The sequence below is a fragment of the Pinus tabuliformis genome, chromosome 3_2 (assembly GCF_031772625.1).
Source record: "Pinus tabuliformis cultivar Carrire ecotype Pingquan chromosome 3_2, CPIR1, whole genome shotgun sequence".
Lineage (NCBI taxonomy): Eukaryota > Viridiplantae > Streptophyta > Pinopsida > Pinales > Pinaceae > Pinus > Pinus tabuliformis.
This window is the reverse complement of record NC_142302.1, coordinates 741,276,407-741,348,495: the sequence shown is the minus strand read 5'-3', so window position 1 is coordinate 741,348,495 and position 72,089 is coordinate 741,276,407.

The following is a 72,089-nucleotide window of genomic DNA, read 5'->3' as shown; positions in this document are numbered from 1 at the left end:
AAATTTGATGGGCACAATGATACCTGACTTGTACAGCCTATTTACCTCCTTTTCAATAGATGGCAACAACTTTGGATTTATCCTTCTCAACTTCTGTCTGAATGGGTTTTGATTGGGCTTGATGGGTATAGTGTGCTAAATTATATTGGTGTCATATGTCTTTAAGTCAGAATAGTCCCAAGCAAACACATATGCAAATGAAGCCAGCAAACTGATGTATTTGTCGTTGATATTTGGCGGCAATGCTTCAGAAAATTTTACCAACTTAGGATTGGCAGCTGTTCCGATGTTCATCTCTTCTACACCCTTCTCTGTTGGCTACAATGTTGGCTTGTGGGCTACATCATCTTGATCAAAAGGTTCTTCTAAAGGTATCAAGCCTTTAGGAATAACATTATTCTTTAGCTGTAGCACGTCCATTTCATTGATCTGTGCTTCATATGTACCATTCCCTTTACCATCCTCATTTTCTACATCAATTGAGGTTTCTTTGAACTTGCCTTTGTTTTCCAGAAAATCATTAATCTCCTCATCATCTTGAAACACTTACCAATATCTCTAATTGCCTGGAATGGTTAGACGATGCTTGACATCGATTTCAAATTTATTGCTAGAATTCATTGGGATCTTCAAACTACTTGCTGCCATGGCAAGAGCGTCAGCAATACTATTTCGTATACGAGGCACACATGTCAAGGTGTATTCTGAAAATAGTTTTAGAATGTTTAGAACTGCATTACGATAGGCCCGCATCTTAGGATGCTTTGCTTGATACTCACCTCTGACCTACTTTATTACCAATTTAGAGTCGCCATATATCGAAATCCTTTTAGCATTAAGCTTTCTTAGAATCTTCAGGCTAGCAATAAGAGCTTCATATTCAGCTTCATTGTTTGAACACTCAAAAGCCAACTTGTAAGAGCATACCTGCATGCTATTAGGCACTTTGTTTAGGGCGGAGAAAGGACTGCATACACAAATTCCAATTCCAACGCCATCATTTCCCACTGCTCCATCAAAATCCATAGTCCACAAACCTTCTTCCTCCTCTTGTAAGTGTTGTAAATCTATTTGTTGTGCCTTGTATACCTACTGTCCATTATTTTCAGCTAATTGCCCAACATTGTTCTACTGCTCTTGTCCTTCTTTCTTTAAAATTTCTCTGAAATTTTCTGTTATTTCCATAATATCATCTGCCTCTACTAACTGACTATCTATATCATTTAAACTATCTGAATACAAAACAAAAGAGTCTAAATTTGTATGTACATAGTTAATTGGATGACTTATTGGTTTCTCCTTGCTTGTGATCATATATTTCATTTTTGTTCCCGATACAATTTCCTCATTCGTCCAAACACTGGAATCGTTGCATAGGAGAAATCTAGTTGTAGTGTCCCTTTCAATTTTGCTACCCAAGACCTGGAAAGAAGAATCCCAAACCTTGGAGGAATATCTTCTACCACCACATCCATCAAAACATTTTTCATGGGAAGTTGATCCAAACTCACAACCAAGTCTTTGATGAGTCCTATACATCTTACTCTGCTGGAATCAAATGAATAGAGATCGTGGTATAGTTGGGTGATGTCCAAACCGAGCTTATCCATGATAGCCTTGGGCATGAGATTGTGAGAAGCTCCTGAATCGAACATGCAATTGCGTAACACAAAATCATGCAATCTTAAACTGATGTAAAATGGTGGCACATCGCTATCAGGAGACTCACCATTCGATGTTGGTCCAGAAATCATTCCAGGCTGATCATCTTCAACATTTACCATGTTGAACATTGGGTCCAAATTCAACATCTTAGATATTTGTCCTCTATAACTGTTGTTCTTCATTATTTCAGTCAAAGGGATGGATACCTTTAACCTAGAAATCTCACTCTCTAAATTAAAAGCGGGACTCTTTTCTACCTCTTTGACTGGGATTTATTTCCTTTCCTTTTCTTTTGATGAGGCTTGCTGATGTGGTTGTTCTACTGATGTTGATTTTCTTCTCTCCAGAACAACTGCCTCCTTTCCTTTCCTTTGTGAAACTGATGAATCATTCTTTGATGCTTCAACATCCTTCGTTTTCTGAATTGGTTTGGCTGGAAAATCTATGTTTCTAAGTGAATATTGCTGCTGCTGTGCGGACAGAGCATTCATATACCCCCTTTGGTACTCCTCTAATTCTTCTTGTAAAATAATGTCACTTTCTAGAATGGAATCTGCATCTTTGTGTGCAGCTGAGCTCACCGCACACTCCTCTTCTTCGGTAATGTAAGTAGGTAGCTCATCTGGAGTAAAGAGGTGGTTTTCTTCACCTATTACATTTCTGTCCTCATCTGACTCCGGTCCATGCACAAAATTTTGTTGCAAAGGTGTCTGTACTGGCTGTTGTGCTGTTTACTCTTGGGCACGTTGATCTCTTTGTCTTATTCTATATTGTGGCTGATGTTACTGGCCACGGAAGTTAGGATTTCTAACTTGTGGCTCAGGTTTGTCGAGCTTCACCCTTTCAAGCATCTGCTCTACCTTTTTGAGTAATTGATCCATTGAAGAAGACTCTTCCTTAACAGTGACTTTCTTTTTTGCTTTCGTCTAGCTCTTTTGGACAGCAGATTCGCTTCAACGCTGACCGCGATTTTCTCCATGTCTTCCATTGTGGCCAGTTCTCTCTCTCTTAATTGGTAGGCCATATCAGCGTCAAAACCATCCGAAAATTTCATCACTGCCAGTCCCACAGGTGGCTTTAGATGATCTGGAATCTCATTATAAACTTTATTGAATCTAACACAATAATCTTGGACTAGCTCACTAGCGTTTCATTTGATTTGTTCATATTCAGTCAAAATTTGAAGGGGATTCTTTTTCACTTCCCATCGATTTAAAAATTGTCTTTGTAGTTCAGCCAAGGTAGTGATATGTGCAGCTGACAAACCTCTGAACCATTTCTTCACTTCACCTGAAAATTTATGTACGAAAAGTCTCATTGCCACATTCTCCGCATCGATCTCATGAAGTTCATAGAAGTCTGCTATCTTGTCTACATGTTGCTGAGTAGCAATGCCGTTAGGAGTGCCATCAAGAAACATGATTTTGCTTTGATAATCTGAGGGCATATCATCTAGAACTTGGAGCGGGGCAAGGGGTGCAAAATGGGAAGCCATCACTCTCGGTGGATTTGGCCTTGGAGGAGTTGGAGGAGTTTGCACAGTTTGTAAGGGGCTGGCAATTGGAGTTTGATGCTGTGTCGCAATATAATTACCAATTAACTGATTAGCTCTTTCGGTTTCTAAATCTACAAGAAAGTACTGATTTGGGACAATATAGTCAACAACCCTTTCGGATTTAGACTCAAACAACGATATTTCAACCGCTCGTCAAACTCAAGCTCTTCAAGATACTAAAAAATGTCGGGACATGAATGGGATTTGAACACGGGAGTTATGGTGCTCTCTTGATGAGGGACTCTCGGAATCAAATTGGGGTTTTCGTAAATATGAGGAGGATCTGGATCTGGATTGGCTCTGGTATATCGTCTCGAAGCCAGCGTTCTATTGAGAAAAACAACAGGACACAACCAACTTACTTAGCCTATCCAATCCAATACTTATCATCCGGAAGCTTAGAATTATTAAGAAATAAGGGGATTTGATTTCAGTCTTGCGTCCCCAGTATGGTCGCCACTATGTTAGCACCGAAATCTGCCCTAGGCTGAAGGCAGGCAAAATTCAGGGTAACCACAAACGACACTCAGTTTGGTAGCTAGCCCTACCAGAACAGGAGAGGGCTCTCTCCGAGTCACGATCAGTGAATAAGTAAACGGAATGGTCTGAGATGACTAACAGTGAAATATTAATCTTAAGCTAGTAAGTAAATATGGATACAAGAAACATTTTTTATGAATGACTGAGCTTCTAGGATGGTATGGGACCAATGGTAAGCAAAGAACAGAGAATTTAGTACAAAGGCACAGATTACTTTGTGAGGCAAGGCAGGCGGAAGGTGTAGAAATTTAGTTTGGAATAATGTGGAATGGAGAGATTTCTGAGTGTGAAAAGGGCATAGGAACATGAATCCGTTTCAACAGAAGAAGAACACTGAACATGAAATTTTCCCACAGGCAGAGCAATAAAAATGAATCTACCTAATCTCACTCAAAAAATTTCACTGGAAATAAACATGAATTAAATTATGAAACATAACGAAGTACATATGAAAACATAAGATACACATTTGCTACACTCACAACCACAAGAATCTCATGAAACAGAGCCGTTGCCTTTCTTTAATTCTCTGTCAAAAATATACAGTGAAGAAACAGAGTTTCTTTCCCACAGTCTCCCAGAAGTTACAAGCCAACCAACCCTTTGCAAATAGCTTACATACAATATATAGAATGTGCCATGAAGAGATAGAATGCCCAAGGGTTGGGGAGTTACTCGAATCATTACAAAATGGAGATGAAGAGCCAACCATCAGCTACAGGTGCAGCGTTACAAACATGACAAATGGCTTGGGTAACCGTTTTCCTTCCTTCGCCACTTGGATAGAAGCCAATCTGGGAAAAAAATACTTTAAATACCGCCTTAGGTGCCAAAAAACTAAAGTGTAGATGAACGGGCCCACTTGGAGAAGTTGCGAATCGAAATTTTGCAAAACAGAAGCAAATTTGGCAATTTTTCCTTTGTGCACTGCGCCATTCCTCTGTGCACCGCGCTACTTTGGGGTCTATCTTGGGGCACTTGAAAGTGTCCAAAATGTTCCCAAGTGGGTTTTTCGGAAAGCATGTCTTGTCTACTTTCTAACCCAACTAGAATTTCTAAATTTGGTGCTCATTTGCCCCTCCAAATCTTCATTCTCCCAAGACTGCTTCCTGTGTGTCAAAAAAGGGGCAGAGAGGCCGTTTTTTGGGTGTTTTTTACCTCCTGGAGACTCAAATCTTGCCGAAATTTCTTTTCCAAGCACAATTAGTCATGATTTTCCATGATGAATCCAAAAATCCAAACCATTCTTCATTTGAAGCTCTCGATTTTTAGCGTTGCGCCAGTGGGGCGATGCACATGGAGAAAAAACCTGTGTTTTGCCCAAACATTTGTCATGTGATGAAAATTTCCCCTAATTCCTTGAAATCTGGGATGGAGGTCCTCTATGAGGTGCTATGCCATGCCAAAGAAGCCTCAGCCAAGATTCTAAGCTGATCTTGCTCTTTTGCCTCTTTTGCATTCTTTGCCTCTTTGGTTGCTTTGCTCAATTTTACCTTTAAGCTCCTTATCCGGGCCCTTGCACTCATATTTCGTGTCCTGTAATGATAAGCCATGTGTCTTAGCAAGACAAGGTCCTGATTGGCCTTGTCCAATAGCCTCTCCAAGTGCATGTTCACGCTCTCGAGATGGGCCTCCCGATCCTCATTCATCTCTTGCTCCAATGATGTGAGCTCAACTCTTCCCCTTTGAGCATCTTGGCGATGCTCACGAATGTTTTGCAGCTCCATAATCACCCATTGATCCTCTAGATATTTTTTTCTCTGCTCCAGGCACTTCGTGTTCCACTTAGCCCTCTCCAAGTCAAGGGATAAGGCCTCAATCATTGATTGTTGCTCTTGGATGATCTTTGTAAGCTCTGCATTCGTTGGTTCTGTATCTGTCTCATAATCATGGAGGAGAACGAATTCAGTCTCTAGTTCACCTGATGGCCCTTCCTCCTATACTATCTCCTTACCTCTGCCCTGCTCTTGTGATGCTGATGTCAGAAGCGAGGCCCCTTCCATCTCGGGTGGAGATAACACTCGCTTTTCCGCCACAAACAAATGTCTACTACCTATCTGATAGGTGATGAATACTCGCATAGTAGCAGTCTCATGGCACTCATACTAATGTGATGGACCACCTATCTCATGCTCTGCCTCTGATACTACTTGTGGAGTGCTGAAGAAGTGACGAGAGATGAACTCCTCCCAAGAAATGCCCTGCAATCCCAACTAATGATCCACCAAAATTCGGCTAAAAGAAAAGTGATAAACACTGTTGAGGTACTGTTGAGCGGTCTTATGCTGCATGAAACTTTTCATCCTCTCTATGTTCCCGCAAATGAAAAATGGGAGGTTCATCATCCACACCCTGGTAAAGTGCATGAACAACCTGATGTGATAGGCATATAGGCGAGAAAACCTCGCCTCACAAGTGAAGTACTTCATGATCAATTTCATGAGCGGAGCATACTCAGATTTCAAAAATCTGAATGGGAAAACTCTCGTGAGTTGCCTCAGACAACTGGCCTTAATGTAAGGCTCATAATGATGCCTATCCACCTTTTTCTTCTTATGCCACCGTTCTCCAACATTTGGTATGCCTGTTGCCACTGATATAGTTTCGGGTGTCAATGTGAAGGTGACCCCGACCAAGGTAGACTGACCTCCATGTAGGTGAAGCACAAACAGACGGGCCAACTCATGATGAACTCTAACATTTGCCACCCTCTGACAAAATTCAAAACATGCTAGGTGTTGGAAACATGACATAGCAAGAGGGCATGCTTGCAACTCAGTGAGGGTGTTTGGCTCATCCCTAACATGTTTGCCACTCCTATGATGTCTCCTGGGAGCCTGTTCTCCTGAAGCTGTATCACTATGAGTTTCCACCTCATACTCTGATGAACCCTCAGATGCCATGACTGTTGTTTATAAAATTTATTTTAGGTTGCCCCTTTGATGATGGTGAAGCTGGGTGTTGTTTGTTATATTTGCTACCAAGGGGAACAATGAAACAAGGGAGTATTAGGAGGGGAATAATGTAATGGGAATAGGGGTTATAGGGAGAATTTTGTTTATGGATTTGTATGGATTTTGGGTATTTTGATAGGTTAGGGTTTGGGGTTTTAATAAGGTAGGGTTTGGGGTTTTTATTGAGCAATAGGAGGAGGGGAAAGGGAATATGAGTTTGGTAGTATTAGGGTAGTGATAATAGGAAAAATGGCATAAGGGAATAAGGAACAGGGGTAGGGTAGGGAAAATAAAACCTTGGCAGCAACAACACAATGGCACAACCCTAGCAAGATGGTTTCTTGGTGTCCTTTTGTGGTTGCTTTAAGAGTTTTGTTTCATTTCAATCACGGGCATAAAAACCACCTTATCTTTATCCAATTTGGTGAACAAGTGAGTTTGAGAGCCTACCTTGCAATTAGAGGGGCTTCACCAAAGATTTGAGGGAGTTTTGGCACGTTCTGGGCGCTTTGTCTCTGTGCACCGCGCACAAAGCCTAGTGCCCCGCGCTGGTTAGAAATTAGCACTGCAGGTAGGCTCTATGTGCGCCACACCCTATGTGTCCACCACGCCCCTGCCTGTGTGTGCCACGCACCTTGAAGCTTCCTCCAACTGCTCCAAATAACGCAATTTCACACTACACGACCTTGCAATGCTTCTCTAGGCTCTTTGATTTCACAATGACTTGGATTTATGATGGAAACTTGTGTATATAGGCTTGGAGGTCATGTTTTGAATTTGCTTTTTCAAAAAACCCACCTTTCTAATGTCCTGTTTGACACTTTTTCACTGACTTTAATACAACCCTGATTTTCACTTTTTCTCTAAATTTTGGCTCTAATGATGAAATTTTTGACACTTTTTGTGGGGATTGCATGACAGAGCATTTGGCCACGGAAACCATGACTGCACCTATAGAAATCAACTGAAGATTCTTTTTGAAAATTTTGTCATCAATAGCACTGTTTGACTTTTCTTCAAAATAGAGTTTTGAAGAACAGTCAAAGTTTATCAATATGACGATGAAACTCCACGGATCATTACTTTGCAGGGTCATCACTCTAGCCTGCATGGATTTACTGGACATATTAAAGACCAAATTGTTTAATTCCTAGACCTAATGATCAAAATTGACCTTTGTCCATCAAACGACCAGACCTTGACTGTCATGGGCTTTTGTGATCATTGACCAAATACCTAAGCCAGCAGGAGCCAGACATGAGGCGAAATGACTAGCATGACCTTCTCCGTCAGATCATGGCATGCCCCTAGTGGAATGCAGCTGAATGAATGGAGTGGGACACCTAAAAATGAAATGCATAAAGAGTTTTGATCTATGACAGAGGACTGACCAGACTGACTCTAATAGTTCCTATTCTTGTAGTTGTGAGGTTATCTACTGAACAATGCCCCAAGGCACAAGAAGAGGAAGAGGACATGTCACGTGTTCCATATGCAAGTGCAGTCGGTAACCTGATATATGCAATGTTCTGTAATAGACCAGACATTGCACATGTAGTGGGAGTATTGAGCAGGTTTATGTCAAAACTAGGAAAGGAGCATTGGACAGTAGTGAAGCGGGTTTTCAGGTATTTGTGTGGCACTAGTGATTATGGTTTGTGCTACCAAGGAAGACCAGGATTGGAAAAAGTGTTCGATATTCATGGATTTTTTGATGCAGACTCGGCTGGAGATCTGGATCAGAGAAGATCTAAAAGTGGGTATGTGTTTAACCTATTTGGAGGTGTAGTCAGTTGGATGAGTAAGAAACAATCTATAGTGGCACTATCAACTACAGAGGCAGAATACATGGCAACCACTCATGCAAGCAAGGAAGTAGTTTGATTGCAAAGATTTTGTTCAAGTATGGGGTTAGTACAGGAAGCTATAAGGATAGACTGTGACAGTCAAAGTGCAATTTTCCTAGCAAAGAACCCTGCATATCATTCAAAGACAAAGCACATTTATGTTTAGTATCACTTTGTGAGGGATATGATAGAAGAAAAAAGGTTTTGCTAGTAAAGGCGGACACTTTGAAGAATACTACAGATGCATTGACAAAATCTGTGAGCTCCGAGAAGTTATCTTGGTGTAGAGAGACAATGGAAATTTAAAGGCTAGGAAAATGACTAAGCTCTCTTGTGGACCCCTGTGGAAAGAAAACAACAAGTGGGAGAATGTTTGGTTTTGTTATATTCTTTCCACATAGTTAACAAGGGGTTTGAAGGCCACCCGTAACCCCACTTTATGGGGTACAGGGCAGCGGCCCAAACAATTTTGGTTTTGGACCCTATGTTAGGATGGGTGGACCCACCTATGGTTTTGTGCACGATTTTCACACATGTTTTTTGGACGCGATGGTTTTCGGTCCATGGTATTGGATGTGATGGTTTTTAGTCCATGGTATTGGATGCGATGGTTTCTGGTCCATGGTATTGGATGCTTCGGCATGTATAAATATGTATTATAACATTGAAAGAAAGATAACGAAAAATCAAGCTGGTAGTTCGTGTTTTGGGATCCAGGGGAAAATCTCTATGTATATGTGTTTTATGTCTTATGATCTCGCATTTTTTATTTTCTGTGTTTTAGAATTTGTATGTAGGTAATTTCTGTAATTTTTTTCTACTCCATCTTGAGACTACCGAACTCTTTCAACAACATGGCGGGGGATTTTTCATCAGTAAACCTCTCAAGGGAAATTATTTTGAACATCCCATAGTTCTTAATGGAGTTGACAGGAGGGTTATGGTACCATAAAACAGGTCTGCCATCCAAGGTACATCGAAATAGTCTACAAGCAACATCATCATAATGTACCTCTAGTGTCTGTAGATCTAGAGTGAACATGTCTAGATGATCTTCTTCCTTCACTATTTTGTATGGGTCATACTTTGTTAACAACTACTCTACGTGCCTTGACATGTTGTGCAAGATGCCCACGAGTGCCAATGGTCCCTATGTCATCCATTCCATATTTTGATCAGCCATATTTTCCTCTTCTTCATCGTCCTCCTCTTCTTCTGAATTTGACAACTCAACCTCCAAATTTGTTGGTCCATCTCTGCCTTCACCTCCTTTATTACATTCTCCTCCACTGCCTCCACCGAAACCTAAGCCCAAGAGTAATTTGTTATCTTTTTCTCCATCTAAGAAAACAGGAGGTTCCTCTTAGTTCTCAACAACTTCTATCAACTCTTGAAGACTGGCAAGGATTACTTATTCAACAGATGAGACTAACACTCCTTTGAGTGTAGTCTTATGATTCCTTTGTGAAGATGGAAGAGTTGTAATCCTAGAAGGAGTCCAACAAATTTAACAAATTGATGGGTGATAGGGCGAACAACATAGATGTGATGATATGGAATTTATTGTTTGGGTCTAGGAGTTTAGGAGTAACTGAATTTATATTTGTGCATGGGAGAGAGGGAGTTCGTGTTACTACCTTGACCAGATGATAGATAAATGGGGCTGAGACAACATTCAACCATAAACTACTAGCGAGCCTCCTTCTAGTGCTAAACATTTTCACGTTGCTGGACCCACCAACATTCAGGGGACCTCCCCAGTATGAAGTCCAAACTAGACCTCACACCATTTGGTGTAGGAGTCCCATCCGGTATGATGGTTGAGTTTCCATTATCTTAGAGATTTTCCTTATCTCTTGTTGTTTAGAACATGAGAGTGTTATGGTTTTAACTTCAAGAATGCGAGGTGAGTATGCCTAGTGAGTGTGTAATGTAACTTTGTGTCTAGGTTCTCTTACTCTAAGGGAGAGGGTAAAAGTTAGCCTCTAGATGAGAGGTAGTAGTACCGTCGAGGAACAGAAACACAAAAAAACAAGGATATCTCAGCATATAGTGGAATAGTCTAGAGCGGATACGGAAGACGCTAAAACCAAAGTGCAAGGGAAAACACATACATTATCTAGCGAAGTAGTCCACACAAGGGTGACAGTCATTATAACCAAGGAAAACAAGAATGGTCTATTGAATTTTTGGTGAGTAGTCCACAAGGGCAAGACAATAGTGAAAAACAACACAACACATCTTCAACAATGTAAGTTATAAAATAACCGAAGTATTTAAACTATATTAGTAATAGTTAAGAAAACATGCATTACAAATGTTTAAAGAATAGTCTTACAAACAAATAAAAAACATGCATGAAAATATCTTGGCCTAAGACAGGCTTCCGAATTAAGAAAAGTTCCAAGACACATTTGTACACCATAAATCTCTAGTCCCAATAGTGGGATATTGGAACCACTACTCGCTCCTCAAAGAACAGACTACAATCTCTCTAGGCTATGTGGGAGGAGCCAAGGTGAAAAGTCTTGTTCTCATATAATGAGGGGGTATATATAGCCAAGGGTGATGCTTGAACATTATGACCCTTGGACTTCCCTCATGATGGTTCAACTTCCTATGAATTTTCAACCAATGTGAATCTTCAACTTCATATGTCTATCTCTTGGACTTTCACATTATATTACATTTGATTACAACAAGTATGTTCCATAGTAATGATCTTGCTGAGACAACTAATGCCTTGAATTAACATGACACTGTTGACATGTACTGGCTGACTATGGTGTCCATGTCAAGTTGTTATCTATTGAGTGATGGGTGTGCTCTCGGTGTGTTGTGTCTTCACCTTTGCATGGCAAAGTGTGGTGGGTTCTCTGATGGTATTGGTATTTTCTTGATGGTTCAATGCATGTATCGCTTTCACTTGATGCTGAATGTGCTTTGTACGTTCAATTAGCTACGGGAAAGTCTTCTAGCATGTGCTCCTTATTCATTCTGTTCATCATCACACTGGTTCCACCCATGTACCTGTTCATGCAATTCAATCATGATTAGACTAAATCAAATCCAAAAATCTCCCAGTATAGCATGATGCATTGCTTTTAGTTTCGGGTCTAAGTGACTGGGAGGGAGGACACGACACTCAAATTATGCATAGAATAACTCAGGCTAGGATGGGAGGGTCTAGAGTAGTATCAGGAAACATTTCGCAAAAGTTATTGGGACGAAAAATTTCCGAATAAAGGATAGCAGTGACAACTGCAAGATGGAATGTAGCAAAGAAGAACTATAAAATTGCCGAATCAAGTAGTTAATTTTTCATTCAGTTAGTAGTTTTCATTCAATTTGAAATTACTTTCAAAGTTGCCAAAAAAAAAAACCGAACGAAAACATTTATTTTTATGCCTCGTAGGAGTATGGATAACTTAGGGAAATTTTTGCCAAATACCCCCACTTCTTCAAACAACCAACCTTCCCTCTTCCTCGGTTGTTGTGAACTGGAGGAACCCTTAGGTGGGCAACCAAACATATTTGAAGAACCTACAGGGGAAGAAGAAGAATGAGAACCCATTCCTACTGAACTTATGCCTGAAAACATAAATGATAGAGGAAATAGAGAAAGAGTTGAGGGTGCCTTCCCCATCAAGGAAACCAATGGGGATACTAAGATGAAAAATATAAGCCCTTCTGCCCTTCCTCATTTCCATGGCTTGACCACAAAATACCTAGACACTTTCTTATTTTAGTTTCTTGTCATATGTTGAACCTATTACTATACAAACGATGAGCAAAAGTTGAAACTATTTCCATCCACTCTCAAGGATGTAGCTTTGCGCTGGTTCATTGGTTTACCTAGAGATAGCATCACAACTTGGGTTGAGATGTAGTAAGCCTTCAACAACAAGTATCAGGACTACTGTAGGTATAAATACACTAAAGAGGAAATTTTTAGGATGACCTTAGGCAATGATGAATCCCTAGAGGATTATGAAGAAAGATTCCACCTTAGGTACAAAAGGGCCAGGTGCACACTTGACCCTGAGTCGCTGAAGTTGGTCCTTCTTAGAGGAGTAAGGGAAGACCTTATTGATAACCTACACTTGTTAGTGGGGGATATATCTACTAGTTACCCTATGAGGATATCAAGACTGTCTTTAGAAACCATCCTAGGGTAGCCAAGAAAAAGGGTAAGGGTAGTCAACCTATGGTTAGTCCATCCCGTTACAATTCATCCATCAAGGGTGAAATTGGAAATATGTTCGACGATTTCAAAATTGAGATGCTGCAAACCCTTGCCCTACAGATGGACACTATGCATACTAAGAGAAAGCAGGAGGAAACCGAGATATGCTTGGCCATTTTTTGTCCTAGATGCACTAGGAGGCACCCTAGGAATGAATGTCAATTCAATTCCATTGAAATTTTCTCAGTATGTGAAGAAAACCACTCCACATACAAATGCCCCTCATTACCTAGACTCAAAGGTGTATATGAAAGAGCTAAAGGGGTCACTAAGCAGCACTATTATATAAACCAAATGAGACCTCATGGGCCTAGGCCATACCAGCAGGGCATGCAAGGGTCACCCCATGCATATTAAAAACCCAACTAGACCACATTCATACCTCCTTAGGCCCCCCATTCTCATCCTTCCTGGTCTACACCTCCTCCTTGTTCCTTTGCACCTCAGTATCATTCCTAGCTAGCCAGCCAGTCATTTCAACCATATGCTCCACCACAAAATCAGTGGAATGCACCGCACCAAGGGTGGAGGCCCCAATACAACAATGTTCCAACTTTATTTCCTTCACCACCTGCCCAACCACAACTTTTACACTCTTCTCCACCTAAATAATTCCATAATCTTACCCAGCCAAATCTGAACTCAAACACAAACAACAGACATGCACACCAAGTATACAGTGGAGAGACATCATATCCAGCTTATGCTATGGAGATTCAGGAAATCAACCTGAGATTTGGGAGAGTAATATCGAACAACCAACCTCTACCTCCACCTAGGGAGGTTTAAGACGAAAGAGAGGAAAGCATGCCTAAAGTTAATCCACCACCCTTTCCTAAGAGATTAACCCAAACACTCTAGCCTACCCCAGAAGAGACCAAACTTCTGGGAGAATTGAAAAACCTATGTGTCAAAATTCCACTTCTCCAAGCTATTAAGGATGTAACTATTTATAACAAATTTATTAAGGATAAGTGCTTCAAGCATCCAGGGAACCGAAGAAGAGATTTTCCTATCATTAATGTCAGTGGACGACTATTCGACTTAATGTTGGGGTAGGTAATCTATCCAAACTATTTGGAACCTAGAAACCCTGTAGTAGATGTGCACATCAATGGCACCATTGTCCCACACACTTTAATCGATCTTCGGGCTACCATTAATGTGATGACCAAGGACACCATGGTCAAGTTCAACCTCCAAGGTTCATTAAGGAAGACCACAATAGTTGTGCAACTTGCAGACCACTACACAGTGACCCCTGAGGAGATTTTGTAGGATGTGATGGTCTCCATTGATTCTTTGGAATGCCCTACAAATTTCCAAGTTCTCCAACATAATTCTAAGCTTACTGGTTACCCTCTCATCCTCAGGCGTCCCTGGTTAGCCACTACTGATTCTTGCATTAGGGGCAGAGCTCGAAATATGGTCATCAAGAATGTGCATATGTCCAAGAAATTAGTCCTATACCCTCCTGGTCACCCATCTATAGAACACGACTTACCTTTGTGGTTGGAAAATGAGGAGGAAGATCAAGTTTAGTTTACCCAACTCTATACTTTAGAAGCAACCATGGGAGGGGAATAGCAGGACGAAGATGATTTAATCGATAGCATAATCCAAAGTCCAACTCCTAGTACATTGTCCTTAGAAGAAGTAGTAGAGGAAACCCAAAACAACCATCAAATTGATCTATGCTTAGTTGACCCCAACGCTATCCATTTCAAAAACATAGAATTCGGCCCCAAGAGAACTTTGAAAATCAATCCATCTCTTTATGTTCTCCAAGAAGAAAAGTCGTGCAACATGCTAAAGGAACATCTAGATGCCCTTTATTGGAGTTACCAAGAAATGAAGGGAGTGCACCCCTCATTGTGTACTCACCATATTTATATCAAGGAAGATTTCAAGCCAATCCGACAATGCCAAAGGTGGATGAATTGAGCCCTTAAATATATAGTCAAAGAAGAACTGCAAAAACTGCTAGATGCAAGATTCATTTACCCTATCTGATATAGTGAGTGGGTCTCTCCTTTGGTGTTGGTTCCAATGAAAAATGGTAAGTGGAGGATTTGTGTTGATTATAGGGAGTTAAACAAAGCCACAAAGAAGGACCATTTCCCTCTACCTTTCATCGACCAAGTGCTAGATGGCTTGGCAGGGAAAAAGTTTTTCTCTTTCCTATATGGATTCAACGGGTACAATCAAATCTAGATCAGCGTGAAAGATCCAGATAAAATCACCTTCACTTTTCCTTAGAGTACTTTATCCTATAGGGTCCTTCCTTTTGGCCTATGCAATGATCCTACCACTTTTTAGAGAGCAGTCCTGAGTATCTTTTCCGAGTTAATCCATGATGCGGTAAAAATCTATATGGATGATTTCACACCTTATCGAGGTGATTTTGAGGAGGCTTTATCCAACTTAGGTAAGAATATGCACAAATGCATTGAAATGAACCTGTCTCTCAGTCCTAAGAAATGTGAATTCTTGGTGACTGCAGGGACTATGCTAGGTCATTCAATATCTCGGCAAGTGGACCCAAACAAAATAGATATCATGCAAAGAGTCCCACCTCCACAAAAGCAAAGGTATGTCAGAAGTTTCCTAGGGTTAGCTGGATACTACTGAAGGTTTATAAAATACTTCATCAAGTTGGCTTCTCCTTTATTTGTCTTGTTGGCCAAAGACTTTGAGTTTGTATGGTCAAAAAGCTATCAAGAGGCCCTGGACACCCTGAAGGACACGTTAACCACTGCATTGATTCTCCGAGGCCCAAATTGGGCCCTTCCTTTTCATATTCATGTTGATGCCTCACAAAAAGCCATAGGAACAACTATTGTCTAGATAGATGAGAAATTGCCTCATGCCATTTACTTTATTAGTAAGAATCTGTCCAAGGCCAAACTGAACTACGCAGTGACCGAAAAGGAGCTCCTAGCTATTGTGCATTCATTGAACACATTTAGGCATTATATTACAGGCTATTCAACATTCGTACATACTAACCATGATGAAATCAAATAGTTAATGAACAAACCTGATGTGAAAGCCCAAATTATTAAGTGGTTACTTTTATTACAATAGTTTGATCTGACTCTTGTTGATAATCCTGGCAAGGAAAATGTTGTTGTAAAATTTTTGTCCAGATTAAATTTGCCTATATGTGAAGAGGGAATGGTTGATGATCAACTACCAGAAGAGCACTTATTTTCCATTCTAGTTCTCTCTCCATGGTTTGCTAACATAGAAAACTATTTTGTATCTTCACAGTTCCCACTGAATCTGTCCTCCAAATAGAAAATCAAGATTGTGAGGAAGAGCACCCCCTCCACCTCGATTGGGGGCAACTTGTTCAAACTTGGCCCAGATCATATTCTTAGAAGATGTGTTAAGGAGGAGGAAATGTTTGACATCCTTGTGACCTATCATCATGGGCCTTACGGAGGTCACTTTGCAGCAAAGAGTACAACATTTAAAGTGTTACAAGCTAGGTATTATTCTTCATTAGGATGTTGTGATCAGTGCCGAAGGATGGGAAATCCTACTACAAGAGATGAAATGGCTCTGCAACCTCATGTCACTTTTGAGCCATTTGACAAGTGGGGCATGGACTTCATTCGACCTATTGACCCTCCTTCCAAGAAAAAGCAGTATATCATTGTGTGCACTGACTATCTGACTATGTGGGCTGAAAAAAAGGCAGTTAAGGTAGAAATAGACGAGAAGGTGGTTGAGTTCTTAAGGGAGAATGTATTTTACAAATTTGGGTACCTTAGAGAACTGGTCATTGATCAAGGCAATCGGTTTTCCTCCAACATGATTGAAGACTTGATCAGCGAGCGCAAGATCAAGAATAGGACCTCAACTCCCTATCACCCACAAGATAACGGGCAAGTGGTGGTAACCAACAGAGCGTTGGAGGACATCTTGACCAAAGTGGTTAGCAGTAGCAAGAAATATTGGGTAGATAGACTAGTTGAGGTCACCTGGACCTATAATACCACCTAGAAAACCACCACTAGATTCACACCCTATGAGTTGATCTATAGGAAAAAGGCCCTACTGTTCATTAAATTTGAGTATAACACATTGAGGATGGCAACCCAAATTGATATAGATCTCAGCAATGCGAAAGAAGAGAGGTTGCTTCAGTTGAATGGTATAGATGAGTTCAGAATGCAAGCCCTCCTACACACAGAGGTAACCCAACTTCAAAGGAAGATCTTGCATGTAATAACATCAAGGATAAGTAATTTCAAGAAGGTGATTGGGCTTTGTTATATGATTCTAGATATAAATAATTTAAGTGAAGTTTTAAGGACAAGATGGTTAGGGCCTTATGTTATAGAGAGATGACATGATAATGGTTCAGTCCAGATCAGAACCATAGATGCAGAGGCCATTCCTTTACTTGTTAATGGGCACAAACTGAAAGTTTACAAGAGGCCATTGTCAAAGCAAGAGTTCATTGATAGTATCAATAAAACAATGATGGTGGTGGAGAAAGTTTCAACTCCTGCCTCATCAAGTCACTAAGAAAAGAAAAAGGAAACATAAGGACTCAGGTGAAAACCTCCATGAGGTGCATGCGTCCCACTATTGGGCTAAAAACCTCTCGGGGCGACCCAACGGTGTCAAAAGAAAGGAAAAAGGAAAATGAGGAATAAAATTATCTTTGGGAGAAAACTTCTCTTGAGGCGCCTAGGGAAAGCACTTAGAATGAAAACCTCTTGGAGGCAGGCTAGTTGTTTAAAAATAAATGAAAAAGAGAAGAGAAAAAAAATCATGAAAAATTGTTTTCAGGATAGTAAGAGGATGGTGAGAGAGAACAGGAGATTAAAATGGGACCTATTCCACTCATATTTTTGTTTCTCCATCCATTATCTATCATCATTCCACCATTCCTTTCATTTCTTCACTCATTTGCCTCGGTTTGCAAGGGTACTATTTTTTCTATAGGATTCCCGATAAACCTATAGGATCCCTTGAAATCCTATAGGATGATCTTGTAGGAATTACAGTAGCTTCGAAATCCTAAAATGAGTAACCCTAGGGAAAGGAAATTACCTTCTCGTGTAAAAAAAAAGAAAGGTACATCATAACTTCACTACGATACCTCTCTCCACCATGATGACCCCTACATCCATCATAAATAAAAATCAATTTTAAAAAAGAATTCACATTCTTCAAAAGAAAACACAGAGGAAAATGAAATAGGGAGTAGAAGGGAATACCACTTGAGTGTACTTCTCATTATTCACACTCCTAGACCTCCTATCTATCCATGTCATCATCCTCAAATTCCCAAGAGAAGAAATGATTAAAAACTATGAGGGAGAAGTAGCTATAGGACATCCTCTAGGAAAACCTGTAGCAGCCTATCCCACAGAATAAAAATCATGAGTAGGAGCAAGCTTCCAACATGAAGATCCAAGGGCAGGAGAAGCTCCAGAGTAGCAACACCACCATCATCTTCAACACTAGGTACCTTCACATCAAGGGAATCATCAGAGTGAAATAAAAAGGGAACGAAAAAATAACATATAGCCAACACACAACGAGCACCTCGTGTCTTCAACAAACTGCAACAAGGTATTAGCACCACAGGTAAGTAGATCACTTCACTCTCTCATTTGCATTATGTAGTCAAAATATGTAAAGGTTGTGAGCGAGTTGTTTTGTAAGAAAAAGGTGGAAAGTTAACTTGGCCACCTTCATTCATTCGACAAAGACAAAAAAATTGATCCTCCCACATGTGGTAGCAGCCAAGTAAGGAAAAAAGAGGAGGAGGATGAAGGCAGTTAAGGATAAGGATGCCCAAAGTGGGATTTGATTATGAGGAGAGGGGAATGATGAAGTGGTAGTGGGGACCAACAATGCAAAAATAGAAAAATCGTACCTTGGCTACCAGCACACCACCTCACTCAACTCGACCATAAGAGGAAATAATCATTGATCCCCATGCACCCATGCATTCATCTCCTCAAGGATCACTCTTGAAAAATCGCTCTCATCCCCAAGAATCCTACAGAAGATAAAAATTTCATTTTTATCCTACGCAGGACTTCCTACAAGATCACACAAGACTTCCTACAGGATTACACAGGAATCCTATAGGATATAGTAAGACAGTCTACAGGATTGCTTGAAAGTAGTTTCGGAAGGGAAACAATAGTGGTTGGCTACAACAAACACCATGAGGAGGTAGGATCTACATTTCCTTCCATTTTTCCAAGTGAATAAAATAGAAAAATCTCCTAGTTTGAGTGAACTTGATAGTTGCGTAAAGGAATTGTCTCCTCATGTATTTCGGTCACATTTTCTCTTACATTAAAATTTGTTTCAACCATCACTGCTCCTCAAAACTCACCAAACAAAATGATAGTGGGGTTTAGTAGAAGGGAGCCCATTAAAACTATGAGGATTCACCAACACCCTCCAATGTTAGAAATCCTCACGAGGCATAATTGGATGGGGTATTTTGAGAAATTGAGGGGGTATGATGATGAAGTGGCCTAAAATTTTTCTCTCTCCCTCATTCCACTAACCATAACCCATACCATTGTTGTGGTGATAGGCCTCCCCATATAGCTCACCACTAAAATCATAATCAAAATTACCACACTTACCCTATGAGTGCCTTGGAAAAAGAAAGACAAGGGAGATAGCCAAACTGTCAAGAGAAATTCTTTTTAGAGGGAGAGGAGCCCATTGAGGACAAGAATGGAGTATGGAGAACAATCCTACCATACCCCTAGAATGAGGTAGGCTACCACCTCATAAAATACATATCATGTGAAGGTGGGGATACTGTGGTTTATGGTTATCACTTTAGGCTTCTTGAAGAATTAAGATTTGGAGCAAAAACACCTCCACACCGTAGGCTCATCATAACATACTTCCTTCTACAATCACTGATAGATACAAGCATAAAGGTGAAAGAGGGGAACCCCCAACATTTAGCCCACCATGGGTTAATTAGAATCATCATAGAAGATTCCCTCCAAAACCTCAGAATTCCTATCCAATGGGATATTTCAGAGACATGCAAATAGATGTGGATATGAAAACCCTCACATATGATATTAGCCCTACTATTAGTGAAAAGGATGAAGAAGGGACAGAAACAGATGGAGAAGAAGCAGAGAGGGACGAAGAGGAGATAGATAAGGATGAAGGGGAAGAGAAAGAGAAAGAAGGTGATGAAGAAACAAAGGAAGATTTCAAGGAGGAAACTAGTAAACAAGATGAGGATATAGAGGGAGAAGAAGAAGGGAAAGGCACAGGTAAAAAGGGCAATGGAAAATATGGGGAAGAAGACAAGGAGGATTCACCTAGGGTGTCTCCAGAACCCAATGAGAGAGAGGCAATAGTTTCCCTCACTACCCTTAGCACCCTTATCAAACAAAAAAGAAAAAGACAGAGGAAAACCCCCTTATACTTTAGAATAATGAAAAGTATAAGAATAAGGTAGGGAAAACCCCAACTCCAACCAAGGTTCCCATTGTTATTGAGGACTCACCTAAACAATAGGAGAAAATGGCCCCTCCTATAAAAATCAAGAAGAATTATACTCAGCAAAAACGTTCCCTAAGTCTCATATTACCTATGTGAGAAGTATTGTAACCAGGTCTACCTCATCCAAAGGAAAAAATATCCTACAGGATACACAGTAGGACCTACAAGAAGCAGAGGGAGTCTTACAACGAACTCTACTAAACCTATAGGAAACTCAAAAATTTGATGACGATAGAAGTAAGAAGCCAGAAACAAAGAGAGAGGACCCAGAGCTAAGGGAACCTAGTCCTCAACCTAACCTTGAATCCAACTATAGATTTATTGAGGGGGGCAGGGTCATTCCACAAAAATTTTCCATTCAATTTTTCTTCAAGCTTAAGAAAGAAAGAGACATAACTCATAGATGGATGCAGATTGCCAAGTCAAAGGGAGTGGAGGAAATTGGTCACATGGAGGAGAAGCTCAAAGATATGGGAAGGGAACTAATTAGCTTGAAGGATGGAGAGGCCATCACAAAGACACCGTTGGAGGAAGGAAAAGAATGGTTGAAAGGATAGCTATAAGAAAGAGAGAATCAATTGGCATCCATGGCCAGTCTATCTTTGGAAGCAATCCAGTGCAGGATGCCAGCTAAGTCCTATGCATTGTACCTTAAGGAACAGTTGTTGTAGTTCCAAATCAAGACCCTAGCACAGAGAGGCACCATGTCATTGTAGGATTATCGATAGTTCATTGATCTTTGTGATCAAAGTACATTAGAGGATAGGGCTAAGATGTCTGAGTTCTACTTCCATAATAGGGCTTTCATAGATATGAATCTATGGGGCCCTAATGCAGATCTAAGGGATTTATAGTTGATGTATTTGGCATCATGGATGAACCATGAGGAAGCAAGGGCTACATAAATGAAGAGGATATTGGCAAGGGAACAAACAAAGCCTCTTATGATCATACTTGAGTAGTCCAATCCAATGGTTTTCATTAGCACACATAATTTAATTGCAAATGGTCCTCAACTTGCACACATGTATCTTTCTTCCCAAGTCTAGCAAGCCATTAGGCATTTTGAGGAAATGTTCAATTTGTTAGGGGATGACAGCATGCGAGCTTGCCTAATGAAATGGAATACTTTGCCATACCATTTTAATACCAGAGAGTACCACTCTCCTCAAAGGATGAGAGAAGCACTGAACATGACACCCATGTACAAGCAATCCATCCAAAGGCTCAAATTCAATTGGATTGGCTTCAGACTCAGTCCACCATTGCTCTTGGGGATGTTAGAAGGAAGGAAGGAAGAAGAAGAAAGAAATAAGTGGGAGGAGGTAAAAAAGAAGGTAGGATTCTATGCACAAGAAGAGGAAGCCACAACAGAAGCATGGGATGTTAGGGAGGCCACTAGAGCTATGAAATACATAGATATTGATTAAGTTGATGAGAGGATGAGCAACTATTTCAGTAGGGAGTGATGATGATCCTTATCATTGGGTAATTATATGGGCCTTAATTCACCTCCTCGCTAGTCAAATCGACTCTTCTCACAATTTACTACATCTTTTGATTATATTTTGTTTAATGAGATGAGTTTAAGTGAAATATTATGCCTGGTGGATTAATATGCATTGAATGCAGGTTTGGAAGAGAAAATAAAGGAATTTTGAGAAGACTAAGGTTTGAAACTCAAATGGGAAAAGAGATAGAGATTTTAGGAGGTAAATCCTCCTCATTTACTCCTCCCTCACTCGAATATACCTCCACTAATCACACCAGCTCAGAATGCAATCGGCCAAGTCATGAAGATAAAAAAGAAGCTGAGCAAGTGATAGACAAAGAGTTAGTTCATCTCGAGTTTGGGAGCCAAGCCTACCTAAGGAAGTCCTAGAGCCTCATTAGATTTTGAATTTTTGTTGTAAAAACACTAGTTATTTTCAAGTTGCATACTTGTGGAAGACATTGATGTAATTTTTGTATTCATAATTAAAATGAGATTTTTCTTGATCTAGCATTGAGTTATGTTAGAGGCCTAAAGCTCTTGGGTAAGGGCCCAAACCTAGCATCAAAGGCTCCTCTTCTTGTATCTATATGCTTGGCTTAGCTTAATAGATTCATGGTTAAATTGTCTTTAGAAGTATTTCATTGCAAGTAATGTAGATTTGATTATCTGTTTATTCGTTTGCTTCCATTTGTGCTTTACTTCATCAGCAAGTTAGAAGGGATAAGAGGAGCACCAAAAATTTATCATTCGGTGTCTTGGACTCACCTCTTCCGTCAGCGATCATGATTTGAGGAAAAGACCCTTATGCGGCTCCAAAAAGACATATTTCCATTTTCTCATAAGATTTAGAGGTTATTGTACTTGAACTAGCATTTGATAATTTTTCCAAGTGTAGGATTTAACTACCATCTCTTCCATCTTCAGTATTATAGTAGATCTCATCCATGATTCCATTTTATTGAGCACTTTTCCTCATGCATGAAGTAGATAGCTAGTTCATTAAATTATGCTTTTCTATCTTGTTAGAATTCTTCTTGTTTACATGACATTTTGGAAATTATAAATGTTTGATGCAGAGTAGATGCTTTAGAAATATAAAGAGATCCCATAGCAGGTAACCACCTTCCAAATTCATCCATCCATAATATTTCCTTGCTTTCACCAATATCTTCTTCAATCCCATCATTTTACATAAAAATTCCTCCAAGCATGTTGAGTGAAACCAACCATCTCCTAACATTGGTTTTGAGTTCTGAGTGATCCTACAAATTTTCTCACTCCATTCCACCCATCCACCACCTTTAAGAAGCCTTCCACCACCTCCAGCAACCATCTTTTTTCTCTCTGTTGTATCCTATAGAAATACAAGGAATCTTGTACATTTCTAGTACATCTTCCAAGTTTTCTTGTAGTGGCCTGTTTTGAGGCAAAATGAGGGAAAACCTTTAGGAACCAATGCCAAGTCACCCAAGGGTCTCCAAAACATTCCAACCATCTCCTAAACCTCCCAACCATCCACCAGCATCACTAAACCACCTGCCACATCACCCAAAGAGATGAGGGTTTACACTTGATCTTCTAGAAAAAGAATAAAAAGAACAAAATAGATTTATTTCAGCCCTTTACATGCATAATTGTGATGTTTTATGTCTTGAATTTCCATGCTTTAGATAGTAGAATTTCATACATGTTAGCTTGGAATTCTTGTAAAGCATAGTTTCTCAACATTTAGTTAGACAATGGTGTGTTTTTAGCATAGGATTTTAGACATTTTCTTTATTTGCAATAGAAAAGCTTTCTCCTAGAGTAGATTTCTCTTTCTTTCACCAACAATCAAGCTTCTTTTGAATCCGTAGAAGTCTAGCTTGAAAACACTAGTGGTCTCTCGCCACCTGAATAGTGACAAAAGGCAGAACCATCAATTTTACTTATGTATACAACACTATTACCTCCAAGTTTGTACCAACCCTAGGTTGATAAAGTAAAGTTGGTAGCTCCAGGAGTTGCAGCATTTTGGCTGAAATACTAGTGCTCATTAGTAGACTGGGGGTTTCTTGCTACAAATCTACCTAACTTAGCCAATGGAATATCAGGAGGGCCGACAACAATGTGGAATCTAGACAAATTCAACCTAAAAGTATACAAAATGTACGTTGGCTTATTATTGAACAAGGGACAACGGGGATCTAATTCCATACTCAGAATCATCAATATATATTCTCATTACCATAACAGAAAATCATTTTGTAAAAGGGTAGACAACAATGGTATTCTCGAGCTTGAATCACTGATTTTAGAAGGGGATTTTAATCTCACCCTGGAATCTTCTGAGATTTGGGGTTCACATGGCCAACCTGATCCATTAGATAGATTCTTCTGAGAATTATTTCAGCAAAAAAATCTTTGGGACATCACTCTAGACTCCATTGGCCCTACTTGGAAAAATGGAAGATGTGGTAGTCTTGGCATTTCGAAGTGATTATATCACTTCTTTGTATAGGAGGCTACTTCCATTCACGTCAAGGACATAAAATCTTGGACTCTGCCATCTCACATCTCTAATCACTTTCCATTTTTCCTTGGTTGGTCTGGCACACTCCCAATGACAACCTTCCCATTTAAATTCAATCACTTATGGCTGAAGGAACTAGACTTCATCAACTTCTTTCGGAATTTCAGGATCGAGCCATTTGGGAGTGATGATTCTCTGAAAATGGATCAATTATCTAACAAATTGTGGGCTCTTAAATTCAAGGTTTGCAGATGGGCTCTAAATAAAACAAAGGACTTGGTTAAGGAACTTATTGAAATTGACAATCAATTAATCTCCCTGGAACATCCTATCAATTCAACATGCTTCTACGCATTCTCCAAACTAGAATCCTCCTTTCTGGAACAATGCAAATCAGATATTTTTCTCAGACAAGTTGAGGAATCGAAACAAAAAATATTGGAGCTCTAACATTATTGATGAGATAAAGGAGCCTTCAATTTTTTCATCATCTCTATTCTAGTTGAGTTTCGCTTGTGTTGTCATTTACCACTTTTTCTGTCATATTTTGTCATTTCACTTGTGTGAGTGTTGTTTTACTTATTTCTCTTCATAATTGTTGGCATTTCAACTTATTCAAACTCGTAGAATTTTTTTTTTTTTCCTTTAAGAAGTGTTGCATGGGTTTTCCTATTTTCCACCAATGGTGGTCGTTCCGGTGACTCTCCTCACATACTTGATTTTCCTTCCATTTGATCAGTTGTTTCACTTGATATATGTGGATGTACTTATACTTATTTTATTTTGCACTCAACTTCACATCATCACACAACTTTGCACATTTTTCATGCTTACATTGGGTAAATATGCACTTTCTTTAGCTAGATATTTCCTTGCCCAGCTGGGCATTGCAAAATCCTAAGGTTCAAGCTAAAATCTTGGCCTATGCTACTAAAAAGTGCATAGTATAAGTTGGCTCCAACCATGCACTGCATAATTCCAATGTTCAAATTATTAACATGGCAAGGTTTTGCTCATTTTTCATACTTCCATTGGGAAAATATGCACTTTCTTTAGCTAGATATTTCATTTCCTAGATAGGCATTGCGTAATCCTAAGGCTCAAGCCACAATCTTGGCCTCTGGTATTAAAAAGTGCACAGTACAAGCTGGATCCAACCATGCACTGCACAATTCTAAGGTTCAGCTTGTCACCTTGACCATTGAGACTGTGTAATCAACTGTCTCTCCCAATCTCTACCCAGGTTGGGACTACGGGTTGTGCAACCCCAAGCCTCAAGCTTCATCCTTTACTCCTGGGACTGTGCAATGCATAGTTTCCATAGGAATCCAGTCCCTCTTTCCATTGAAAATTACACAATCCTTCCCATCAGATGCCTGCTTTACTAATTGACCCTACCTTGTAGGTAGATTTTCTTAAGATAGTTATTTTCTTTCCATGAGTGTCTTTTATGTCCCACAAGTACCACAGTTGTTGGGCACTTCTCTCCAGTACTCATTATTACCATGGCACCAAAGAGGGTTGCTTCAAAAGTCACCATTGAGAGCCATATTGGGGAATCAGTTGAGAAAACACCAGTAGACATGTCAGTGTATGTAGACACTCATTTGTTTATAGAAAATGGGTCAACACTAACATAGAACCAAATTAATGAAGTTATTTCAATGAAGAGGCTTGAGGCAAATCTATAGGACTGATAGGTTTATCTCAGTATCTGGAAGTCAGGGACTACACAAGGATGCATTCATATATCCAACCTTCCCATGTGCAGATGTCATTAGATGGATTGTATCAAACACTGAATGGAAGACCATGACATTGAACAGTGTCAACGGATATAATCTTGCTACCCTTCTGGAAAAATATTATAGGCTAGTGAAGCTCATGGACTCATTGTTATATGGCAACTATAGCTATGTAAATACATGAGACATTGTCAAATGGTGGGTGAAAGAGCCATCAAACTTTCAATGACACCAACCCATGTATACAAGACAAAATCCCTCATGAAGGCCTCCCAACTCTTGGTTATCTTAGCATGCAGGATACATGGTCAGTAGAGCATGAATACCTTTCCTAAAGGGTGGGTAGTCTTATTGAACTAGGTTGTGATTGAGGTGAAGCCGTTCAACTGGTTAAATTTGTTGGCCCAAAAAATGAGAGCCCATGTAGCACAATCCTAGAGTCCTCTCGATGGTGAGCAAACAAGGTTCTATATGTCTACATATTTATTGGATGCAATTTTTGTAACACAATAGTTCCTAGGCATGAACTAGACATGGACACCATAAGAATTTTCCATGCATATGTAATGTAGGTCGTTTTTAGATTGTAATCATCAAGGATTAATGGAACAAATAACATACCACTTCATCATCCTGATTTACAAGCTCATATTTGAAGAAGATCCACCTTATATGTCGCAAGGAGCAATGGAGGTGATAACAAACATCATAGCTTGGTATGCCTCACTGACTGGAACTTTCCTTTGAGTGTTATGGAGAGAAGCCTCCACATTTTTTACCCTTTTATGCCACCGACAAGTTTTTCATGAAAAAAGTATCATATCATCTCGCCACAAGGTTGTCAGCAAATTTTCACAAGAAGAAGAAAGCACCATGGCCCAATCTTCTTTTGCAATTTGGATTATATGAGATAAAGAACTTGAAATTCACGTATTCCAAGGGAAAGGAAATAGTGAGCTTTGCATTTGATACTCGATACTTTAATCCATATGATCCCAGTGGTATTTGTAAACACCAGTTTGTGAGAGTTTAATTTTTCTTGGATCAGTGGGGCATTCCATTGGCTAGAGGAGGATCCGTGGAGGAATTTCTACAATTCCTCTATACTTTATGAGTCAGTGATTTTAGTAGGTAATTTACAGGTTGCTCCACAAATGATAATAATTCTGAAAGAAACAACAATAGAAGGCATCATTCTCATGCATGACAAGGGAAAGAGGAAGATTGTCGACAATCCAGAGGGAGAAAAAATCAACAAGATGAAAGAAAATCATATTCTTATGAAAGAAAATTTAGCAGTAGAAGCAAATAGGAAGAAAAGGATATAGGGAGAAGAGAAAAGGAAGAGAGAAAAGTTGAGTTTGTAGGAAGTAGAACCAAAGTTGTAGGAGAGAGAGCAAAAACTGAAGGAAGAAAAACCATTGTGGAGGAAGGAATAAGAAGAGAAGTAGAAGAAGGAGGAAGAATAAGGGCAAGGCCCAATGATAGAAGAAACAACGTCAATATAGTTTGAAGAGCAAGAATAGAACCAACCAAAAATTGACGAGGAAGGTGAACAGGTACAGGATCAGGAGCTTGCTTAACAAATTTATCACTTGATTAAGGTAAAAGACATGGAGATAAAACAAGAGTCATAGAATCAAGATGTTGATTAGATGTTGAGCGCATGACAGATCATCAATCAGTCTCCACCACCTCTAGTATCAGAGCCAAGTCTGAGGGTGCAAGGAAATTTTTTTCTACTTGATGATGATCTAGTGATGAATGTGTACAATTTGTCACTTGATAAGTTCCACAAGAGGATTGTACAAGAACAGAGAAAGCATTTTCGGGATGATCATGTATCACCTACATTTTTTAGAGGAAGGGTGATAGTGGCAGACACCAAGAAGCATCCAAATTTCATTATCGAAGGAAACTTGGCCTTTACAAGAGCAACAAGATCAAACATTTAGTATTTGACTACTGAGAATGAGTAATTGGCAGAAAACTTGTAGGCTACTAGGCAAGAGTTAGAACAAATTTGTGCAACATCATAGAATGTAGTTTCCACACAGGTTTACTTGGAGGAGATGAGAGAAGTAATACTTGTTGAAGTATCAACACTAGGAGAAACAATGCATAAGATCTATGAGGGGTTTGTCACCATACATAAATCAGCTGTCAATTTTCATGGTCCATAACAACAAACCAAAGAGTTTGTTAAAACTCTCAAGAACATACAAGCTTCCATTACTTATGTGCAAGAGTGGAAAATGTAATACAAAGGGGCACTATTGGATTTAGTGAAGAAAATGAAGCCATAAAGTAGATATAGAGAAAGCGAGATTTCAGATGTTGATTTAAAACAACAAGAAACACACCTCATTTATCAGTAGCATTCAGGCCTCATATGTAAAATTGTTCAATAGTTTGGATGTCTTTGTGAAAACACACCAGATCGCATCATTTAGTTCACTCACCAAGGCCGAACCTAGGAGCCAAATCTGTCAGGAGATCAAATATTTCTTAGAGAAGTTGAGAGAGATTTCCACCAAGGAAGACTTGGAGCTAAATGGAAAGAACATGCCAAATTGAATCGATGGTCCCTTCTAAGTCAAAAAATGTTTCTCATGCTTCAAAATGAACTTGAAACTGGTTCAAAGACATTGTTTTACCTTAAGAAACCAATTTCCTAGATGTATAGAAATTGTGCTTAAGACATTAATGATTACAAAGATTGTTACTTGTTTGTTACTTGTTTCTCACTCAATTATATATTGTTTCTCAAATGAAGGACCTGGGAAATATCGTTCTTGATCCTCAATACTTAGGTGACATGGTAACATCAGAATGTCATTTGATTTTTGAATATAAATGATGAATGAAGAAAGATTGAATAAGTCATAGACAATGTGTTGTTTAACACAGGATCTACTATCTGTGACACTGGGAGAAGTTATATATAATATGTTGTTTTAAATAGAAGCTACTATCTGTAACTTAGAAGAATTGTAGAGAAGGAAAATTCAAGTATAGGGGCACTCTTTAAGAAATATAACTTTATTTACATAGGCAAATAAATACCTGTAGCTTCAATTACTATAATAAAAGGAAGAAAACATAAGATGACACATAATCAAATAAGACACAAAATTATACCCAACAACGTATGGAAAACTTCTGATTCTTCATTAATCAATAGTTGTATCAGGAATTCAGTAGCTTAATCTCCAAGTTCTCCAAAATTCGAACCCCTTCTCTCTAAATTTAGTTCTTTTTATACATTACAAGACAGTTGGTGATCACCAAAACTATCAAACTGCTTAATTATTTTCCTAACAGTCTAGAGTAAATATTATTACAAAAATTACATAGAGGGTAAAAGACACCTCATTCTAAAGAACATAGAATAACAGGAAATAATGGAAATAGAAAATAATGATAATTGTTAGCTTTTGAACTTTGTTGTTTTGCTGCTGAGTTTCTCTGTAGATGCTTTAATAATGATTAAACCATTTTAATTATAATAAACTTTGACAAAATTCCGTGCGTGAACATGGGCTTACATATGTATCAGGTGCGTTTTGATTAGCCAAAACACAAGAAAACCTGACCAATCACCTTTATTTGAAATTTTAGTCATCCACTACTAATTCTGATTGTCTCACTTAAACAACGGAATCAGCTATTTTACGTGAAACATTAGTTTTCCATGGAACTAAAAAGACTTAACATTTTGATTCATAAACCCATCAGGTTCACCTTAGCTATGCGTGATCCATCCGATCATTCATTAAATGAACAGTATGATCCTTCAGAACTCACAATATTTTAAACCCATTTGAAATAAGTCTTATCATATTCGCTTGTTCAACGCTCTATTGACTCCCATATGGACCTGATGGGAAATATATATCACCAATTAATAATCGATAGGGTCCAAATTTACCACTAAAACCTAATCATTTCTTCACCCTATATCCATTGGATCTTGTCTTTTTGGATGGACAGCTGAGATTGGCCTAGACATTGGTAAGCTTGAACTACATTTTATATACCGTCGCATCTAATAAGTTATCACCCGATTGTCATTGGATCTGTGGCTTGTTGATCAAATGGCCTAGATCATCTCATGAGTATACCATCGCATTGGATTTCTGAAACAAACCCATTCAATCTAGCTTGTGCAATTACTTACATTCAAAGCCATTCGGTCGATAAAAAAAAATACTTCATTTCTTTTAGACTTTGCCGAGGTAAAGCATATAAGGGAATTACATTGAGAATGAACCCTTGTAATGATTCTATGCCACACGTTGTGGTCGACCATGCCCACGTCACAGTCAACTGCGGGGGTCGAGCCTTAATTAACCTTCGGGCTTATTGGTTTCCTGCAACACACCTCATCATACTCATCAAGCTATCACTTGACCACACCTCTCAAAACAATGGTTTGATTTTTATTTTTATTTCCTTTTGTGATAAAACTGAAAATAAGAAGAAAATAACAATGAAAGCTACAACATCTAGCTCCACTTGGGCATAGTGATTTTTCCACAGAATCACTAAGAACCACAGATCACTGCCTTCACCTCGGGCATGGAGTCATATATTACAACCAATTAAAATTCTATGGAATTTGTACACTGAATTCACTCCGGTATCTACAATGATAGGATGCTTATGCTTCAGAACTAGAAGTAATGCTTGAGGTACTACCCATTGATAGGTCATTGTAGAGTTTCACCATCAAGATTATCTACAACAATCTTCTTAAGGATTCTCATCAAAGTTTTGTTAGTGGATTCAACGAATCCATTTCCTTGTGGATGATAAGCAGTTGAATGAGATGCCATAGCATTATACTTTTGAAGAAAGGCAACAAACTTACTTGCACTGAACACTTGAGCATTGTCTATTATGACTTTAATAAGGAATCCAAGTTTGTTGAACATGTTTTCATCATATGTTTCGAGATCCTCATAGGACCAAGCCAGAACATTAGTGTATTTCCCTTAAAACTTAACATATCTATCCTTATAATTTAATGAAACTTCCTTGAACAATTTGACTAGCTTGGGATCCTTTTGAATTCAAATATTATGATATTGAATCTATTCATACTATGAAAGGAAACCAGTACCTGTTCCTTCTTTTACATAGCCTCCACCAAAGAAGAAATTCCACACCCCTTCTGTTTGCAGCTCTTCATTTACACAAGCTGAAGCAAGTTTCCTATCATTATCCTCAGCCAATTCTGCATTGTCATGCAACATGAAGAAAGAAAAGTCATCTTTCTCCTGGTTATATATAGGTAAATTACTTTCTTCATCATCTGTGATTGTTCTAATAAACCTTGTTTCTTTGTATATCCTCCTTTCTTCGCCACCTAAAATTGGTATGACAACATAAGAAAAATCTAGTTTCGAAAAACCACCCAATTTCACCCCCCATGACCTAGAAAGTAACATTCCAAACCTAAAAATGACATCTGCTACCACTACATCCATTACCAAACTTTTGGCTAGAATCTGGGCTAGTGACACCACCATCTCTGTAATGTCCCCCATACACTTGACTTTATGTGAATTGAAAGAATACAAGTCTCAGTAAGGTTTAGTAACTTGTAAGTTTAGATGTTTCATCACTTATAATGGCATAAGGTTATGTGAGGCTCGTGAATCAAACATACAATTATGAAAGAGTAAATCATAAACCAATAAGGAAATGTAGAAAGGAGGTGTTGAAGAATCTACCTCCTCCACATGTGAACCAAAAGCCACTACTGGTTTATCTTCTTGCAAATTTACAATGTCATTTATATTCACATTATGAGATGGATTGATAAACTCTATAATTTCTCTTTGATAATCTAATGTTTTGACTAACCCTGTGAGGGGTACCTGAATTATAATCTTTTCTAACTCTTTGGTGAAACTAAATACATGGCTTTCTTTAGTATACTTTTCATTCTCATATTTAGTTTTCTTCATGAATCAAATCTCTTATGGAATGGAAACAAGTTTTTTTAAAGGAATTTTTCAACTTTGTGTTGAGAGGACTCACCTTGAAGCATTTGAGTCTTTCTACTTGTATCCTGCTGCTACTTTCATTTATTCAATTGTTTAGCAGGCTATGATTCTTTCTTTTGTGGAGTTTCCTTTTTTAAGGGAGCTGGAATATGCTGCTCACCTTCATCATCTTAACTTATAGATCTTTTCCTTGATCTAAAGTCATATTTTTTACGTAGTTCTTCCTGGATAAAATCAGAAAACCGCTTCCAACATTCATCACTTTAATTATCATCGTAGATGACATCTATTTCACTATAGTCTCCTCCCTCTATACCTATTTCATCTTCATCTACTGCATACAATGTGAAAATATGGTCATCATGATCCTTGGGATGCCCTAGTACTCCATCAAGATCTACCTATATATATAGTGCTGCTTGAATTTGATCTTGATCTTTTATCTCCCTCTGTAAAATTTGCAGAGGTTGTCTTCTATATTGAGGATTAAAATTTCTATTTTGATGTACTTGTCTTTGAGAACTCTTACTCTCTGATTCTAATTTAATTTATTTATTTGACAAATTTTTAATTACATTAATCATATCCTCTAGTGTTTGACTTTCAGAGGATTCTATCTTTTTCTTTCCCTTGTCTTGGATAGGTTGTCTCTGGTGTTTTTCCTGCAGCCACTATATTTTCTTCGATCTCTAATGCATCTATTTGGATTTGACCATGGGTTTGGGACCTCCTCTCCCTCAATGTAAATCGAAAATCTGACTCAAAAGTCCCTACAAAAGTTATTTTTGCACTAGTAGGAGGGGATTAATCTTCACTGGAAGACTATTGTACAATTTATTAAATCTTCTGACAAATTCAACTACAGTTTCATTAGAATTCTTCTTTATAACATTAAACTCTGTTAATGAATACCCATGTTCTCTTTTTTCTCCCCATCTCTGGGTGAATAGGCGCTCCATCTCTTCCCAAGAAGGAATAGAGTTATTAGGAAGCCCTTTAAACCATTTTCTTGCTTCTCCATCCAAGAATTAAACAAAAAGTCTTAGAAAAACATCCAGATGTTCAAGATTTATGTTTTCTGCAAAGTTACAAAATACTGATACATGATTCTCCGTTGCTTTTTAATCTTCCCCTGTAAAGTGAGGAAGAATCTTGAGGTATTCTTGTGTCATTTGATTCAACTGTTATGGCAGTTGAAGAGGTGCATATATATTCATAAATAATGTGGGATCTACCATGTTTGCTCCCAAATTTACTAAACCTTGATTACCAGCAGATGTGGAAACTGGCTGAGGAGTAAATGGAGTGTGCAAAGGTGGTAACGCAGTTATAGGTTTAAGTTGAATAACTATAGCAGATACTAAAAAAGAAATATATTCTAAAGACTATTCTTGACATATGGGCTCTTGAAATGAATTGGATGTAAAAGGCAACTCTTGGTCAATAAAAGATGAATGTGAAAGATGTGATGAACTGCTGCCTGGTGCAGACACCGTAGGACTTGGTGTAAGTGGAGTTTTAGGCCTTCTAACCCTCTTAGAAACTAGCCTTTCAGGGTCTGGAAGGGCTTGAACTTTCTGTTGTGAGGTATCTGACCTTGTATAGGGTCTCCTTGGAGCCATAGTTATTTCTTTTGTTCAAAACAACGAAATATTTCCTCCTCATTGAACAGCCAGAGGAAAATATTGAAAACCTAGGGAAACGCGCTCTTGTATTCTCTCCCCGGCAATGGTGCCAATTAATGTTCTAACTTAAGAGACCAATTTCTTGGCTATATATTAATTGTGCTTAAGACATTAATGATTACAAATATTGTCACTTTATTGTCACTTGTTTGTCACTCAATTATATATTGTGTTCTCGAATGAAGGACTTGGGAAATCCGATTCTTGATCCTCAATACTTAGGTGACATGATAACATCAGAATGCCATTTTATTGTTGAATATAAATGATGAATGAATAAATATTGAATAATTCATACCCAATATGTTGTTTAACATAGGATCTACTATCTGTGGCACTGGGAGAAGTTATATATAATATGATATCTTATACAGAAACTACTATCTGTAACTTAGAATAAATGTAGAGATGGAAAATCCAGGCATAGGAGTGCTCTTTAAGGAAATTGACTTTATTTACATAGGCAAATAAAGACCTGCAACTTCAATTACTATACTCAAAGGAAGAAAACATAAGATGACACATAATCAGAGAAGACACAAAATCATATGCAACAACGTATGGAAAACTTCTGATTCTTCATTAATCAACAGTTGTATCAAGAATTCAGTAGCTTAATCTCCAGGTTCTCCAAAATTCAAACCCATTCTCTCTAAATTTAGTTACTTTTATACATTACAAGACAGTTGGTGATCACCAAAGCTGTCAAACTTCTTAATTATTTTCCTAACTGTCTAGAGTAAAAATTATTACAAAATGTTACGCAAAGGGTAAAAGACACCTCATTCTAAAGAACATAGAATAACAGGAAGTAACAGAAGTTAGAAAATAATGATATCTATTAGCTTTTCGGCTCTATTGTTTGGTTAATGAGTTTCTCTGTAGATGCTTTAATAATGATTAAACCATTTCAATTATAATAAACTTTGACAAAACTCTGTGCGTGAACCTGGACTTACGTATGTATCAGGCGCGTTTTGATTATCCAAAACACAAGAAAACCCGACCAATCACCTTTGTTTGAAATTTTAGTCATCCACTACTAATTCTGATTGTCTTGCTTAAATAATGGAATCAACTATTTTACGTGAAACATTAGTTTTCCATGGAACTGAAAAGAATTAACATTTTGATTCATAAACCTGTCAGGTCCACCTTAGCTGTCCGTGAGCCATCCGATCATTTATTCAATTAACAGTATGATCCTTCCGAACTCACGATATTTTAAACATGTTTGAAATAAATCTTATCGTATCCGCCTGTTCACCACTCTATTGACTCCCATACGGACCTGATGGGGAATATATATCACCAATTAATAATTGATCGGGTCCAACTTTAACACTAAAACCTGATCATTTCTTCACCCGATATCCATTGGATCTCGTCTTTTCGGATGGACAACTGATATTGGCCTAGACTTCAGTAAGCTTGAACTACATTTGATATACCGTCGCATTTGATAAGTTACCACATGATTGTCGTTGGATCTGCAGCTTGTTGATCAAATGGCCTAGATCACCTCGCAAGTATACCATCGCATTGGATTTCTGAAACAAACTCATTCAAGCTAACTTGCGCAATTACTGACATTCAAAGCCATCCCATCAATCAAAGAAAATACTTCATTCCTTTTATACTTTGTCGGGGTAAAGCATATAAGGGAACTAGATTGAGAACAAACCCCCAAAATGATTCTAAGCCACACGTTGTGGTCAGCCATGCTCACATCACGGTCAATTGCAGGGGTTGAGACTTAATTAATATTCGGGCTTATTGTTTTCTTGCAACACACCTCATCATACTCATCCAGCTATCACTTGACCACACCTCTTAAACCTGCATGGCCTTTAAACAATGGTTTGATTTTTCTTTTCTTTTGATTTTTATTTCTTTTTGTGGTAAAACTGAAAATAAGAAGAAAATAACAATGAAAGCTACAATAGACATTATAATTGAATTCCATGGAGGCTAGATTGTACTTCCATCTAGACATCATTATGAAATTTGGTGACATCATATCACATTACTAAGATTGGAAACAATATGAAGAAACAAGTGGAGGTTTCGGAGGTGGAGTTATCCAAAACTCAAGCATCATAGTCTTGTGTCTTGTTAGGTTATCAAGTTTTCTCTACCATATTTTGTCTTATATGGGTACAAGTGTAAAATGAAATATTAATTGTAATTATGTTGTAAGTTAAATTCCAAGTGTCAATATTGGAATATGAAGATTCATGATGTAATGTAATGATTCATTTGTAATGAAGGTGAAGAGTAATGAAGCTAGTCAAAAGGTCACAAAGAGGAATTGAAGAGTCACCCCCTCTTATTATAAATAGAACCTCATAACTCATGTAACAATCTTGTGGTAGCCAAGCTTTTTTCTGGGCTTAGGCTTAGAAGGAGGTTGGGACAATTGTGAAGAGCCTTGCCTTCTTCGTAGCATAGAGCGAGTATACTTCTTTGGTGGAGCAGGTGTTCTTGACTTTAATGTTCCACTATTGTGGCTAGTGGTTCATCAATGTTGTATATATGAAGGGAAGTTTGGCTTATAATAAAATCAAATCCAACAAACTTTGATGCATATGTTGTGAATATAGTAGGACTATTCTTGTTGCATTTGAAATCTATGTTATTTAACATATGCTTATGCTTATTAACTATTTCATTTGAGTTTGTATGGACCTTGTTGAATGTGTGTTGTTGTATTAATTCATCACTTTAACTTGTGTAATATTCTACATCTTATATTGTGATGTCATTATGTTCATGTATTCCTTTCAAGTTGCATACTATTACAGGCTTCCAACGGGCGTACTTCCTTTTACCTTTATGTGTTGGAACCTTCATGCATCACTTTTGACTCTTCGCAGGGTCACACACTTGCTCTCACCCAAAGTCACCATATTTCACTCTGTGCGTTTTCGCAGTCAAGACATAACAATAGCATCCACTACTGGGACTCTTACTCCAAACGGTGTGAGATCTAGTTGGGACTTCATATTGGGGAGATCCCTTGAATGTTGTCATGTCCAGCACCATCAACAATGTCATAAAGAAATTAATGTTTTATCAGCTATCTATTTGAAAGATAAAATATGTTTGGTAAATCTCAATACTGTGCTACTTTCATTTATTTCAACATTTTTCAAAAAAAATTCAATGGAAAAAATAGAACTAAATTATAATTATTATATTTTTATAATTGTTGAAAATTTTAATACTGACATAATTTTAGACAACAAAAAATAGTAAAAAATAAGTAGATTACATGCAATCAAAATAAAGGCCATAATTAATCAAATTTGGATGAGTTATAGTTGATGCTCTATTCCAGTCAATGTGATTCTATATAAGTAGTTGGTGTAGCAGATATAAATAGTCAAGATTTCTTTTAAGGCAATGTTCCTGAAGTCATCACTTATTAAATTTCTTTAGGAAACTCTATTCATATGTACACAACCTAAGTAAACAAAAATATGAGATTAACTCCTTTACTTTACACACTTACATATTCCAGTTGTTGTTGTCACCCTATTACATAATTTCTTACCTTTAATAGTTGTTATCTTTTAGTATTGAATAAACTACAATCATAATCACTTACCTATTTTTGTATTGTATTACGAAGGTCGCTCATCTTCTTCATCGTCCTTGTCTACAACAAGAAATCACTGAGTAGATAAGACAATGTGTACCATAAATTCTCTTTCAATAAATAGTGTATCTAGAACCTATGAGTTTATCAGAGATGTCAACTGAAATTGCTACTTCATTCCTTTTTGTGTACTCAACTTTGGCCCTTTTGCTTGTAAATATTTTGTTTTTATTCAATAATGTATCTTGTTCCATGTACCTTTTTACAATTCTAAAAAGAGAATTGTTAATCTCTGTCTTCCATTTCTTGTTTGGATTCTGAACAAGGGTCCATATTTTTTTCGCTTGTGTTCTCTCACTCTTTCTGTCCTAGACAACCTTTAGACGAGAGGAACCTAGATCCCACAAACATACAATGTATCTTCTGAATATGAGGCCCCAGCTAGACCTCACACTATTTGGTGTAGGAGTCCTAGCTGAAAATATGGCCTGAATTCCATTTACCTAGATATTTTCCTCAACTTAAGAAATTTTCATGAGAGACTAGTGTGCATTTCCTTTTGAATGAGAAAAAGAGTGTGCTTTGTAAACTGTTCAACTGAAGATGTATCAAGGTTCTTTCACTGCAAGGGAGAGAAAGTGAACCTCTAATGGAAAAGTAGTAGTACTATTCTAGTGGAGATGCACACACATGAACAAGGAATAATCATTAGACATCAAGTGAAATACTTCACATAGATATTACAATCATTAAAATAATGAAAACACATTTCCAACAAGTTGAGCACCAAAATCATTGGAATAGTTCAATTAATTTAGTACATAAGGAAGCCAAAATAAACCATAAACATTAAAAGACTAGTCTCAAAACATCCATGATCTATGCATGAAAATTTCTTGTCCAAATGGCTTCAAGTATTTAGTAAAATTTCCAAGATACATGAGTACAATCAACATCACTAGCTCCAATAGTGGAGTATTAGAGCCACTAATTTCTCTCCAAAAGTATTATCTCTATCTCTCTAATTCTTGGTGGGAGAAGCCAACACTAAAATTATTTTTCTTAAGTAATAAACCTCCTTTTATAGCTTTAGGAATCGCATTTCTTATCCTCATGACTCTTGAATTTCAAGCATCTAATGACCTTTGGACTTCTATAACTCTTGAACTTCCAAATGAATTTTGGAATTACATATGACTCTTGGAATTACATGTCTTTTGGACTTCTTCACATGGCTCTTTTATTCATACATGACCCTTGGACTTCTACTTATTTGTCTTTACAATAATTATGTCATTACATTATTATTTCCATAGCATCATGTGGTGAGGACATGATAAGCCATTATCGTTGATGACTAGGACCCATAATGATTAATGACATGGACTTTTTCTGCAGGGAAAATGTTGCCACTTATATCTCTAATCTTGCATGCAACTTCCATGTTGTTGATTTCTTCACCCTCCAAAGGGTCTTTGATCATATGGATTCCTTCATACAACTTCAATCGTCAAGCTTTCAATGTGTTCTTTGTTCTTGAATGCTTCCTTTGAATGCCCTCTTTGCTTGATCTCTTCATGCACCATTTCCATCTTGTTGTGGAAATACCCACAATCAAACTCGCTAGTGAAAAGTAAGAATCAAACTAAAAATTATCATATTTTAACATGTCTCATCCATTTTTTTTGCTCATGGCTTAACAATGCACTCAGAATAGAAAGGAGACTTATTGGAACAAGGGCGCACTATGAAAGGTTGAAGGGATGAAGCTTCAAGGATTTGGGATGCACTCATGTGCTCAAAATGAGAGATAAATCTCAAGGGAGGTTGCGAGGTGCATTTTTTAAGGATGAAGTAATATCATTTCGGATGCGTAAGTGCATTTTGCACTCAAGGGATAAAAGAAGGGCATAGGGTGTATTGTTGAAGGCTGAAGGGATGAGGCTTCATGGTGTGCTCATGTGTTCAAGAGATCCAAGGAGGGAACAAAATGTAGTCATGAAGGATGAAGGGATTAGGATTCATTCCTTACAAGTGCACGATGTGTTCAAGAGGGTCAAGGATGGCGTAGGGAACAATGTTTAAGGTTGAAGGGGTTAGGCTTCAACCTTCCCAACTGCACCATGCGCTCAACAAGGAGGAATGCTTTCACAAGGCAACAGTTGAGGACAAGGAGGAGGGATGATGATTAGGAGTGTACTATGCATTCTTGGAGAGCATAGGGTATAGGTACAAACAATGAAGGAGTCCTAATATAGGATTAAGAGTGTGACATGTGCTCCTAGCTTTCATGGGTCAACATATGCAACCAAAATTTGTCTAAGTTCGAGAGATAGAAGAAGGGGTGAACACAATGCATTTAGACATGAAATTAAGTGTGACACATAGTAAATCATCAATAATACTTATAAATTCTAAAAAAATGAGAAATGCACATCAAAACGTCAGTTTATAAACACTCCCCAAGTACAATGAAGAAAGTGTGTGCAATGATGACCAAAAGGTCATTTTACAACAAATAAAGGTATTCAGACAAAAAAAACATTACTTTGCCATAGTTTATTTCCGTTTTAAATAGATCATAACTTTATTTTCTATTATTCCACACTACACTAAAAATTGACATTTTGAAACTAATCTCATAACTTTAGAACTATTCTTAAATTCACATTTTAAAATCAATTTCATAACTTGATTCATGTGTGGAAGAGTGGAACAATCATATGTTCGCTTTCAGTGATTCTCCCCGCGAGACACTCCTTACAAGACATTTGGACACACATCCATTTGAAACTAGCTGCATATATTTGAATTATTAATCCTACCAATATCCATCGTAATAGACACCTTGACACACATTCCCCTCCACACAATACACTACCTCATTTTGTAGAAATGTTTTGGTCAAATGTCACATAAACTTAATCAATCTCTTGCTTTGGAAAATCGACACTTTTAAAGGATAATTTTGTGCCAAAATACTACTATATTATAGTTTAATTTAATTTTTCAATGCATCATAATTTAATTTTCATTTTCCATTGTACGCTAAAAATTGGCATCTTAAAAATATTCTCGTAACTTTACAACTAATCCTAAATTCATATTTTAAAATCAATTTCATAAATTGACTCATTTGCACAAGAGAAATATGTGCGGGGGAACTTTTACATGTTAACATTCACACCTATGCACACATTATCCCTATCACGCACTTCTTCCACACAATTCCATCTAGCAAAAAATGTAAAATATTAATTTTCACTTTATTTGACATAGATATTTGACAAAAACTTGAATGGTCAAATATTTGAATTAATAATCCTTCCTAGTATCCATCTTAGTATATTGAAAGGATGTGCATAAGAGGAGTATGCGTGGGAGAAGAATTATTCCCCCACTTTCACTCCTCCACATAAATTCCCCATCCGCTTACTTATAATGAAATGTTTTCTGAATTGTCACATAAACCCAATAAACCTTTTGTTTTTCTAAATCGATGCATACTCAAGAAATCATTCATGTTCTTAATAGCATTTAATCTAAAGGTGCAGATGTATTCAGTGTAGTATATTGCAAAAATTGAATGTGTCACCTAGTACAAGCAAATGTTTTCATAAAAGCAAGTACAAACTCTACATTGCCTTCATCATGCCAGCTTACTAATAACCATAAAATAAACTAGAAACTATGTTGCTTTGTAAATATTACTCTTATTTTTTTATTCATTCACATGAACAAAAGCTCAAACTAAATTATTTTTCCTCTTTATGGCATTCTCTACCACATCTCTCCTTTCATTTTAAATCTACACTTTTGTTTCACTACATGAATAATTCTAGGTGCAAAATAGGTCAACTTACATGCATAAGTTTAACCCTAAAATAGATCAACTAGTTAGATCTATTTACTTTATCATAAGTTTAACTCTACCTACATATGAAGTCGGAAAACCAATACCTTAATCTCCACATAAAGGAAAGGTAACTATTAGAGTTGGGTCAGAAGGCTTAAAACTGAACACTTTTACAGACGTTTACAGTGACACACACATTGCTGCCAGCAAAAAGATAGCAAGGGAAATATAGCAATTGAAAGGCATGAAAAAATTCAGAGTGTAGAAAAGCCTTTCTAATGGTACATTAAGCTGCAGGTCACGAGCATTTAACTGATAGACCTGATAAGTCATGTTATGAGATCAATGTTATGGCAATGATAAAAAAACTAGTCTTAGGTGAAATTATATGTCAAAACTCTGCAAAGGGAAGCACGCACTTAGAGAGGGAGGCAACAACTTTTATATGTGGAATGGTTTAGGATTTTATTGTAATCCTATAATTCTAATCCCTTCAAAATTAAATAGACATGAAATATTCAACGTCCAAACCTTGCAAATGAGATCCTCAACTCTATATAATTTTCTAAAATTGGAGGCGACTTCAAGTCCTTTGTTAATTCAAATTGCATAGCTTCAAGACCAAAACCAAAGATTCATTCCAAAAAATGGCAAATTTTCATAAAATCCCGGTTGTGATTCTCATTTTTATGGTGACAGGCATGATAATTTTATAGGTTACTTATAATATCATCAACAAAATGTACCAATTGATGCAAAAGGTTAGTGCATTATCCAGGAATACTTAATCCAATTTTGAAAAAGCTATGTATGTAAGTGGTATATCATTTTAGTACAAAAGAAAAAGAAAAATATACCTAAAGTTTGATATTTATATTTATCTATTATTTAAATAATAAATAATATTTAATATTTGTATTTAATATTTATATCGGTTGCTTTAATATTTTATTATAAGTATAAAAATAATTTTTTATTAATATAAGTTTTGTGGGATGTTTAAGATGTTTTAGTTTTAGGTTGATTATAAAATAGAGTTGAATGATGTAATGTGATGGAATAATATGTTTTTTACTACTTTGGAATATTATAGATATTCTATCACTTTCATTTTTATTGCTAGATTTATTGTCTATTTGTTGCAAATACGTAAAATCATTATTTATAATTTTAATTATTTGACAAACCATGTTTAAACAGTCTCAAACTACTCTTTATCCACGTATTCAAACCCATCAACTATAAGAGCGGCAACCTATCTAAATAATAGTAACCCTATTTCCCTAAACACAAGGTATTTACACCAATGTATGAATATATGGAACAAAAATAGGCATTTGAGATTCCACATCCATCCACATAATAGATTTTTTCATATTCACAGTAATAAATAAATCCATTTTATAGAGACCTATATCTATCAACAATGTAATAACATTAAATAAGGTACATAAAATTGTCAAAATAAAATAGAATATCGCTATTTCACCAACATAATGAAGAAAAAATAGTTATATTATTTCTATTGTATAACTAGAAAATCCTTCAATTTGATCACTCCATCTTCATATAGACCATATCAATTTGATTACTTTATCCACATAGGTTAGTGTTTTTTATATCATATCACTAGCCCATGGGTGCGGGCATTACAAGCGAGTCTCAACTTAAACTTAAAGAACAGGTTCTCGTGGCCCATTTGTTATATTGAAGATTTACTACAGCTTAGATGAAACCCTATACTGAGACTTGGTGGCTCCCCCTTTTATTGTATTGCCCTCGAATTAGTGCATTAAGAAAAAAAAGGATTCACCTTCCATTTCCTCTCACCAGAGGATGGTGAGTGTATCATGGACTCCCCCTAGGTCAAAGGTGTGGATTCTTATCCCTTTAGAGATGGTCATTTAGCTTTGAACAGACTATTGAATCTTCTCGAAGAAATATCATTTAGGTCAATATCCCTGGCCTTCCACTAGAGCTATGGAGCCGGAGGGAAATTACAGATATTACTAATGCCATTGGAAAACTATATTACCTTGATGAAGGTTGCCTTGGGGGTATGGACAAATAGACGACATGGATCCTTGTAGAATGATCGCTATCGGGCGATCATCCTGCAGAAATATATATCTATTGGAGTCCATGTTCTAGAAAACAAATTTTATACTATTGGGTTATCCCCTTTAGTTTCCTGTGTTGTCACAAAACTAGACATTTGTTCATTGCACATCCAGATCATTTTAGTTGCAGTATTCCTCTATATTGTGTGTCTGGTCTACTTACTGACCGCTCTAAAATGGTTAGAAAAAAAATGCTTCCCATATCTTCTCTAAAATCATATATCAAGAGTTTGATAATACTATTTCTTCTACCCCCAATAATTATTATGATGTTAACTTCCCTCCTATAAATCCCCCTTGATTATCCTTCCAAGTATCACCTTAACCTGATAATTAAGTCTTCCTCACGGGAATTCTCAAAACCTTTATCAAGACTCATGCATCCAAAAATCCCCATCTTCCCATCTATACCTTCTTTTCCAACAACATTCTCATCTCCCCTGACTTCATTAGTTTCCTCCTCCCCTCCAAGGGATCCATACTTCCTCCCACTAATCAAATTTGGAGCCCCTTATGGCCGAACTTTCTCACCTTCAAAGAAGACTTTGAATTCTTCGGCCTTGCTCGTGATTCATTGAATACCTTGGAGCCCCTGTCAATTAAGAGATCTATTTATGATGATAAAATTATTCATTTTAGTCTTGCGTCCTTCAAAAATTTCACAACTCGAAGGAATAAAGGGACAAAAAAAAAAAAAAAAAATCTCAAACATGGTTATTGCCCCATCTAATATTTTAGCTCAGTTTCAAGAGTCTTTGAATTCAGTTGTCCCTAGTCATGATCATGTCTCCTTCTAAGTGGGACACCATGTCATGGCCATCAATGAGCCTTAGGTTCTTAATGTAGAGTCACCTAAATTTTCTCCTTTTATATGACCATAATGTGTTTAAATGTCTACGGTTTGGGATCGACCCTCAAAAGACAATCTCTAAAAAGAATTATTGAAATCTATACACTAGATTTAGTGCTTCTCCATGAAATAATGACTCATAGGGTGTAGACTTGAGGTTTCTTGATCTAAATCTACCCAACTTGGATAGTATGTGCTACAAGAGGCAATAGACAATCAAGAGCGCTTATAGCAATGTGGAATCCGGACAAATTCAACTTAAAAGCCTACAAAACCTGAACTAGCTTATTATTCACTAGGGGATAGTGGGGATCTAATTCTAGGCTCGTAATTGTCAATATATATGCTCCCTACTATACTATAAAATAATTTTGGAGCATGATAGACAAAAGTCGTATTCTTGAGCTCAACTCACCGATTTTAGCAAGGGATTTTAATCTCACCCTAGACTCCTATGAGATTTGGGGTTCACATGGTCGACTTGATGAATTAGGCAGGTTCTTCCAATAATTATTTCGGCAAAAAAATATCTCAGACCTCACTCTAGACTTCATTGGCCCGAATTCGAAAAATGGAAGATGTTGTAGTCTTTGCATTTCAAAGTGATTAATTGCTTCATTGTACATGAGGCTACTTCCATTCACCTCAAGGACATAAAATCTTGGACTCTACAATCTCGTATCTCTAATCACTTTCGTTTTTTACATGGTTGGTCTAGCACACTCCCAAAGACAATCTTCCCATTTAAATTCAATCACCTATGGCTTATGGAACCAGATTGCATTGATATTGTTTGGAATTTCTAGTTCGATCCATTTGGGAGTGATGATTATCTAAAAATCGATTGATTACCTAACAAGTTGTAGGCTCTTAAATTCAAGGTTCGCAGATGGGCTCTAAAAAAAATGACTTGGCTCAGGAACCTATTGAGATTTACAATTAATTAATCTCCCTCGAAGATCCTATCATTCCATCATACTTCTCAGGATCCTCCAAATTGGAATCCTACTTTCTAGAACAACACAGATCATCAATTTTTCTCAGACAGGCTAAGGAATGGAAACAAAAGGGTCACATTATGTGGATGGTAGACGAAGACAAAAATATACGCTTCTTTCATAAATAAGTGTATTTTTGGAGAAAACATAATTCCATCATTTCTCAAACTCTGGGATCCAAATTTCCCTACAATGTGATATTGAAAGAGAGGCTCTCCTATTTTTTAGGTCTATTTACAGTTCTAGAGAATTTGTCACCTTAAATTTCTAGATGGACTTCTACATCCTCTTCCCTATCATGTCCAATGATTAAGATAACTCTATTATAGATTGACTAGTCACAAAGGAGGATGTCTAATGTATTTTAAGAGACCTGGCTAGAGGCCAAATCCCTAGCCTTGACGGCCGGATCATGGAACCTTTTATACACTTCTTGGACCCCATGCTTGATGAATTGACTGACATGGTGGAGGAATCCCGCAAACTTGGTCGGGTCCCTAGAGTGGTAAATGCCACTTTCATCTCTTTTATTCCCAAATTTCCTTAGTCTTCTTCTTTCTTAGACTACCAACCCATCTTCCTCTGCAATACTACCTACAAATTGATCGCCAATACTATGGCTAGTTAGATCAAACCTGTCCTCTCCAAGTTTATCTCGGCTAAACAATTTTGTTTCCTAGAACATCACCATATTCACGATGTTGTAGCCATTTCCCAGGAAGTTTTTCATTCCATGAAGACCTGTCATATGGATGCTTACCTTTTAAAAATGATACTAACCAAACTTTTGACTCAGTGGATTGGGAACTGCTGTGGACGATTTTGCACAAGATATCTCTTGGGTTATCCATAATCCATTGGATTCAATCATGCATCAAATCTTGTAATTTTTCCATCCTCATCAACAACTCCCCTTTCAATTTTTTTTCCTCCCGAGGCCTTTGATAGGATTTTTCACTTTCCCCACTCTTTCTTCTTTTTGTTATCAATGGTCTTAGCAAAAATATCATTGCAATTCATGACATGGGTGTGTTCTCTCGCTACTTGATAGATAATGTTGTCTCTATAACTCACATGATGATCGCAGATGATATTCTGGAAATTGAGCCTTCGAATCCCAGATAATGGGGTATTTTTTAGCACATTCTACAAAGTGTTTGTCTTTCCTGAGCTCTTCTAATGAACAAAATAAAATTGGCTTTGACTTCTTGTGATCCTTTTTCGTCAAGGATTAGCAAAATCAAAGATCTATTAGGTGTTCAAATCATTGCCCTAGAGTAGGGACTTGAATACCTTATCTTCAAACTCAAGCACAATGGTTATAAGAATATGGATTGGAATTGACTTCTTCTAAAGACGAAAGAGAAACTTTGACAATGATATCACAAATGGATTTCTCTCAGTGGTCATGCCATTTTGATACAATCTATTATCCACAACTTCTCAAATTATTGGATTCATATTTTCAAGCTTCCATAGGGCATCATAAAAGCAATTGAATCTATCATATCTCTTTTCCTTTAGGTTGGCTCATCTATGGTTGGAAAAATCCATCTAGTATGTCTTATCTATTAATTCATCTAGTAGTCTTAGGTGGATGGGGCCTTAAAGCCACAAAATCTTCGATTCTACCCTTCTTCTCAAAAACTTGTGGCAGGCTATTAGTGTCATTATACTCTAGAATAAGATAATTAAGGATAAATATCTTTGGGGATGTGACTTATGGGGTTGGATCTGATCTGGTGCTTTATTTCCCCTCCATATTTCTCAAATTTGGCATAGTTTATTACTCACCAAGCATTGGTATTTCAGTAACCTTAAGTGGTAAACTAGCTTTGGAACAATTAAAGAAATTAGTCTTGATTTCTTAAATGGCATGTATGGTACACATATTCTCACTCCCAAACTACTTTATTTATTCATATCTTGGGAATTCATGTTCTACAAGATATTTCCACTCCTGGCCAAATATCCTCTATTATCATGAACTGGAAATCCTTTGAGGATCTCAACTTGCCCTCACACCTTGCTTTAGAATGGGATGCTTACATTTCCAACATAAAAATTGTTGGGATCATCCTTACTCCCAAGGAGGGCCACCTTATTTGGAACATGTTTGTTATAGACATTTTTGTGCCCTACAACTCCAAGCATGAAATGTCCATAAACCAAGGGCTCCTAAGTCCCTAAAAGTGTTGTTCTAACCCCTAAAGGAACAAGGTAAACAAATTACAGCTTCTCCCAGAAGTTCTCCACCAGAAACTGCTCAGAATAAGTCAAAATAGGATCATTTCAGCTGCTCCACTGGCTAGGTGCGTTGCATTGCACCTAAATACACTGTGAGGGTGCATTGCATTTCAAAATTCCCTTCTGTGGGGTGTGATGGGCGAGAAATGACAAATGGCAGTGTCATTCCGCGAGGTGAAGAGACAATGGAAGCTTCCAGAATCTTCTCCTATGACACTTGCCTCACTGAATTCGACCAAGGATGAGTAAGAGGCCTTCAGTCTCCAAGTGGAAGCAAGAACTGACAGAGAGAAGACACTAATCAAATCACAAGCTGACTCATCCTCCTTACAGATATCTATATATGGATCCCTCATCCCAGAGATCCAGAGGCTGGAATTTTGCATATTGTAAGGAATTGTTGTTGGTTTTTGAGACAAACATCAGAGTATTGGGTGATCTATGCTTTGTTTGAGGTGAAGAGGGGCTTCTTTGCTGGGAGGTTGATGTTGGGTTAGGAACCACCGGTTGTAACTCCTCCTGGATCTTTTCTTGTTTATCAATAAAAACTATTTGAGTTTTTCCTCCATGCTTTTGTATCATTGATGCTTGTTAAATTTGTATGGTTAACTTAAATTTGATCCTAAGTTGTTTATGAATATAGATCCATGTCTTTGTATAGTATTCCTCTTCTATGATCTTACAGGTACTTTGTGAAGTTGGGCAAGTAAGGGAGCACGTAGTTGCAGACTATCAAAGAAGAGAGGGATTGGATCAAAGGATTAGCGCAAGACACAGGTTGGTTCTTTCTATTCCACTCTATCTATAGTTCATAAATGAAATAAAAAAGTAGTTTTTCTTTGTTTGTTTCTAAGGCAGCTGTCACACCTTAGTGGGATAGAGCAGTTCTAAATAGACACTTTTCCCTGTAACAAAATGGCAACTCCGCTGGGAAGATAATTAGTTTGTTTGTTTATCATTCTTTGTTTGTTTGTTTCATAAACTTATAAGTGGCATTCGAACTGCATTCGCCATAACAAATGAAAAGTAGACATCTGCTGATTCAATCCATTCACTGGATTTGTTTATGATTTGAACAACTCATTCACAAACTATCTAATTTCCCTTGTGATAGCTCTTAGATCCTCCTTAGATCTACCCCTGATTGTTGAATTACTTATTGCTTTTACTTGGCCAAAACCAAAGACTGAACTGCGAACTGTGACCCGGAACCCGAACAGATTCTCGTTTCTGGCCCAGCGTAGGTACTGTTAAGAGATCCTGAATTTCAGCACACTTCTCGAAAGGGCAACCTGCACTGCATTTCAGATTCTTTGTGTTACAGGTGCGCTGATCAGACTAGCCCTGTGCAGCTGTGGTTCTTGTGCTTCATTCTTTCCAGTTCTATCTCTGAATTTTGCTACTTGTGATCAGTATATGTTTGTTTGAAACCCCTTTTCCTTGCTGTTATTCCGCCTCCTTTTTACAAAAGAATTGTAGATGTTTTTGTGTGTTTGTTGAGTCATTTACAGTTCTCCTTAGCAGAAGTAGCGTAATCGTACTGTCGTCCTTTGATTTGAATCTATCGTAAGTGTCGATTTCAATCGTTGGAAAGAGTTTGATTGATGTTGATGGTTGATTATCCTGTTACTATTGCTTTTGGTCTGGATTTGTGATTTTCTAGTGTCAAAAACGAGTATTCATTTCAAAATCATAAGGTGTCGTAATCGTCTCTATCTTTTGATTTCGAAAAGAAGCTTGTTTGTGTTTGTCGCTTGAAAACAAATTCAGATTTGTGCATCAACTTTCTTTTTAGCATCCATATACTAAGAAATTCGAAAACAAATAAATGCATGTGCATTTGCATATAGATAGTCTGTTTGGCTTGATTTAGGAAAGTGCATTTACAGTGTGCTCTTTTCTATTTGTGAAAAGATTGTGTCTTTCTTTTCCCTTAGTAGCTAGGATTTTCATTCCACAAAATAGATAAAAGTTTGTTTATCACCTTTAGATTGCATTTTAGGAATTATATCTACATCTCGTGGTGAACCCAAAAGGCAAACTTCATAAGAAAGATCAACTTAAAATAAATTCAATGAATCTAACAATGCTTTGGAACTTAACGCACAACATTTAGAGGTCTAGGCTAGAGACGTATTCCGGCGTTGTAAAGCCTGGTAACTGTTGTCCTCACTAATGGTTGGGTGATTCCTCCACTTTGAGACGATAAGTTCAAGTACGGACTTGTGCTCCCACGTACCGTCGAGTATATTTTGGGAGACCCCTATAGGCTTAAATCCTTTATCCTTAGGAAGCCATGTATGCCACCCTATCGATCGCAATGCACTGAACACAGCATTCGGGAAGCTTGACTGCCGTATCGTAAAACGTATTCTACAGCTTTGCGATTGGTTTGGTACTCCCTCTAACTAGATCTCCAGAGTATTCCCTTTCGTTCCTTTTCAGACTCCTTAACGGAAAAGGTCCATCTGAGCACTTGTCACTTCAGGCTCATTAAAAATCGAAGGAGACTAGAGTCATCTTTCGTTTTTTCTCGACTTTTAAAAACTGAAAAAAACAAGTTGTGTCAAAGCGTCTAAAATTCATTTAATTCGGAAACATACTTCCCCTTTATTTTAGTTGATCGAGTAATCCGCAATCGTGGAAGAATGTCAATTGAAACCCCGTCGTTCGTGGAGGCTTACGAGTCAACCGTCTTTGTCTCTGGAATCGAAACTAGTACGGATAAAGTGAACTCGTTTAACTGGTTCCAAATCTCCTATCAAAGTTAGAACAAGTGTTCCAACAACATCAGAGACTCCGGTTACTCCAAACATTTCTGGAATCCCTGCCTCTACAGAAGAAGTTCAACAGCCACAGAAGGACAGTGATACTGATCCTATTCTGAGAATAAACACTTGTGTTACCAAACCAGTTCCATCTACAACCGGTTCAGAGAGTCTTACTCTTCAAACCAAGCCAATTTCACACCGACTTTGGCACCAGAAATATTTTACGGACCTGACGGTCTTCCCCTTCCACCTGGTCTGATTGTAATAGAAGAAATTGTAGAAGATCCTCAAACAAGTACTCCAATGCACTGTGGAGTAGGGATCACTATATATCCTTCTTCGTGAGAAGTTAGTCTACCACCAGCGGAAGCTCCTGTAGAATCACTAGGTAATCTTTTGGATAGACTATAAATGTCTGAACAATTGTCAACATCTAGGACTATGTCGTCTGACACAGCGACGACAGAACTCCCTGCTATCACTCCGACAATGTTCGCCGGTATACCATCTGTCCTGACTAGCTCTCAGCCGCTAGAAGGATCCCACTCAGGGGCTATTTCAACAGTATGGTCCATTCCTGTTTGTTCGTCCGAAATAATATCCAGAAACTCTTATGTTGAGTCTCAACAAATTGATCCATTTGGAGGTCAATTTGGGCAGTCCGGCCCCCAAGGGAAAACAATTCCCTTGAGTTCTGGATTACCACCGTATGGGGGGAAGTATACCCTTTCATTATCCCCTCTAGGAGGATATGCATACGGGAGTTCACAACAACATTCAGGTTATACTGGAATTACCTCAAGTGGTTGGGTACCTATACTACCTCAACAACCAAGAGTTTTGTACTCAATGCAACAATGCGTGCCTATGTCGAATATCCCGACTACGCCAGCTATTGTGACGGTGTCGCAAGTTCAAATGATGCCTGTTGTATGCCAACCTCAGGTTTCTCAGGTTGTAATGCAACAGCCCCTTAACCCTGCGACTCAACCACAATCGCCGACTAGTGGAGCGACACAGGTCCAGATGGGTACAATTACCCCTCACCTTGGTCAAACGGTTAGTATCGGGCAACAACACATGGCTTCACAACCATGGCTGCTGCAATACCAACAACTGCAATTCCAACAAGTATACCAAGGTTCTGAGCAACAAATCTTTGCTAATAGTGGGCAGCCGTACATGCAAAACGGTCAAAATCAACCATTTTACAATGGTCATGTCCACCAACCTTAACAAACATACCAGCATCAGATGCATTATGCTGGTATGCAAAGACCAACTGCTCAGGCAATCCCATCTTATCCTGGGTATGCTTCACCTAACTTGAATCAACAGTTACCCTTTGTGGCAACTTTAGAGTTACCTAATTTAAATCGGTTAACAAACGATCCAATTGCTTACGCCCCTTGGTGGCCAACGATTCCGCATAAACTTCCATCAGATATTCCTAAATTTAATGGAAATCCGGGTGAAGATCCATCAAATCATGTGATGACCTTTCATCTATGGTGTTCATCAAACACCTTAAATGATGATTCGATAAGACTTCACCTTTTTCAGAGGACGTTAACAGGTCCGGCGGAAAAATGGTACATTGAATTGCCTAGAGCTTCGTTCGACAACTTCAGTACCTTAGCCACAACCTTTTCAACCCATTTTCAGTTACCAATAAGGTACAAAACGGGAACAAAACTTCTTACCAACTTAAAACAGACAACGGCCACTCACATATCTGATCATATACATGAGTGGCGACGTCGTTGTAGGATGGTAAAAATGTACGTCCCCGATCAGCTCTTAGCTGAATGGTTTATCAAGTCATTACTGTGTTCCATCACAAAAGATGTGGCAAAGGGGGGAGTCATAACAGAAGAGAAAGTTATCGCTCGTGCGCAATATCTGGACTTGATTTACACTCAGTCCGGCACGCTCTACAATAAAATACCTAACGCCCCTAGACTGGAATTCTCAATTCCTCCTCCTCCTAAATCAAACAATGACTCTCATGCCGGTGATGGTGTGATTGGCGCAACAAACACGAGATCGACAAAGGCTACATCTAAAAATGCCCGTAAGATTTCTAGTCAAAATGCAAATGAGGAACTTCTTGCCTCGGAAGTAAATGTCGTGTCAACTGACAAGGGCAAACAACTGAAGCAACCAGGGGGCAAGAAGAAAAAGAAAGGGAGGAAAAAGAAGCAGGATGAGTCATCTCCTGGAAAACCTTCTGCAAACCCTTCTGGGCAAAGGAAACCCCCTGCGGGATGTCATATATGTGATGAGGATCATCGGACGAGAGATTGTCCACATAAAGCTGAAGTTAAGAAACTCTTTAAGAGTTCAAAAACCTCAGCAGTATTGGCTGATCTGTTTCCAAACCCGGGAACCAAACTGGTTGCTAATAAAAATGCCTCCGGATCCCAAGTGCTTATGTTGTCTATCTCAAAGTAGCAAAATGATTCTTTGACAAGGAATAAAGATTATGGGAATCCACAGATGTCGAATAACAAGGCTAATGAACAACCTAGTAGTTCAACAACAACTTTGACTGAAGTTGTGCCACCCATCATTCCTGAACCAATGATAAAGTCGCAAAAGGGAATAGTACACAAATCGACATTTAATCCTCGTGAAAAAGTAGCACATAATTATAATATAGTAGAGGACCTGGCCCAGTCGTTGTCCGCTATGTCGACACTTGAGGTACCGCAAAATTGCCCCTCCCAAAAGCAAGCTTTATTATCAGCAACAGGTGGGATTGACCCAATGGATTCCAATCTTGTGGCCTTTGATCATAAAGGATATGATCCTCAATTACCGGCTCAACTAGCTTTCCTTATTCAAGTGAAAGCCCTCAGCAAAACTGTTCATCGAACAATTATTGATGAGGGGGCATCTACATGTATTATGTCGATGATTTGCTGGAAAAATTTAGGCTCACCACCCTTGTCGAGATCGTCAACAACATTAAAATAATTTGATGGACGATCATACACTCCATACAGGATTTTAGGTAACTTGCAAGTTGAACTGGGAGGCAAAACAATAGAAATTGACGTTGAGGTTATCCATGAAAACCTCGATTACAACATCCTACTGGGAAGGCCCTGGATATATGCCATGGTCGTAGTTGTGTCGACCTACTTCAGGAAGATTGCATTTCCCTTTCAAGGAAGAATTACAATCGTCGACCAACAAAAATTTCTCCCCAACAGTTCACAAGTTATGGGAAGCATTCCAATGATCCATGGAAGAAATCATTTGCTTCGAAATATTTGAGTAGGCTTCCTAAAAGACCCTGCCTTAATGGGTACTTTTGCCCTACCGCCTCCAAGTAATCTAGTGGAAGTGGCCACAGTCGAAACCTGTAATATGAAATCTTCTATATCTAATGGATTCGGAAGATTCCTAAACATTTTGTCGGCATGGATCATCGCCATTTTAGAAATATTGTAGCAATCAATTTTCTTGGCTTGGGGGGAAAACCCGAATCAACGCTCATTGAGTGTTTGGATAGATAGGTCTAAGGAATATGGCACCTCTTCAGATCCTTGGTCGCATGTACATTTTACAGACGAAGGAATCATTCAATCAATGATGATAGAGGAGGCACCATGGGAAGATTACCACCATCGCTCCCATCTTCCGAATTGTAAGGAAGATAGTTCTAGTGACCTTAATTATCCTTCAGTTTTTTATTTTCTATCAAATACTATAAATATGGTGGATTCCGAGGATAGTTCTTATCTCGTGTCGACCTCGTTAAAAAATGAAACAAGGATTCATAGGATAGTTCTTTTACTGTGTCAACCTTATTAAAAAACGAAACAATCCCCTTTCCAAATCTCAAAGGTAAACCTTCATTCCAACCACCGAGTTGAATGCAATGAAGCCTGGGGGGCATACACCTCGATTTGCGTTATTATGCTGGGGACATGCAAACTTATCACGAGCAGTTTTACTATAGGGTTCAAGCTCGTTAAAAAATAAACCCGCCACGAGCAGTGTTACTACAGGGTTCAAGCTCGTTAAAAAATAAACCCGCATCGAGCAGTTTTAGTAGATAGTTCAAGCTCGTTAAAAAATAAACATAATAAATGAGCAAATGTTTCCACCCGCGTTAAGCTCATTAAAAAATGAACTATTCCCCGGTAAATAACGATCGTGAATGTAGTACTTCAACCGTTAAAGCCTTGGTCATGTTTGCACCGTCACCTCCACTTTTATATTGGCCGATCATTCACCTCCATTTGATTGTTTACCCATTTTGAGGAATAGCTGCGAAGAGTGATTTCACTAGCCATCCTTGTGACACTGCCGTGATTGGAAAACTGCAAACCTTACCTGGAATCAGCTGCTACACGTTTTATCACTCATTCCTCAAAAGGCGAGTCTCCTTTAAGCTCTTTTCAACTGACTCGTAAAATATGAAAAGATTGCCAAGCCATTGGCCTCTCTAGCTCGTTAAAGGGACAGGAAGTGCTATCCCTCCTCTAGATTTTAATCTTTTTGGACCTGAGGGATTATTACACAAAAAGATCGAGCGCTTGTTTTTTTCAGCTCATTAAAACTATCGAAAATTCATCCCTTCTATATTGTTTTATACTTTTTCGGACTTAAGGGATTAGATGACGAAAAAGGAATTTTGGAGTTACTTTTACATTCCTTTTCAGACTCACTAAATTTGAAAATGACCAAGTTATCTTTGTTGTTAAAATCGTTAAAAAGATTAATAGCGACAAACTTGTCTTTAGACGAGAACGAGTTTCACTATCGCTAGGCTCGTTAAAACATAGCGATGGGTTTGCCCGAAGGGAAAATTATAGAACAAGCATATGTTATCCTCCTCAAGCTTGACAAAAATAAAGAGGTACTGATCAGCAATGACTGGGGAAAAATTGGGAAGAAAACTCGAAGAATCTTTATTGGTAGCAAGTCGCTCTTGAACATGACACTTCCACTCCGTGTCCGAGTTGGGTTGGGTTGTTTCATTCACCAGTCACATCGCCATGGTCACGCCACAACATCCACATTTGGGGTTAATGCTACCAATCCATCACATTAGTGTCTCCGATATGTTCAAGAGAAGTCATCCAGAGAAGTCACCTGTGTCTCACCCACTACCATAGATTATACTCCATTCTTTCATGACCGCCACCCTGGACATTATATCATCAGATCGTTTTCACCTCCACCAAAATCCTTTGCTCCGTTCTGTGTCATTGATGTGGGATTCATTAAGGCCCTCCTGTGACAGATCACTTCTTGTCGACATCAGCTCATTATCTAAGAAGTTGATCTAGGAACACCCCATTCAGTACTTTGAAGCTTGCATGCCTCAATGGTAAGTTTCTCACTTCCGGCGACAGCTTTACATCAATGACCTTCGACCGAAAGATTTTTCGTGGTGTTCGACGCCAAGTTCTTTATTCACACCACGTGAATTGTGCTGCAGTACCTTGAGGATCATTATCATTATCGGTGATTCCTCTCGCACTTGTTAACAGTTTACATCATTGACTGGTAATCAAGCGATGGCTTTCCATGTTCGGCTTCAAAACATTTCTCAAATGGATCGACTTGTACTTCGAGTAAAGATCGGACGAGATTGAAGACCCCGGATCTAGTTTCGTCCTTCCGGGCTGCGATATATATATTCAGGGAAATAAAGAAATCAAATGTACAGCATTGCAGCACAGATAATCATCCTACCAAAAGGATAATGGCTCTATCAGAATCATCAGTCTACCCTCAGACGATTGTCTGTCCTATGTACATGAGAATGAATTTATAAAGCTGAGCATGGGAATGCCCACCTCAGCTAGATCATGAAAATAGTATGAAGATAATGTATTGTATTGTATCTTATTACAGGTCTCCTCCCAGCATTGAAAGAACTTCAGATCCTCATAATAAAGCATTTCACCTGACACCAAATGGTTAACGGCCTCATACTTTAGGGGGCAACTGTTATAGACATTTTTGTGCCCTACAACTCCAAGAATGAAATGTCCATAAACCAAGGGCTCCAAAGTCCCTAAAAGTGTTGTTATAACCCCTAAAGGAACAAGGTAAACAGATAACAGCTTCTCCCAGAAGTTCTCCACCAGAAACTGCTCAAAATAAGTCAAAACATGATCATTTCAGCTGCTCCACTGGCTAGGTGCGTTGCATTGCACCTAAATACACTGTGAGGGTGCGTTTCATTTCAAAAGTCCCTTCTGTGGGGTGCGATGGGTGAGAAATGACAAATGGAAGCGTCATTCCGTGAGGTGGAGAGACAATGGAAGCTTCTAGAATCTTCTCCTATGACACTTGCCTCACTGAATTCGACCAAGGATGAGTAAGAGGCCTTCAGTCTCCAAGTGGAAGCAAGAACTGACAGAGAGAAGACACTAATCAAATCACAAGCTGACTCATCCTCATTACAGATATCTATATATGGATCCCTCAACCCAGAGATCCAGAGGATGGAATTTTTCATATTGTAAGGAATTGTTGTTGGTTTTTGAGACAAACATCAGAGTATTGGGTGATCTATGCTTTGTTTGAGGTGAAGAGGGGTTTCTTTGCTGGGAGGTTGATGCTGGGTCAAGAACCACCGGTTGTAACTCCTCCTGGATATTTTCTTGTTTATCAATAAAAACTATTTGAGTTTTTCCTCCATGCTTTTGTATCATTGATGCTTGTTATATTTGTATGGTTAACTTAAATCTGATCCTAAGTTGTTTATGAATATAGATCCATGTCTTTGTATAGTATTCTTCTTCTGTGATATTACAAGTACTTTGTGAAGCTGGGAAAGTAAGGGAGCAGGTAGCTGGAGACTATAAAAGAAGAGAGGGATTGGATCAAAGGATTAGCGCAAGACACGGGTTGGTTCTTTCTATTTCTCTCTATCTATAGTTCATAAAGGAAATACAAAAGTAGTTTTTCTCTGTTTGTTTCTAAGGTAGCTGTCACACCTTAGTGGGATAGAGCAGTTCTAAATAGACACTTTTCCTTGCAACAATGTTGAAGCCTCACGTTTATGCCCCTCCAGCATGGAGAATAACAACTTGATCTGGACCTTAAAGACAACTCTTTTTCCATTTAAAGTGGTCGCTCCAATTGGGGATGATGGGGCCAGTTTCCCAATGTGGGTTTTAAAATGAGAGTGGGTTGTTTTCAAGTGATTGCAATAAGAATAACTATAACTAAATGTCATATCCTATCATGCAAATCTCTAGATAACTTAATCTAATATAAACCCAGGTATTCTATGTAATATGCGATCTAAAAAGGTATATATGTAACATGTGATAATAAAGATCATTTAAGCATTAAACAGAGATGATAACGTGTAAATATAATTTCTTTGACTAAATAGTTAGTCAAAGAAATGTATAAACTGTATTGCATATATCAGATGATTATATATCAAAATAAAAACCTTCAGCTAGGCATCATATAGTAGTGTAATTGACACATAGTAGAAAGAACATATTCAATATACAATTCATGAAATGAAATGTTATCACTAATTAAATAGAAATAAAACTATTCATACAAGATAAAAGTACCATATGTGTGAATTTTTTCTCATTTGACTAATGACATAGATCAGTTCGTTTCTTCAAATCAAGTTATTCTCCAAGCATACAATAGTGCATCAACAAAGGAAAGTAGTATGATATTTAAAATAAATGACCATGTTCCATAGTTTCATCAAGGCATTCACAAACTTACATAACTTCATTCTTTGCAAATGTTTTTGATAAAATTCTGGAGCTCTCTCTAAATGCATGAGAAGGGTATAAATACTATTCTAACTAATGTTAAAAAATAGATTATAAAAAAATTTAAGGAGGTTTCAAACAACCTTCCTCCTAACTAGGAACTAACTCTAAAAATAAAAGTGACTTGATGAATTGAGGTTAAAAAGATAACTTGTTGTTTGCCAGCTTCTCCTTTAGATAACATATATCATACATTGGTTTCACTTGAGGAGGTGTCCCAAATTGTGTTTTGACCTATCCTACGAAGATAACATCTATGAGAGGTGGAATCATCCTTTGAGTTGAATAAAGTGATAAATTCAGCATCATGATTTGGCTATGAGGCTTGACAATGTATTGCCAATATTCCTCCCAGTCAGCCTTTGATAACTTTGTGATTTCTTCCGTTTGGGTTTTCACCTTTTCCTTCCAGTTTTGATCCAAGTTATTTAAATATAGAAATGCCTTTGGATTACCTTCTCTCATCAATTTGGTAGTGTTCAAAGTGTAATTTACTACTTTTACTATGTTCTTTGCCACTCCTGCTAGTCTTGTCACTGGTAACTCTGCTTGTTGATCTGCATATCCAAATCTGTGAACATAATGTCCTTATGTGTCTCCTCAATCTCAGGCAGATTAGCTCTCTTTCCTTCTTTAGTTTCTTAACATTCAACGAATTCAGATATCTTTGTATTTAAATCATTAAATTCACTCCTCTGGTCAATCGCCTTATCCGTCAACTAATCATTGGTGATTAGATAAGGAGTGACATGCAACATTCTTTGGCGAAATAAATCTTGTTGTTTCGATAAAAGGGAATTTAGATCTAGTGCATAATTGATGAATTCATTGATGGTATGGACATCTTCATATTTTTCCATAGCTTCTTGCAATTCTTGAATTTGCATGTTCTTCGCAGAAATGTTTGCTTCATGGATTATCTTTAACACTTTCATATTCTACTGCAATTGAGCCATTTGTTCACCAGCTTATTGGTTCACATTTTATTTTTCAATTTTTTGCTATTGCTCGAGTTGCACTATCTTATCTTCCCTCTCCCTTAAAAAAATAGATACCTTGATAGCTTTATCCATGGTGAAAGTAACATATGCCCCTGTAAACTGCAACAATCTTGTTAAATTTTTAGCATGATTGGAAGCAATATCCTTCTAGACTATGTCCATCGGCTCATTCCCTACTGGGATCCCAAGTGTTTCCAACCTCCTTCTCTTCTTGTGTCTTCTCACTACAACCATGTGCCATGGGCTATAGAACACATATAAAGGAGAAATTTCAGTAACCTTTAGGATAATTTCTGATGTTTTGAATGCAGGAATGATTTATGTATGCTGTGAACTTGTCCCATTCTCATCCATTAGCTCAGACTCTGAAGTCTTCTGAGTTTGCAGAGGAGTGTGATATTCCATTGTTTCCTGGGCATCTGCTGTCTTAGGAGTGTCTTGTAGTTTCTTATTGAATTGGTCCCACTCCTGCTCTAGATTGCCATTTTCGATCTCAGAACCGGTATCTTTAGTTAGGACACTTATGACCTGCTTTTCGACTGACCTCGTGCTAGATTCCATTGTATTCTCTATGTCCTAGGCTTTCGTGTATCCTGTGTTTTCCCTCTGTCCACTTGAGACTCTATGCGAGAATTTGGTCCCTCTCTATTGATATTACACTGGGTGTAGTTTTGTCCTCCGATCTTAACAAATGCAATGGAACTATTTCAATCCTTTGATTTTTGAATTCTTGAAACATTTCAAAATCTTTAGGAGTCAGATTGGCCTTCTCCCAATCAAATGCCTGTTCGCATGATTCAACATATTTTAAAATATCTTCAGAATCATTAGGCTCGTGATTAAAGGGCTTAATATTTACTGTAGTAATAATATTATGTGCTATATTTTTAGGGTCGAATTGCCTCTTTAGCAAAGTATGGAGCCTGAGGCTCTCTAGGCTTAGTGATTCCTTGGTTGCATGGTTGAAATTGGCCAACGAAAAAGAACCACACCTAACGGGAAAGGATGGCCACAAATACTTCTTGTTATCTTTTATGGTCTTGGTTAAGCGTTTACCCACAATTTGGTGAGTTATTTCTCCTGCTAGTAGCTTATCAGAGACATAGAAAGGGAGTACATGCGGGTCCTCCGTACTACCGAAAAATCTAGTATATGTAAACTGTTAGGCCCCTATACTACTAGTGTAACCCCTTATTGTTATTAGTACAACCCACTTATTATATTGATGTACCCATGTAGTGCCCATGTTGTTACTATTGTGCCACATATAAGCCCACTATTTTTATTATTGTGCCCTTACGTTATTATTGTTATGTCGGCTCTGATTATGTTATGACCCCTTAGACTCCTATACATAGAAAGGAGGTCTTTTCATTTGTATCATCCAAGAATTGTTCATTTATGTAATGTAAAGGAGGTTGCCCCCTCGAAGAGGCTGAATTCTAAGGCGTTGATCTATCTTTTCTATCTTTTCTTGAGCTGGTTTCATAACATTTGGTATCAGAGCTTTGGATTCTAGGGTTTCGCTTCTCCAAACAGGTCATCGTCAAATTTTCTCTATAACTTTTGTTTTGTGACGTTTCAGAAGTCACAAAAAAAACCCATTTGAGAAGAAATCGCGCAGAACCTTGGGTCCGAATTTCAGAGATTTTCACACGACATTTTTGGAGATATGATCTGAGGAAGTTGGTCTTTTTGCAGACTCCTAAATTACATTCAAAAAAGGTGACCTGGGGAAAATTTTCATAACTTTCTCTCTGGGAATGAGATTGAAATTTCGTAAGAAGAAACAGAAATAGGACGGAATGTAGTTTCTTTTATATCTTTTTCAGAACCAAATATCGAAATTTGTACACATGGCACTTCATACAACTTCGCTCTTCTGGAAAGGTCTATAATCAGGTCATCTTGGGAGATTGTACATAAACCTTTCTTGGAGAATCTGATTTGGATCAGACTAGTGGCATTTGAAAGAGAACAAAGAGGGCTACCACAGATCGCAATTTCAGAACTTAAAGATTCGAAAGTACGGAGTTACAGTCGTTTCAAGATCGAGCTCCTAAAATCAAGAAAAAGCAAGATGAGGAAGTTTGATGGCAAGGATCTGGTAAATTGGATACTACAGATGGAGCAATATTTTGATCCACATGGTGTACCACTGTTACAAAAGGTATGTATTGCATCTTCATATTTAGAACAAGATCAATTTTTATGGTATAAAAGGCTTTGTTCTCGTAAACAACTTGTTACGTGGTCAATTTTCACGGAGGAAATGATAGCACATTATGAGGATACAAAGAGCAACACCTACTTTAGAGCAACACCATAATAATTGGAAAGAGTAAAAGGGCTTTGTGACATAATAGAAAGAAAAATTATGGAAACTAGGAAGCCTACTCCTCACAACTATAAAGATGGAAGTGTTGTTTCTCCTAGCCTTCCACAACCTACAAGGGTTACACCACAACAATTGGACGAAAAAAGAGAAAAAGGGCTTTGTTACAATTGTGATAGCAAATGCACTAAAGGACATAAGTGTGCTGAGAAGAAATTATTTTACATAGAATATGAAGATGAGGAAGAAAAGGATCAAGAAACATCAAAAGCAGAAGATATACGCGAGGACCCTACCCCAGAGAAAGAAGAAATCAATCGGACCATATCTTGTAAAGCATTGGCAAGAATTACCACTCCTCAAACTCTCAAGATAGAAGGACACATCAAGAAGAAAAAGGTACAAGAAGTGAAAGATCACATCGAGAAAGAAGAAATGAATCCAACCATATCTTGTAATTCATTGGTCGAAATTACCACTCCTCAAACCATCAAGATAGAAGGACATATCAAGAAGAAATGTTCAAGAAGAGAAAGATCACATCGAGCATCAAGAAATGAATCCGACTATATCTTGTAAAGGATTGGAAGAAATTACCACTCCTCAAACTCTAGAGATAGAAGGACATATCAAGAAGAAAAAGGTTCAAGCAGTGAAAGATCACATCGAACATCAACAACAAGTTCTCCAAATTTTAAAGGATAACACCACTTCAGCGCAAAATCAAATGAAACAACAGGAAGATCAACATCATAGTGAAAAATGTTTTGATGTAGGTGATTGGGTATTTTTACTGCTACATCTCAAGAAAGCTATTTATGAGAATGAAATGTTGGCAATACCACATGCACTTAGAAAATGGCATGACCAAATGGGAAGAATCTTCAAGGATGAGGATGTGGAAGCATTGTTTTGTGCTATTTCTATTATCCAACCATATTGGATAAACGAAGCAAGGGATGAATGGAAGAAGGATGAAGAAGTATGGCCACTTATTCAAAAGTTGCAAAAGATCTCAATTCAAACAATATTGCCAGAAATTGAAGAGGAAGGAAATATCATATTGGAACCTGGAGCAGTCACAGAAACGAGAACCCGAAAAATATGAAATCAATCAATTTCAGAGTATCTCATCAAGTGGAAGAACTTACCCGCTGAAGATTCCACATTGGAGGACAAGAATTTTATACAGAAGCATCAAGAACTACTCAAGTGTTGAGGACAATGCTTTTTGAAGGAGAGGGGCATGTTAGGCCCCTATACTACTAGTGTAACCCCTTATTGTTATTAGTACAACCCACTTATTATATTGATGTACCCATGTAGTGCCCATGTTGTTACTATTGTGCCCCATAGAAGCCCACTATTGTTATTATTGTGCCCTTACGTTATTATTGTTATGTCGGCTCTGATTATGTTATGACCCCTTAGACTCCTATATATAGAAAGGAGGTCTTTTCATTTGTATCATCGAAGAATTGTTCATTTATGTAATGTAAAGGAGGTTGCCCCCTCGAAGAGGCTGAATTCTAAGGCGTTGATCTATCTTTTCTATCTTTTCTTGAGCTGGTTTCATAACATAAACTATTCTTCAATGAAATATTTGCCTACCACAAGAAGGTCTGTGGTGGCTTCTTCAAAACTTGGAGGCTCTCTTATTAAAAATCAATTGATTTAATGGTAAAATAACAACGTGGCATACTTTATAAAAATGGGGTATATAATGGGATTCTCAAATCTGTGTATGGTTGAGATGGATGGGATATGGCTCCTACAAATTCTATTTCCATCTCATGATTGGAAATTAGGTTCAGATACAGATGGCATCCATGATATAGGCATTGAAATAAAATGGAGGAAGGTCCTCCATGGAGGAGGATCTCTTCTGATGATACTCGAAAATGGCAGTGGCTGGATTATTAGATAGGATAGTGGCCCAATCCATTATGTGGGAATTGACACAAGCATCAATTAGAGGAATCCATTCTATGGAAAAATTGGTATTGTTAGCTAATCCATATAACCTACATAACATAGAAGATGTGTATTTATAGGGGTTTTCCAAATAAGCTATGAGATACATACCCGTTTTATCATATTTAAACTTGTTCTCCAGTACCCTCTAGCCCTCGCTTATCTTGAAAGGTTCTTCATTTTTCTTGTGAAGTTGGCCAGGTATGGTTTATCATATATGTTTAGAGGTTCATGTATATGATATGTTTGCTTCAGGTATTCAGCTTTGAATGACCCCATTAGGTCCATCATCGAGTTCTTGATTTTCCTGTCTTGAATACAGAGAGTTTCAACCACCCATCTAATCATATCGGTATATGGGAGGATTTTCACTCTTGCTCCTATTTTGTGAAGGAAGGAAGAAGAAAAATCTTTGAATTGGACCCCCGAAGGTTTTTATTGAGTCGTTCATTGCCTTTATGACAATAATTTTAGGACGCTCATCTTTAAGCCTGTTGTATTTGACTTCCCATGTTGTTGCTCCTCAATCGGAGCTACAAACTGTATCAACGAATATAGGCGACATATCTGTAATGCCCTACTTCTTCGACTTTTACATCACCTTTTGCAATGAAATCTCTTTCAAATATTTTCTAAAATGAAAGAGATATATCAGCACACATAATGGAGGGAAATTATGGTAGATATTTCTTTGAAATGACTTTGAATCATGGGAATATTTTACATGAGATTTCAGTGTTAACTAGCCATAACCTGAAAACATCAATTCCTCTCCTCAAGCTACTAAACATTAATTACTCTTTCAAACCACTCATTATTACATTAAAACTCAATAAATTCTCCACTCTTAATGCTTTATTTGGGCATTGTAGATTTCAAATGTTTCCATATAACGTTATTCGTAGTTAATTCGAAATGCGATTGCGAGAATCGCAATATCGCATTTCACAACTTCTTAAGGGGTGACACAATGACATGTTCTATCAATTTACGATTTGTGAAGTGTGATTGCGTGTTGTTAAAGTGTGGTGGTAAAAAAATCGTAGCGGGGACCTCGTCGCATATCGCAATTCAGGATTTTCATTAAGATGTTTAGAACTGTGACATGAAAAACAACGAAATGTGATTTGCAATATAGGTTATAAGCTTGGGTTGTATTCTAAAGGTTTTAAGGAAAATTCTTATAGTTAGCATTTATTTTCAAAGGCTAAAATCTTAGAAGGGTCCCCATTTATATGTCAAATATTAACTATTACTCGTATAAATGGGGGGTTTCTACATAGTATAGTAATTGTTGATTCACTTGGAAGAACCAGCTATCTCTAATGGATCTTTTGAAATTTCTAAAACTTTCAAAATAAGAAAAGTTATAGCGATAAAAATTACATGAGTTAAAAACTAAACAACATTTCTCTGAAATCATAATCACTCACTCAATCATTCTAATCAACTACTTTACTCTTGTAGAGATAAAATTACAAATGTTTTCATCAGACAATATTAAGATTTAAAGAAATATAGCAGGTGCCTTGTATAGATTAGTTTTTTGTTGTTTACTCATTTATCACAGATAGAGCCTCTACTGCCAACAGGTGTTCATAGCCTCAATAGGGTTATCTTTTAACCAACAATGATTCATTGTCCCATCTGAAGCAATTTTCAAAATTCAAAATGACATTATTTGCTTCATTATCATTTGGACCTTATTTTTGTTTTCATGTAATTTTATTTTCAAGTTTCTCAAAATACATTGTCTAGGCTTGGTAACCCAATAATCACAATGGGTGGTTGTAACTAAACTAAGCAAAATATCTCTTGATGAGACCCCTTGTCCTTTGATTGATTAGATCATTGGCTATTGCCATGTTTTGATATGCAGTTTTGGTAATATCAGTTTAATTATTCCCCTATGATCATGGTAAACAAGCTCGTAATGAGACTTATTATCTTTTTAAGTTTTGTATATTTTAGAATTACACTGTGGAAAAATAAAATTTTACTAGATGGGGTGAATAATTGTCCCTTTTAAAGAGTTTTGGATGATAATAATAGAGATTTAATATTTTGATCTGTAGAAAGTCCTTTCTAGGTTAAAGATTATTTTCTTGACTAATAACAAGACATCTATGCTTTATAAAGAGAAGATATTTTTCATTGAACAAGTGTTTTTAGCAAGGTCAAGTTTTTCTAAAGAAATAAGGTTCACTTTGATACTCAAATGCTCTAATTATTTCTTTAACTTTTCCTACTTATAAAAACAAAAAATAAAAATATTATCATAGACTTTATTTTGAGAAGCCAAAAGTAAATACTATCATAACATTTATTTTCCTAAGAATCTTAAAAACCATATGATACAAAAATAGAAGAGGTTGTCTTGTAGGAAAAGTATTTTTAGAATTTTCCCATTAACGGGCAAAGAATCCATCTTATCTAACAAGTCTTGTAAAAGAAATGTTGATTGACCAATTTTCTCAATGATTTGGAATCGTCAAAGCCACAGTCTTTGGAACTTGGTATGCTTACCTTTTTCCTCATGTGCTTTGTCCCATTTCAAAACCAGATCACCTACTTCAATGGTTTTATGACTCACAGAGGTTGTATCAAAAGAGGCTTTGACTAACTGTTGATGATGGGAATGGGTAGCTTTAGCCTTTTCTCTTTCTTCTTCAATCTTAAAGATCTAAAATTGTCTTGCTTGAAGAGAAGAGGAAGGATTTTCATTGACAAATTTCACTAGGGTGAGAGATGGGATTGGTATGTTTTTGTGGGGAGAACTTATTCTTTTCCATAAACTAAAACGAAAGGAGAAGAACTGATTGAGGCCTTATGTGTTATTCTATCTGCCCAAAGAGCAATGCTTTGTGCCAATTCCTATGATTTTGGTTTATAGTCCTCTTGATGATCCTGATAAGGTTTTTGTTTGTTGATTTGTCTAATCCATTACCTTGTGGATAATAGTTGATGAATACTTCAATTTGAAATATGTTTCTAAAGAAAAATCTACCATAGTATTTCCAAAAAAATAAGATGCATTATCAAGCATTAAAGTTGTGGATAGGCCAAACCTGGTGATTATGTACTAATCAATAAAGTCTGTAATACTTTTTGTATTAGATACCTTTAGTGGGATACCCTCTACCCATTTCGTGAAATAATCATTAGTTGTAAGGATGTACTTGTGTTTCTTGGAAGAGTTAGGAACAATCTCACCTTATGTCTAATCTCCATTGTTCGAATGGTTGTTGCATATTCACTGGCTGCAAAGGGAATGTTGGTTTCTTTTCTCTTCCAGCTACAGTTTCACAAGTTTTGCATTTTCTTGCATAGTCCTATGCATCCTTAAATAGTGTTGGCCAATAATAACCTGCATGCAGGATTTTGTGAGTTGTGGTGTTTCCTCTGAAATGACCTCCAACTAGTCGATCTTGTAACTCCTGCATAACCTTTTCAACTTCAGTTTTTTCTAGGCATCTTAGTAACATTGAATCATAATTTTTTATAAATAATACATCATCAATTAATTCATACTGATTTGATTTCAACCTTAGAGCACATTTTGTTTTGTAATTGATATGCATAGGAGCATAACCATTCTTTAAATAAAAATTTAAATCAACATACTGTCATTGTGCGTCGTTGAGGCTTACATCTGATATTTTCACTTCATTACCTTGGCCTTCTTCTGTTGATAAGTGGGAAGCCCCATTTAGCATCCTGCAAAAACCTTAGCCCCTAACAATTTTAGCTCGCTAGATTTCTACGTCGTACTCTGGAAGTGCGATGACCTAGTTGGCTCTTTTCTCTCCCACTTCTCTCTGAATCAATAATTTCCTTATTGCAAGGTTAGGTACTAGTATTTTTGTATGAGTTTTGAGGAGAAAAGGTCTAAAATGTTTCAAGCTTTTAAAGACAGCAAAAGCTTGTTTCTCAACAACTGAGTAGTTTAGTTCGGAACCTTGTAAATTGGAACTGAAAAAAGAGATAGGTGCCTCTATGTTTTGATCATTCAGCTGTGTTAAAGCTGCTACATATGATGTATCAGATGAAAAAGTATATAACACAAAAATTTTGAGAAAGTCTGGAGTTCTTAAAGAACGAGAATTTACGATGGCCTTTTTGATTAACTCAAATGAGTCTCTTTCATCTTTACCCCATTTGAAGACTGCATACTTTCTTATCATTGATTGAAGGGGTAAGACAATCTGTAAGAAATCTAGAACAAATCTTTTTACAAATTGATCTGGCCTAGGAATTTTTGCATTGTCCTTTTGTTGTGTGGGAGAGGAATATTTTCAATTTCTTAGATTCTATCAGGGTCAATATAAATTCCTTTCTTGGATACTATGAATCCAAGAAGCTTGCCTTCTGCTAAAGCAAAGTATGACTTTTTGGGATTAAAATAAATGCCATATTTCTTGCATCTTTCCAAGATATGCTTTAGGTCATTCAAATGATTGTTTATGTTCCTAGAGTAGACTGTAATGTCATTTAAGTAAATAACAACTAATTTATTAATTATACCTTTAAAAGCAATATCCATGGTGCATTGAAATGTAGCACTTGCATTGATGAGTCCAAAAGGCATCTTATAATAAGCATATGTCCCCCACTTGGTCTTTAATGTTGTCTTCAATCTGTCTTCTAGATGTAAAGGAATCTCATTGTATCCTGAAAATCCATCTAGAAAATACATTAGCTCAGAACCTACAATTGATTGCAATATTTTCTCCATGGTAGGTAAAGGAAAGTTATCCTTTTGACAAGCTCTGTTTAAGTTTCTAAAATCAATACAAATCCTAATGTCTCCATTATTTTTTCTAACAGGAACCATATTTGATACCCATTTTGAATGTCTAGTGGGAAAGATTATCTTTTCTTTTAGAAGTTTGTTCAACTTAGGTTTGATTCAAATTTCAAGGTTTGGATGAATATTTCTAAGCTTTTGTTGAACTTGTTTTTCATTAGATGTCATCGATATAGTATGATGAATTACAGAGGTATCATAGTTCTTGAGATCTGAATAATCCCAAGTGAAGACACCTTTATATTTTTCAAAAACTTAATGAATGATATCCTTTCTTCGCATGATAAACCAAGAGATAGATTGAAATTTTGAGGTTTTTCAGTTGTACTTAGGTTTACCACTTCAAATCCCAAAGTAGAACTCTGAGTCTTGGAATTGGTAATCTTCTTAAATTTGTCGTTCAAATCATAAAGATCTTCCATTTTGACTATAGAATTTAGAATTTCATTTTGATCTTGTTTATGATTGATTTGAAAGTCATGTTCATGTTCATCTATGATTTCTTCGTCATAAGATTCTTCTGATGTAAGGAAATCAGTTGTATTAACATCATTATTAAACACTCTCCAATTTGTTACATTATTAGGAATGGATTGTCTGAAAACTAAATCTATAGAAAATCTATCTATACTAAATTCCTCTGAAGGTATAAGCATAGATGCTATATTGGTAAGTAAGCTGGCACTTGTATTTTGTAATCTGTGGACTGAAGAAATGTAAAAAGTAGTAAAATGAGAAGTAAGATTCTGGACTAAATATCGATAATGTTTGAGATTCCCAGACACACAATGGATTGTGTTTCTTACCTGTTTAATAACTATTTCAGAGTCTCGATATACTTGCAAATACTTGGCATTAAGGCCAATGGCCTTTTAGAACCCTTGAATCAATGGTTCATATTCTGCAGTATTGTTAGTGCATTAAAATTCAAGCCTACAAACTAACATGGTTTTCTCTCCTTGTGGGTTGGTTAAGATACATCCTACACCTGCACCATCACCAGACTTGGAACCATCAAAATAAAGAGTCCAGAATAGTGAATTATCTACACCTTTATCAACTACATGTACACACTTGGAAGCATTTGTTTATGAAAAAATTTCTATTTGAGATATTACAACATTATTTGGAAAGGGAGATATTTGAGCATGAAAGAATCCCAAGAATGACTCAGCTGAGTAATTTCCAATGATGTTATTGGTGAAAGCTACAGGTTCATTACTTCCCTCGAGATCAATGATTGTCTACTTGATGAATTTCTCATGGTCTACTCTGATTTGCTTAGGTTTACCATTGTGTGGTAACCACATGTGAGATCAATCAGTTGCAAAGTATCCTTGTAACTTTTCAGACCAATCCCTACTTAGAATTAAACCATAAAATTCAGGGATATCAACCACTGGAATATCGATTATCTGCGAAACTTTTGGATTAGAGGAATGCTTGATTGAAACTGATGTTATTTCTCCAAGAACCTCTAATTTTGTTATGTCCAGTTGAACTATGTGTACGACTGATTCTTGAGGTGTAATATTTAATTGGGTGCACATAGTCCTTGGCATGATGTTTGAAGGGGCCCTTGCATCGAGAAGGGAATTATGGATGGTTTTGTTGAAAATATCATAAGTAAGAAGAAATGGAGGTGTGTGAGAAATAGATCTATCACTTATCAAAACTAAATCTATGGGATTTACTTTGTTTGAAGATGAAGGAGGTTTTACCATATCATAAGCAACTTGAGTGACTACAGCGGATGGTAAAGGAGCTATAGGGACTGCTTTTAATTCCCTAAGTAGGATTTTGTGTTGTTGTTTTAGTTTAGTTAGTTCATGTAATGAAATATTTACTCTCATTTTTTTCATAGTGTTATAGACATATTTTGGCACTGCAACCTCAATAAAATATGTCCATAAACCAAGGGCTTATAAACCCATAAAAGTGTTTTTTCATACCCTAAAGGAACAATGTCAACTGATTACATCATTTCCCATCATTTCTCCTTCAAAAACTGCTCAGAACTGGTCAAAACTGGACCATACAGACTACTCCATGTTGAGGGTGTGATGCATCTCACCTGTTACACACAAAGGGTGTGATGCATATTGAAAATCCCTTCTGTATGGTGTGATGAGTGAGAGAAGACAAATGGCAGAGGTAGTTTGCTAGGAGGAAACCCAGAGAATATTCTAGAAACTACTTATTTGACACTTAACTCTCTGAATTCACCCAGGGAGGAGTAAGAGATCATGAAATCTCCAAGTGGAACCAAGAACTATTAGAGAAATGACACTAATCAAAATCCCAGAAGTTGCCTCACACCACTACAAATATCTATATATGGATCCCTCATCTTAGAGATCCAAAGGCTGGAATTTTTTATTTTGTAAGGAAGTGCTCTCGGTTTCTGTGTGAAGCATTGTATTGTTAGGTGATCTAGATTTTGATGAGGTGAAGAGGGCTTTCATGCTGGGAGGATGGTGCTAGATCAGATAGCTGGGTTGTAATCCTCTCTTCTACTACTTCTATCAATAAAGCTATTTTCTTTTTCCTCCACATGCTTGTATATTTCTGAATCTTGTATTTATGTATGCATTTGTATGGTTAATGTACATTTGATTCTACATTGTTTATGGTTATAGATCTCTATGCTTTGATGGTATTTTGCTGCTTGACTCTACAGGTGTTCTTTCAAGTAGGACAAGTGAGAAAGGAGTGGCAAAGCTCTATCAAAGGAGAGACGAAACAAGCAAGGAGTGAGGCGAACGACTGAGGTTGGTACTCTCTGCTTCTCTCTCATCTACCTCTCATAAAGGAAAACACAAGTTACTTTGAATTGTTTGTTTCTAAGATAGCTACCTATCTTAGTGGGACTAGCATATCTGAGTAGATACTATTTTTCCTGCAAACAAAATGGTGACTCTGTTGGGGAGTGAATATTTTGTTTGTTTGTCCTTGTAGCTTTCTTTATAAACTACAGATGGAGTCTAAAGTTAAGCCAGCTAGTCTTCGAACTGGTTTCGCTATGCAACTGCAAAGTAGATCAACGCTGCTTCAGTCAATCTCTGGGTTGGTTTATGAACTGAACATCTGACTTTCAAACATCCTAAGAGCCATGGTCGTAGCTCAATAAACTCATTAGATCATCCCTTATACTTTGTGTTTACTGCCTATCATAAACTCACCCTAAACCCCTAAACTTAGCTGCAAATTATGAGTAAAATCTGACCTCAGTCTCATCCCTAGACCATCACACTGTCTCCCATTGGCAGTCTGGATGCATTGCACCTCCTGTGTGTTGCAGGTGAGATGCATCCCTGTTTCCCTTGAGGACAAGTGTGATGATTGAGTGAGACTATTTCTGCCTCCAAATTTTGGTTTTTTCTTCATTGTTTTCAGCTCTATTCAGGAGTTTTGCTGTCTATGATCAATATATCACTGTTGAAACCTTCTTCCTTTACATTATTCAGCCTCCATTGATAAGGAACTGTGAATGTTTTTTTATGTATTTTTCATCATTTACAGTCCTCCTTTGCAAAAATTATCTTAATCAAACTATCATCTTTCGATTTGAAAGTGTCACAACTGTCGTTTTCAGTCAAAGAAAAGAGTGTCGTAAAGTATTCCTCTTTTAGATAGTCGATTGCAGTTTTTCCATTGTATTTGATTTGAGTCATCAATTCTTTGAAGTGTTGAAAAAGTTTTTCCTTTCGAAATTGAAAGTGTTTTCTTAGTCTTCCTTTCGTTTTTGAAAAGAAATTGCTAAAGTGTCGCTTTGAAGAAAAGTAATTCAGATCAGTACTTAGTTTCCTTTTTGTCATTCTCACATTAAAGAAACTGAAAAAAAATTACATGCATGTGAATTTGCATTTAGACTTCATGCGGAGATTGATTTAGTAAAAGTGAATTTAGTGTGTGCTCTCTGCTCTATGTCGAAAGAATTTTACTCTTCTTTCCTTAGTAAATAGGATT